Genomic DNA, 57,556 nt, shown 5'->3' with positions numbered 1-57,556 from the left:
GGAAAAACGAAGGACCCCCCCCCCCGGGGGGGGGGGGGGGGAGGGGAATTGTCATGCCACAATCCTTTTCCATTCTCCTCTTTGGATTTTGGGTGTGCATGTACATGTACCCAGCGTGAGTTTCAAGCCCCGGGTCCAGGACTCAACCCATGTGGCAGTCCAGCCTGTCCATGCCACCTGCCGGCTCCAAAGGCTAATTTATTGAGAACTTTTCGTTCATAGGTTGTTTTTGGTGTCATGTCTAAAAACTGTTACCAAGCTTCAGATGTTGGGAGTTTTCTTTTTTCTCTAAGAGATTCTTTTACTATGGGGTGCATGTGCTCACCTGAGAGAGGGAGAAAGAAAATGAGAAATCACCCCTTCCCCGCAGGGGAGATGGCCACACCACAATCCCTTCTCCATTCTCTTCTCGGGATTTTGGGCACGCACACACACACACACACCGGGTGTAAGTTTTAAGCCTCCAGATCCAGGACTTAAACTGTGGTCTACTATGTAGGAATCCTGCAGTGTAACCATTACACCATGTGCTAGTGCCCCTTTTTATTTCCTAAAAGCTTCATAATTTTACGTTTAAGCCTATTATCTATTTTTATTCATTTTTACATAATGGATGAGGTTTGGGGCAATCAGTTGCTCTTATTTTTGTGGTCTCTAATTGTAAAAAATAAAAACCTAAGATTTAGACGTTAGTGTTAACATTTTTTTAAAAGTTAAACATACACTTAAACTTCTCAGCAGTCACTTTGGGACATTGGACTCAGAGAAATAAAAATTTCTGTTCATCAAAAGTCTGTACAGGGGGTCGGACCAGCAGTTAGCATAATGGCTATGTCTCTGGACTCTCATATAGCTGATCGCGGCTTAAGTCCCGGACCTGGTAGCTTAAACTCATGCTGGTTGCATGTGCGTGTGTGCCCAGGATCCTGAGAGAAGAATGGAAGAGAAGGAATTGCGTCGTGGCCATCCCCCCGGGAGGAGGGGGGTGATTTCTTGCTCTCTGTCTGTCTTTCTGTCTCTCTCTTTCTGGCAGGCGCACACACCCTATAGCAAAAAAAAAGGTCTGTACAGGGGTCAACAGGTGGCATGGTGGTGAAGGCATTGGATTCCCACGTGGCCAACTTCAGTTTGAGCCCCAGATACAGAGACTTGAAAAATCACCCCAGTTACATGTGTATGCATGTCCAAAATCTTCAGAAGAGAAGGAATTACAGTGTGGCCATTCCCCTAAGGATGATTTCTTATTTTCCCTCTCCCTATCTCTCAGACAAGCGTGTACACACTATGGCAAAAATCTACAAAAAGAAAAGTTACACATAATGGCCAGCTTCATGGTCTGCTGGTTAAGAAAGCTAGATTTGACTTGGCCAACCACATAGTTCAAATCCTGACCCTAACAACTTGAAAAAAACACTGAACTTTGTGCATTCATTCCTCAAATCCTAATTGGATGGATAAATAGGGACTGAATTGTGTTGTGACCACACCACCGTGGGGAGGTGCTTTTTCTCCCTTTCCCTTTCTTATTGTTTCTAGTGAGTATGTCACAGCCTCTGGCAAGTTTAAAAAAAAAGTCTCTATGAATATTTTTAGCAGTTTTTATTTTATTTGTTTATTGTAGGGTGTTTTATTTTTATTTTGTTTTGTTTTGTTTTTGCCATAGGGTGCTTGTGCTAGTAGGAAAGGACAGAGAGACAACAGTGAGAGGGAAAGTAAGAAATTATCCCCCCCACCCCCACACCACCCCAGGGTGGGGGTGGGGCGTTGATGAGGGAGGAGAATGGCCAAAATGCTATGGATTCTCCTCCTGGGATTTCAGGCATGCACACGTGCCCAGTGTGACCTTCAAGCCTCTAGGTCTGGAACTTAAACTGCAGTCAGCCATGTGGGAGTCCAGTGCCCTAACCATCATACCCATCTGCTGGCCCCAGCAGCTTTCTGTTTGTAATAACCAAAAGCTGGGGGCAAGCAGTGGTATATCCATGGCATAGAAAGCTACTCAGCAATAAAAAGAAACATACTATTGGGTAAGTGTGACAACTCGATGAATTTTAAGAGCATGGTGTACAGAAAGCCATTCACATGCTATATGATTACATTTATATTACATTCTCATGTCAAAACTATGAATGTAGAACAGAGTGGTGGTTGCCAAGGCTTAAGAATAGTAGGAGCAATAGTAGGATGAGTATGACAGATCTTCGTGTAGATAGAATAGTTCTGTATCTTACTTGTGGTGATGGTTATACAAATCTCCACTTGTGAATAAGATGGTGTAGAATTATACGTATGCATTGAGGTCAGTGTCTTGGTTTTGAGATGGTTATTATAGTTAGGTAAGATGTCACCATGGGGGAAACGGGGTAAAGCATACATGAGACCTCTATACCATTTTTACAACTCCCTGAGAATTTAATTCCTTCAGAATAAGAATTTAAAAATTTAAGTACTTTTCATTTACTGTGGTACATTTGACTTTTATCATGAATGTTTCTTAAAAAGAAAGAAATTCACTTGATAAAATTGATTTAAATCTTATGTGAAAGAGGGAAGTTAAATAATATAAGGGAAACAATAACTTAGACACTGTTAATGTAATCTTCCAAATGGGTTTTCAGACTTCTTTTCTCAGTATAATTAATTAGTTTGTTGGAAAAAAAGTAAAGTATCGATCTCATGCTTATAATTATTTTAATCACAAAATAAATTTTGGCATTATACCATTGTCCTAGATTTAATATGTAAATTTTAAGCAGACATATTTTTCAAGTTCTTAAGTTAGGTTTTTGGTTCAGGTTGTTGGTTTGTTTGTTTGTTTGTTTGTTTGAGGTGAGGTTCAGTTTTTCCTGAACTACCCATCTGTAACATGGGGCCAGCTCACTTATATAGCTCTGCTTACTGGAATATGAAGTGTTTAATGCAGTATTTGTCACAGAATAACAATTATTATTACAGAGTATTTAGTTGAAAACCTCCATTTTTAATGGCATTCTAAAAATAGAAATTTTCACATTGATTAATACCTGTGCCTGGGTAACTTTCTTCCCACATTCTTTTCTTACCATGAAAGATTAATCTTTAGTTTGGGGCCCTTAAAAAGACTGTTTTTTTGTTTTGTTTTGTTTGAGAGGTTTTTGCTGTAGGGCGCATGCGCTCGCCAGACAGAGAGAGACATAGAGACAGAAAGCGAGAAATCACCCCCCGGGGTGATGGTCACGCAGCAATACCTTCTCCTCCATACTCCTCTCGGGATCTTGGGCATGCACGCACACGCGCCCGGCATGAGTTTTAAGCCATCGGGTCCGAGACGCAAACCGCGGTCAACTACGTGGGAGTCCAGCGACATAGCCATTGCGCTAACTGCTGGTTCCCCAAGAATAAGAGCTTTCTAATGATAATGTTTACTGTAAAAAAAAAAAAGCTAGCACTTTTATTTTAAGATGATGACAAGGCTTGAAAGGAATGACTATTTGTCCCGTTTCCTTTCAGCCTTATTATTTTGGGTCTTTTTCTTGTCCTTAGACCTTTCCTATTTCTCATATAGAGAGAGTAAGAAATTGTTCAGATTTCTTATGTGTGTCTGTAAATATTTCAGTTCTTATGTGATACTGATGTTAACTTTCTCCTCCCCAGGTTTCCTTCTGTTTCATAGTCAATCAGAACAATGTTCTACGCACATTTTGTCCTCAGTAAAAGAGGGCCTCTGGCCAAAATTTGGCTGGCAGCCCATTGGGATAAGAAGCTAACCAAAGCCCATGTGTTTGAATGTAATTTAGAGAGCAGTGTGGAGAGTATCATTTCACCAAAGGTATGTTTGATGTCGATATTTGTATTCTTTTGTTGATGTATGGATATGTGAAAACAGAATTTGTAAAACAACGTTTTAGATAGGCATCTATCTATATAGGAGGCAAGGAAAATCTAGGTGGTTTGATTTTCTTGTATCAAGTCTTTATGACCTCTACGTAAGATGTGATCACAGTTCAATACTCTTTCTTTACAGAATCTGTTAAGTGCTTATATATTTCTGTTTGCCTATGTTAATGGCAGATGTAAGCATGAGATAAAGCAGTACTCAGATATTTTGTATTAGGTCGTCGGAAAAGTCTTGACTTATTTTTCTATGCAAAAATGTTTAGTTTTGTATGTGTTTTTATACTAAATATTTGTATAGGTGTTCCTGATTTAAGAATTTACAAAATAAGTCATTATTAATTAGAAAAAGTTTAAGGGGCCAGTCTATCTTACTCACTGTGTGAATACTGTCCATGCTATTTTTACCTCAGCCTCATAGCCCAACTTGTTTTTCTTAAAGAAACTTTTTTTTTGGAGAGGTTTTTGCTATAGGGTGTGTGTGCTTGCCGGAAAGAGAGACAGAGAGTGAGAATTCAGCCCCCAGGGGGGAGGACCACGCCGCAGTCCCTTCTCCATTCTTCTCTTGGGATCTTGGGCACGCACGCACACGCACCTGTTGTGAGTTTAAGCCACTCGGGACTCGAACTGAGGTTGACTACATGGGAGTCTAGCGACCTAGCCATTACACCAACTGCTGGTCCCAAGAAACTCCTCTATGCTTGCTGGGCCCTTTGCAAAAAACGCTTTCTTAAATATTTGCTCGCTTACTTATTATCTGTTTCCCACTATGATAGAAGCATCATGAATATCCTTACCTTATTGGTGTTACTCACTGATCTATTCCTAGGGGAGCTTTTATTGACATCCTCTAGAATTGTTCTGAAGCAGTGCTTTCCACATTTAGATTTGGCAAATAGTGTAAAGTAATTCAGGGTTTTTGCTTTGCCAACAAAGTACCTTTAAAACACAGATTCAGTTACCATCTACTGTCATCATTAGTGTTTCATTAAAGAACAGACATGTGTCTTAAAAATGGGTGGACTGATTTCAGAGGGAAAATTTTAAATATAATTTATATGTGCATTTATATCTGTCTTAAAAGTCCCTTCCTGCACCTTGTATTTATACATACACATAGATGCCACATGAATGCACCAATTGTCCTGTTGTGGAAATGTTTCAGATCACGGATGTTTGAACTAGCTTCCCCCATAATGATATACAAAACTATTTCCATTGTGCATTTGTGATTATTTGGATGTTAGGCGAGGAATTAGGGACCTATAAATCATTGGTTTGGTTATCCATGGTTCATTTTACTTTTCTCTTTTGGAATAGTTAATTTCTAATTTTTTAAAGTTTAATTCTTCTTGTCCTGTCCAATGTATCCATTAGATATGGTAGGGCAGTCCAATGGAGAAAAAGCAGTCTTTTCAACAGATAGTTCTGCAAAAACTGGATGTGAACATGCAAAAAAAAAAAAATGAATCTAGACACAGACATTATACTCTTCAAAAATACTAACTCTAAATAGATCTAAAACATGCAGAACCATAAAATAACTAGAAAATAACATAGGAATTCTAGATATCTTTGGATTTGGTGATGACATTTTTAGATACAACACCAAAGACAGACTCTATTAAAAGAAGACTTCCATAAGCTGATCTTCACTGAAATTTTCTCCATTGTGAAAGACATTATCAAAGAGTGAAAAGACAAGCCACTGATGGAGAAAAACATTATCCTGCTTCTTAATGTTCAAAGTAGTTGAAAACGTATCTATGCAAAAACATGTACACAGGTGTTTATTGTAGCTTTATTCATAATTGCAAAAACTTAGAAGCAGCTAACATGTCCTGGAGTAACCAAATGGATAAATCAACTCTGGTATAGCCAGACAATGAAATATGTGATGCTAAAAAGGAAATGAGTTTCTAAGCTATGGCAAGACACAAAGGAACCGTAACTTCGTATTACTAAGCAGAGCAAACCAATCTGAAAGGCTACATACAATTCCAGCTAGAACATGCTCTGGAAAAGGCAAACTGGAGATAATGAAGAGACGAGGGATTGGAGAGCGAAGGCAGAAATAAATAGTCCTAGAACCCAGGATTTTTCTTAGGACAGTAATACTGTTCTCCATACTACAGTGGTGAATACATGTCATTATACCTGTTTCTAAACTCATAAAAGATACACCACCAAGAGTGAACCCAAATATAAACTGGGTTTTCTGTACTAATGTGTCAGTGTAAGATTTCCAAGTATAATATATGTACCACTCTGATGGAATATGTTGATAGTAGTTGAGGTCATGCATGTATGGGGCAGCAGGTATAGGGGAAGTCTCAGGGGTTTTGTTTCAGGGCATGTGCATTCACCAGAGAGAGGCAGAGATGATAAGAGGGAACGTGAGAAATCACTCCCTGGAGTGACTGGCCATACTGTAGTCCCTTCCCCTCTATTATCCTCCCAGGATCTTGGGCACACACCTGGCATGTTTTTGAAGCCATCAGGTCTGGAACATGAATCATGGTCAGCCATGTGGGAGTCCAGCGATGTAATCGCTATGCCATCTGCTCACCCTTAGAGTGATTTTTATGTATACATGTAAACACACACAAAGAAAAATTGTGTGTTCACACATGTGCCCATAAAAACATACACATGGGAAAGCCTGTAAAGCATACCAAAATACTATTTTCTTTATGTGGTAGGATTATTTTATAGGTTATTTTATTTTCTCTTTTAGAAGTATTTAATTAACACTTCTTAACTCTTTGTTCATATCTGTAAGTCTTTAACATTGATGTTTAGGAATGTAATTGATAGGCCAAGTGATATACTTATTTTTAGGATTACTGATAATCATTGAGTTTGCTCCAGTAAAATTTTACTAGTTTGAATTGCTGGTCAAATTGTATGAGAATGTGTTTTTTTCTTTTCTTTTTTTTTAATAGGTATGTTTACTGAGATAAGTAAATGGGAAAGGGAGAAATAACACTCTTCTAGAAATGGATATGTGTAGCTAATCTTTAATATCCATAAGCAAATATTGAGAGAGCCCTAGCTTAAAGGGATCACTTTTTTTTTATATAGTATGTGCAGAGTACTTTGTACCACATTAGAAATAGAAATGAGCATGATGCAATCTCATATATGAAGGTGTGCACTAACAGCCACAAAGCAAAGCATTTGGTTCAGGAAAAATGTAAAAAGATTGTTGTATGTATGAGACAGTAAATAGTTTACGTTAAACTTTGTTTCTAAATTTTATTTGATTGTTGTTGGTTTTTTTGTTGTCTTTTTAAAATGGGATGTGAAGATACTTCCACAGAGTGAACTGACATGAAAATTTCAAATGTTTGCTTTGGTATGCAGTTCTCATGGGAAATGTTGGCTTAGTTGTTAAAACAAGTGTCAGATGTGGCTCGGTTGCAACAGTGCACTCACAGGCTCTCCCTCTTCTTTCCCATTGCAAGCACCACTGGCACCTACTACAGTGCCTTCCCTAAATATATAGCCAGCTTTTATTATATTTTTATCATTCTGAAAAGGGAAAGTGCTAAACCTCCTTTTACCTCCTCCAGGCCTAAAACTTTGAACCAAACTAATCCAAAAAGCCTTTGTCCAACACCACTGTTTTACAGTTGCTAATTCTGTAGACAAGCTAATGGCAAGCCGAGGTATTTTTTTCCTTCTCCTTCCTGGGGGTAAAGTGCACTTGATTTCAAATTTTATAAGACCACAAAAAAAGTAGATTCTGTTTTCCCATTAAGAGCAGTGTTTTAAATGGAATTTTGGGGGGTCAGGGATTTATTGTCTAAGTCCTAGATTTGATAAATTTGTAACTTTGGATATCTACACATTTGTAAAAGTAAACTGTATAGTATATGCTATAAATCATGTAAAGGATCCGTAAACATAGAGCCTGAGAGTTCTCTAAGTAGTGTTCTAGAGTACCATAGAAAGTACACATACAATTTAAAAACACATTTTTATTTTATTAATAACATAGTGCGCTAATCATAATTAAAACCTTAAGCAAATGTTTAGCAACTTTTTTGTAATTGTTCAAATTTGGTAAATGTTATGGTGTGATTTGGAAAATTGGGGATGTCTTGAGTTCATATTGTCTTGTTCTCTCAAAAAATTTTCTTTATAGACAGACATTTTTGTGATTGTTTGGTTTTGTTTTTCATTGCCAGAGGGCTATAGCCAGACAGAAAGGAGAGCATCCCTCACAGGGATGTGGTCACATTGCAAACCCATCTCTCCCATTTCTTTCTGCCAGGGTCTTGGGTGTACACATGTGTGCCCAGCGTGTTTATCAAGGTGGTGGGGCCAGTATTCAGACCACAGTTGGCCATATGGGATCTGGTTCCCTTAACCAGTAAACTACTGGGCCAGCCCAGAGGAATTCTGAATACTTCTCTTTCCATGGGCTGTTTGCTTGTCTCATTCTTTTCCCAAGTACTTCTCATTCCACATACTGGTTCCCACATTAGTTTGATCGAGATCAACATCTTAGAAAAAATAGTCTGGAGAATGTATTTTCTGATGGAAAAAGATGGGTGCCATTATCAGTATAACTAAATGTTTTCTAATTAACACAAACTTAGTAAGAAAAAAAAAATGCCTTCAATGGTGAAATAACATTGTACCTTAACTATCAATAGATGTTTGGAAACAGGGAGATCTAGGATTAGTTCAGCAGCTGTATAGTATCATCCAAGGACTCATATTCTCAATTTCTTGGCAGGAGTTGTTAGAGTGACTGCATACCTCTCCAAACTTCACATATTCACAAACAGGGAAGGGGAGAGATGGTTTTTTGGGGGTTTTATTGTGGTTTTATTTGGAGAGAGGTTTTTTGTTTTTTTTTTTTTTTTTAAACTACAGGGCACATGAGCTTGCCAGACAGACAGAGATAGAAAGCGAGAAATCACACTCCTCCAGAGGGATGGCCATGCTGCAATCCCTTCTCCATTTTCATCTTGGGATATTGGACACGTATGCACACGTGCCTGGCGTGATCTTAAGCCACCAGGTCCGGGACTCAAACCAGGGTCTGCTACATGGGAGTCCAGTGACGTAGCCATTGCGCCATCTGCTAAGGTTTTTGCTATAGGGTGGTGTACTTATGAAAGACAGTAAGAGGGAAAGTGAGAAATCATCCCCCTGGGGGATAATCACGCTGCAGTCTCCTCTTCTCCATTTTCTTCCTGGGAGTTTGGGCATACACAGGTCTTAGTGATTTTCATGCCGCCAAGTCTGGGACTTGAGCCGTGGTCAGCCATATTGGAGTCCAGCGCCTTAACCACCACACCACCTGCTGGGCCCCAGCATTCTTTCTTTAGTTGAGAAAAATCTTTCTCAGAATATCTCACTGGCATACGTTATTTTTCAGTTCACTAAATTCTAATGGGAACAAGCATTAGCATTAGCAAAGAGGAATGAGATAATCATCTTTTAAGGGTGGGGATGTGTGCTTAGGAAATAAAATCAGAATTTAAGTAGCCATCAAGCAGCAGTACCCCCTCTGGATTGGCAACTGAAAGTGTCATATGCTACTTAGTTTGCTAATGACACAGTTCATAAAATGGCTTAGTACCTGCTTCCTACCTTCATGTCTATCTTATCTTTTTAGAGGGAGATTTTTACTTTAGGGCACATGCACTCACTAGAGAGACAGAGAAAGACAGAAAGCAAGAAATCAACCCCCCAAGGGGGAGTGGCCATGCCACAGCTACATGGGAGTCCAACGATGTACCCATTACGCCACCTGCTAATCCTTTCATGTCTGTCTTAACTTGTAAATTGCTACCCAGTCTGTCTTTTGATGATGCTCAGAGATGTACAGGTAAAGCAAAAGTAAAATACAGATTATTAAGGTTAACTTTAAATAGATAAGAGGTTTGAAGAGATTTTAATAACTCCCTGTAAATAGCACAAGATGCAAGCTTTGAAGTCTAATTACCTCTAAAACTGTAAAATTAGCTTTATAAATTACATTACTAGCAATGTTTTATCCATAGGTGAAGATGGCACTCCGAACATCAGGACATCTCTTACTGGGAGTAGTTCGAATCTATCACAGGAAAGCCAAATATCTCCTTGCAGACTGTAATGAAGCATTCATCAAGATAAAGATGGCTTTTCGGCCAGGTATTGAATTTTCTTCTTCTTTTTCTGTGTGTGTGTGGAGAGAACTTTTGAACATACACTCTAGATCAGCATTTTGTTTTTATTGTAATACATAGAACTCTTCAAAGATAGGCAAAGCTTAGAAGGTCAAGGGAGGAAGCCCACTTTACTTGTATCTGTTCAACCTATGGAATGATGGAAGACTTTGTTATTGCTTTGGAACTGCCCTTTTTTTGAAAAACCCTTTTTTTCCCACCTCTGAGTCATCAGAGGTTAAAATGTTTAACCTAATTGATAAATGATGTGGTTTTTTTTGTTTTTTTTGTTTGTTTGTTTGTTTGTTTGTTTGTTTTGGGGGGAGAGGTTTTTGCTATAGGGCGTGTGCACTCGCCAAACAGACAGAGAGAGACATAGAGACAGAAAGCGAGAAATCACCCCCCAGGGGGGATGGTCACGCTGCAATCCCTTCTCCTCCATTCTCCTCTGGGGATCGTGGGCACGCACGCACACGCGCCCGGCGTGAGTTTTAAGCCACTGGGTCCAGGACACGAACCACAGTCGACTACGTGGGAGTCCAGCGACATAGCCATTATGCTAACTGCTGGTTCCCATAAATGATGATTTTAAAAATGTAGTTCATATGGGCTTAGCTGCTAGGACACATGCTACTGACACTTTGCTGCTTTGAAACTGGGGCCCCATGGAAAGGCTTGAGTTGGATTCCCAGCTCTGCCTAAACAGGCCAGGCCTTAGGGCATACACCTGTCGTCCTAGGTAACTACAGCAGGAAGATTCCGACATGGAGAGACCTTGTTAAAATTCAGATGTCTTTAACTGGTCTAATATGCAATGTATTCATGCTGGGAAAATTCATTTTGTGTGCTGCAGTAATATACAGGGACTAAATAAATACATAAAGTAACAAAATATATAATAATAAATTCAGTTTATCTCCCTTACCCCCATCTCTCAAATTAATTAATTTTTAAAGTATACAGGTCAGAAAAGACAATGATAGTATTTTTATTTTTTTCTGAGTAATTTTAGTGTACCCCTAAAGTCAAATTTTTTGGCTATAGGGTATGTGTATTCCCCAGAAAGAAAATAAGTCACTTCCCCCAGGGGGGATGACCATGGCAATCCCTTCTCTGTTCTCCTCTCAGAATCTTGGGCACACCTGCCTAGAATGAGTTTTAAGCTGCTGGGTCTAGGACTCAAACTGTGGTTGACTACATCAGAGTGCAGCAGTGTAACCATCACACCACCTGCTGGTTCCTCAAATTCACTCTTAACTTTCCCGTAAATGTTTTTTCTAGATTTTCTTCTGTTTTGATTTTGTTTTTTGTTTTTTGTTTTCTTTTCTTTTTTAATTGCCAGAAGGTATGTGCACAGGCTGGAGAAGGACTTGGTGAGTGTGGTCATGCCTCAGTCCCTTCTCCATTTATTCATCCTTTCAGGATTTGGGGCATGCACACATGAGTGTCATATGGCACCCAGCTCCCTTAACCGGCTGGCCATGCAGCCCTGTTACTGTGTTTTAGGTAATGATTGGTTCTAGAACTTGACTATATTGCCAAATTCTAGCCCTAACCTGATCTGAGTAAATACTCAGATCAGTTTCTGAATTCTGTAACTTTTTAAAGCATTGATGAAGGTGCATTGTAATTATAAAATGGTCTGAATGTGTAAGAGAGATGCTTTATACTTTAGTTTCTACTGAGGTTTAGTATATTAACAGTAAAATGCTCGAGTTCTAAGATTTTATTTAAAAGAAACATTTAATCAACGACTGTAATACTTAACTGAGTGATTTCTAGCATACAAAGGGACTTCAAAAAGTCCATAGAAGATGGAATTAAAGTATGAGTTTAGTTTGGTGCAAAAAACTTTGAAATGCATGCATACTTTTTTTTTATATAATACAAACTTTGAAGGAACCCACCACACACACTGTATCCACTAAATGCATTTTGTTTAACAGTTTGTTCGAGTTAATAGATATTTACTATAAATGGCTTGAAAATAAAAGTCGTGTAGTCTCACTTTCCCTAAAATAACCTTTTTTTTTTTTTAACATCTTGGGTACTTTTTTACAATAGTCATTCTTTTTTTCTCACACATTTTATGCTTTTATGCATAATTAAGTAACTTATTTAGGAGCCAGAGGTGACACGGAGGTTGGGATACTGGACCCCACATGGCCAGCTACACGATTTAAGTCCTAGGCCCAGTGACTTGAAAATCACGCTGGGCCCTCCTGCATGTGTGTACATGCCAAAATTCCAAGAAAAGAGAGAATAGTTTATGATATGATATGGCCATCTCCCCTGCGGGGCGATTTCTCACTTTCTGTCTGGCCAGCACAAACTCCCTGTGACAAAAACAAAACAAAGCATTATTCATATTTATGTGTTGATGTGTCAATTTGATGCCTAATCAGTACTTTGACTTTTTTGGTAAAGCAAATAATATAGCTTATTGGGACCAGCAGTTAGCGTAATGGTTATGTCACTGGACTCCCACGTAGTCAACTGCAGTTCGAGTCCTGGATCCGGCAGCTTAAACTCACGCCAGGCGCGTGTGCGTGCATGCCCAAGATCCTGGGAGGAGAACGGATTGCGGCATGGCCATCCCCCCTGGGGGGTGATTTCTCACTTTCTGTCTCTCTGTCTGTCTGTGTCTGGCGAGCGCATGCGCCCTATGGCAAAAACCTCTCCAAAAAAAAAAAAAATAATAATAATAATATAGCTTATTATCACAGAAAAACAAATTCTCTTCCTCATGGTACTTTGTATATATTATCAACCTTCTAGAATATATAACTTTGGAAATTATACTAGTTTCACTTCCCTTTGATGCTTAGATATCTGTGGTGTTCCTCAGTCTTAAAACTGGCATTTCTTTTCCAGGTGTTGTTGATCTGCCTGAGGAAAATCGGGAGGCAGCATATAATGCCATTACTTTACCTGAAGAGTTTCATGACTTCGATCAGCCACTGCCCGACTTAGAGTATGTCTGTCTGTCTTTGCAATTATTGGCTTAGTCTACAAAAAGCGTATTCTTGAATTCCAAATATATAGTTTTCCTTGGAATGTTTGAAACTGAGTTAAGATGGAGTTAAAATGCATAAGAAAATTATGTGTGTGTCAACTTTACCTTGGCTAAAACTGAACAATTTTTCAGGTGTGTGCTTGATGTAATTAGTAAACTTCAACTATTGCCTTTCAGAAGTATTTATTACTCAAGAAAGGGTCATTGTCACAACACACATTTCAGAGATGGCTAATAGAGATGGCTGTTATAGGACAAAACTGTGATAGGCCGTTTCCTTCTCAAGTCCTTAAAGTTCAGCTGTCATACCCTAAATGGGAAATGTGACTGTAGCTCTCCAAGTGATTGAGTAGCACAGTTGACAACCAAGAAGTACTTTTCATAAAGCATGTTAAATTGATGACATTTTTCTGCTTTTTGAAATGACCTATGACTCCTACTTAAAATTATGAGCTATGTTGACAGTGTGTGTATTAATTATAGTACTAGGCACTACCTAGCTATATTACTGTTTCTTTTTCTCTTGTCATTTTTCAAAAATTTTATCAAATTTTTAAAACACAGCTAAAAAATAAATGAGTATTATAACCACATGTATCCTTCATTCAGTTTTTCATTATAGATATGTCGCCAGTTTTGTTTTATTTGAATTTTTCCAACTGTTTCCCATCCCCCACTGCATTATATTTGTCTCATAAGAAATTTTTAAAACAGCCATAAAAATCACATCTGTAAAAACAATTACCAATAATTTCTTAATGTAATATCTAGTCAGCATTTAAATATCCCTGGTGGACACATAGGCTTTTTCTTTTTTTTTTTTTTCTTTTTTCATTTTTTTGAGTTGGGTTTATACATAGTCTACAAATTGCATTTGGTTGATTTATCTCCTGAGTCTGTTAAGAAACTATAACAGCTCTGCATCTGTCAGGTTTTTTCCCCTTCCCATTTATTTGCTGAACAGATCTCGTCATTTGTTTTGAAGTTATCTACATTCTGAATTTGGCCAGTAAGATTCCAGATGAATACTTAACTATATAAATTTTTGTTTTTTTATGTACTATTTTTAAACTGTATGAGAGATTATTTTTATTTGTTAGAAAAAGAAACTGTGTTTCATAAACACCTTCATAGTTCACATAACCAGTACCATGCAGAGCCCTCATAAAAGCACATGCCTTATCTAGCCCACCATTTCTAGTTTTTCTCTTTGTATACCATATTGCCTTCTTTTGCAATTTTAGCCTATTATATTTTGCTTGCTCATCATTAATGTCTTTAAAATTTGAGTTCAAATGTTGCCAGGCAGTTGCATGGTAGTTGAGGTAGCTGTATCTCACATGGCTAGCACACACAGTTCAAGTCCTGAACCGAGCAGCTTGAGAAACACAGCAGTGACACGTATATCCGTGTCCAAAATCCCCAAAGGGGAAATGGAGGGACTGCTGCGTGACTCCCTCATATGGAGTATGTATGCACTTTCTCCCTCCCTCTCTGCAGTTAGCACTTATGCCCTCTAACAAAATTAAATTTTTAAAAGGTACAAATTAAATTAGCTTCCCAGTCAATCACATTTTTTATTGTATCAGAATTTATTTAGTATTAAATATTAAGACCCCTTACTATTTAATACTTAGTATTAAATATTAAAACTTGTTTAAGTTTTCTTTACGGAGAGAATTGGGATTTTTTTTCTTATTAGTACATTGCAAAGAGACTTGACTAAAATGTATTTGAATTTCTTTTAAAGTGACATCGATGTGGCCCAGCAGTTCAGCCTGAATCAGAGTAGAGTGGAAGAGATCACCATGAGAGAAGAAGTTGGGAACATCAGTATCTTACAAGAAAATGATTTTGGTAAAAGAGAAAGATACCACTAGCCAGTAGCTAAAATAATGCAATTATGTTGTAGCACTGTAGGTGTTACGTTTAATGTAGTGCTCATGTTTAAAATGATTATTTTGGAGTTGAAACAGATACATTGTTGTTCCTACTTAGGTTCAAAAACTTAGGTATGTAAAACATAGCATTCCAAATTCTTTTGATGAAAACACATTATGACAGTTAAATCTGACTATTAATATAACTTTAATATACATACATATTTACGATAACTGTAATTTGAATCTGAGATTGAATTTTGCTAGTTGAGCCTCACAGTTAAAAGTGTGTATACTTAAGGCTAGTTTATGAAATTTGGATGTAAAAGACTTAAAGTATAGTGGCCAGCAGGTGGTGTGGTGGTTAAGGTGTTGGAATTCCCACATGGCCAACAGCTGTTCTGGAGCTGGTGGTTTGCTTTCTCTCTCCCCTCTCCCCCCCAATTATTTCCTCCTCCCACCCCGTCTTTCTCTAGTAAAACTATGTGAAAAAACAATAATAATTTTTTAAGAGACAAAGTATAAACTAGATGTTTTACAATTCAAAAATAAGACATCAAAAACAAATGAAGCATCTTAATTATTTCCAACCTTTTTCAACTAATGCCTTTACCAACATTTGTTTAGGTGACTTTGGAATGGATGATCGTGAGATCATGAGAGAAGGCAGTGCTTTCGAGGATGATGACATGTTAGTGAGCACTAGCGCTTCTAACCTCCTGCTAGAGCCTGAGCAGAGCACCAGCAATCTGAACGAGAAGATTAACCATTTAGAATATGAAGACCAATATAAGGATGACAATTTTGGAGAAGGAAATGATGGTGGTATATTAGGTAGGTATCAACAAAGTGCTTATTCTTTTTGCTTTTTTTCTTTTAAGTTTATAATTATTATTATTACATTTTAATTTGCTATAGGACACATATGTTCACCAGAGAGAGACAGACAGCAAGAGAGGGAAAATGAAAAAATAAGCTGTCAGGTCTGGGACTCAGAACTGTAGTCAGCCATGTGGGTGTCTAAGCACCTTAACCCCCACACCACTTGCTGGCCCCAAAGTAGTTATTCTAACATAATTTCTTTATTCAGTTTTGTGGTTTTTAGAGTAGTTACTACTTCTGAGTCTCAAGCAGCTATCTAGGTACGTACGTATATTGGATCGTTGGGAAAGTCATGACACATTTTTGCATAAAAAGCATAGAAAAATACGGTCATTACTTTCTTGATGACCCAGTATGTGAAAAGATGCTTGTCTCAGAGTTTTAAGCTTTAATTCTTAACACTGCTCTATGTGTTTGATGTCTGTGTTGAATACATCTTTAAAATAGGTATAAAACTAGAAAATATAAATGATGAATGAAAAGTTTTTCTTATATACTGAGTAGCTTACACTCGTGAACTATCTTAAAGAGAAGCAGATGCATACTGGTACAGATTTAAATTTGATCCATTTTAACATAATTTCATTTTTGCAATGATTGACTATTATTCTCTCAGCATCTGTTTTTTCAAAGTAGTTACTTACTTTCCCTGTTCCAGATGACAAACTTATTAGTAATAATGATGGCGGTATCTTTGATGATCCCCCTGCCCTCTCTGAGGCAGGGGTGATGTTGCCAGAGCAGCCCGCACATGATGACATGGACGAGGACGATAACGTGTCAAGTAAGCCTTTCCCATTCGGTTTCTAAGGGTGAGTGTTTCCATCCAAAAAGATAATTAACATAGAAGACTGCAAACTAAAAGTTCTCGTTTTAAATGAACCAGAAAAATCCTTAAATATATTGCAGGTTCTCTTATATGGGTAGCTTTGTGCCTCTCCCCCTTTTCGTACCAATTAGATTCAAGTCTAGAAGGTTCGGGGTATTGTTTTGTTTTATGAGGGAATTCCCCAGCCCACCCTGACCCTCAGCCACCACCGCCCCACTTGTAGGATATACACTCAAACATTTTGTGACTATACTTACTCTTACAGTGGGTGGGCCTGATAGTCCTGATTCAGTGGATCCCGTTGAACCAATGCCAACTATGACTGATCAAACAACACTTGTTCCGAATGAGGAAGAAGCATTTGCTTTGGAACCTATTGATATAACTGGTGAGCAAACAAACAGATCTTTAGATTTATACAATGTAGAACATAGGTCCTAGTTCTAACTCTTGCCTGTCTGCTGATCTGCTGCTGTTTTAGATAATGAAACTGCTTTCTCTTTTGTTATAGTCACTTGTTATAGAGTCTTTACTTGATTTAATTATAATTTGAGTAATTTGTGGAATATCTGTACAAGTTGCTCTGAAATACTAGAAGCATAGATAAAACTTCTGCTATTGTATATCTTAGTCTTTTGGGGTTCCCAGAATGTTAGCAGCTGACATGTGTAACAGAAAACTTGCAGGGCATTTAACAAAGTATAAGGTTGACTCATTACTTATCTTTCAAAGTTAAAGAGTCTGTACAGTTGTGCTGCAATCTGGAAAGATATAAGAATGCTTTTTTTTTTCTTTTAATAAACTGGAAATACCAAATGTTTAAAAATTAGTCATCTTTTTAACAGTTCACAAGAAATTTTGTATATGTTTGTGTGCTTACTAAGCACTAAAACTCATTAGGAAACATTGCAAAACATATCATTGAGGCTGCTTGAGTAAAAGGCAATTTCAGGGTATGTAGTTGGGATGTGGAAGTTTAAAATTTCTAGATTTTTATGGGAACGCTGAAGTAAAATGCTTGAAATAAATTAGTATAATTCAAGACAGTTTTTATGTTCGAATAGAATAAGATTAATTTGGGGATTTTTTTTTAATGAGAGTAATCTGATCCCCCCAAAAATTTCGACTTGGGCTTCTGGTCTCTAAGAGTGTTTACTATGAACCTGGTTCTATTTAGGAACTAAAGATAAAACAGTGAGTAAATTTTTATCCTCTTAGAAATCAAATACTAATTAGAGAAACATTAAAATATTACTGTGGTAGTGACAGACATTACAGATAACTAAAAGAAGTAAGGAGAATGAAATTTTGAGATACACCACAGTGTTTTAAAATAGGATAATCTTTGTGGACTATTATAAGAACTTAAACTTCTGTTGTCAGAGAAAAGAACTTGGGAGGATAGGAATTAAAGAGAAACTCACTATATATCAAATGATCTTTTATAGTTTTGAGCCTTATGAATGTTTTATATAGAGAAGCCTATAAGGTCTCACATACCTTATAGAATGAAATCTTAAAGTATTTATTAATCTCTTAAGCCTTTCTCTTTCTTAAAAAGTTTCAATAGTGTTACCTACTTTGCATGGTTTTAAGGATTAGGAACAAATAAAGAAAGTATCTCAGGTAGAGTTCCAGGTTCATTTGCCAGAGTTCAGATTTATTTTACTTTACCCAGCAGCAGTCATTTATAGAAGACTCAGTCTATACCAGATACTATGCTAACTGTTTTACAGTCCCTGTAAGTGGTTGTCCCTATTACAAATGACAAAGTGGAAACCTAACAAGGTAAAGGTAACTTTTCTTTATAGCCACACAGCTAGTAAATGTCAAAATCCAGGACTTGAACCAAACTGTGAATTAATTGTGATATGTTCAGTGTTTTTAGTAGTATAAAGCTACATCAATAAAAACATATTAGCCCTTGCATTGTTTTGCTCATTTTGTGCTAAAAGTCTACATGTATTTATTTGTTGAGCAAATTTTTATTGAACGCCTTTGTGTGCTAGCCTCCGTTCTAAATGTGATTGAAAATATTAGTTAAGATGTTTCTTGCCCTCTTGAGGTGGAACTTTCTTACTAAGGTCTGTGTGTAGACAAGCAGGGGATACAGTAGTAGGCTAGCTCTGGTAGCTCTAGGTTCCAGGTAGCCTCTCTGGAAATGACCTTACTTTCTTTTATCATCCCAGTCAAAGAAACAAAAGCCAAGAGGAAGAGGAAGCTAATTGTTGATAGTGTTAAAGAGTTGGATAGCAAGACGATTAGAGCCCAACTTAGTGATTATTCTGATATTGTTACTACTTTGGATCTGGCACCACCCACCAAGAAATTGATGATGTGGAAAGAGACGGGAGGAGTGGAAAAACTTTTCTCTTTACCTGCTCAGCCTTTATGGAATAACAGACTACTGAAGGTAATACTCTTAGCAGTAATTTTTATTTCATATAGGTCATTGGAAAAGTCATGATGCATTTTTGCATAGAAAAAAATGTCATGACTTTGCTGACAACCTAATTCATTTTGACCATTTAAAAATTAACTTCTAAAACTTTCATTTGGTTTAGTTTTTATCAAGTGTTTTGTTTTGTTTTGTTTTTTGGCAAGAAAGAGACAGGGAGGGAGGGAAAGTGAAAAAAGCACACCCTCCATGGGCTATGGTCATCCTATAATTGCTTCTAATTTCTCTCTCTGGAATTTTAGGTGCACGTGCCCCCAGCGTGTTTTCCAGGGTGCCATTTGGGACCCAAACCACTGAGTAACCATGTGGGTGGGATCTAGCTGCCTTAGCCATCACGCCGTCTGCTGGCCCAGTCACATATTTTTCTACCATATGGTACCTTTCCTTTTCTCCTTTAAACCACAGTATACTGAATATAATTTTATCTGGAATATACTCTTCATCCTCCATCAAATCACAGTGTACTGAACAGAACCTTACCTGAAATACAGGCCTTCCTCAGTATCTGTGGTGGATTGGTTTTAGGTCTCTGTGAATACCAAAATCCATGTATCCTCAAGACCCTTATATAAAATGGCCTAATGTTTGTGTTTAATCTATGCCCATCTTCCCCATATACTTTAAATCATTGCTTGATTACTTGTAAGGAGTTTTTGTATCAGATAGTAAAACGGAAAATGTATAAACTTATTCAGCATCTCTGTAGGGAACCATCTTTTGCCCCTTTTTGTAACAATTGGCATGGCCTGACTGCATCTGCAGTTGGTTCAGTTGATCTCACGAGTGAAGAACCCACAGATATAGATGGCTGACTGTAGATGGGTCTGCTAAACTTCTAAAGCAGGTGGAATGAATTTTTCCTATATTAGAAAGGCACTGACATTTTTAATAGTAATACTCTCATCAGCAATTTGTACTCATTATTATATTGCCTTAATGTGAACCGTACTTAAAAATCCGTGTTCTTGGACCAGCAGTTAGCGTGATGGCTATGTTGCTGGACTCCCATGTAGTCGACCGCTATTCGCGTCACGGACCTGGTGGCTTCAAACTCACGCTGGGCGCGTGTGCGTGCGTGCCCAAGATCCTGAAAGGAGAATGGAGGAGAAGGGATTGCGGCATGGCCATCCCCCCTGGGGGGTGATTTCTCACTTTCTGTCTGTCTGTCTGGCGAGCGCATGTGCCCTATAGCAAAAACCTCTCCCCCCCCCAAAAAAAAAAAAATCCATGTTCTTTACAGCTACACAGAGTGCTTGTACTTGTATCGCAGTTTTCTGGTTTGGGGCTAGCTGGAATGGGTAGTTAGGTTGAGGTGGCTGGATCCCACATGGCCAACTGGACCCAGTGGCTTGAAAAACACACCAGGCACGTGAAAGTGTTGCCAAAGTCCCAAAAGGAGAAATGGAGAAGAAAGGATTGTAACACCCCCGTGGGTGATGCTTTCTCATTTTCTCGCTTGCTCTCTCCCAACTTTACCCTCCACTCTACCTCCTAAGAGTGCGTGTGCCCTTTAGCAAATTAAAAAAGAAAGAGAGGTTCTAGCTTTAAGAGTATTTTTCTTTTTTCAGTGGTACACCTTTTCTGCTTACACTGATCTGAACTATCCTAAAATAACTTTCAGAGGTATTTGATGATCCATTCTGTTAGGCTGTTATTCTAACATTGAAACATGCATAGAACCAATTTATTTCAGTGTGTGTTTTACTCTATCTTAAAGCTAAATAAAGTCTTCTAAAGCAGCAAGGTTATGGTGAAATTATTCTTTATTAGAAGCACTGTCACATAATCATTTGAAGAAGCTCCTTAAAATATTTGTTCCCTGATTTAGTAGTCTTAGGAATATTTCGTAATGGAACTGGCAGTTAGCGTAATTGCTATGTCGCTGGACTCCCATGTAGTCGACCGCAGTTCAAGTCCCAGACCCGGTGGCTTAAACTTATGCTAGGCGCGTGTGCGTGCATGTCCAAGATCCTGAGAGGAGAATGGAGGAGAAGGGATCGCGGCGTGGCCAGGGTGATTTCTCGCTTTCTGTCTCTCTGACTCTGTCTTTCTGGCAAGCGCTCGTGCAAAAAGCCTCTCAAAAAAAAAATAAATAAATAAAAAGAAAGAAATATTTCATAAGGAAATAATTTTAAATATGGAAAGACGAACTTCTGTAAAGATGCTGATTGTATTATTGTTTACACTTTAAAGGAGAGAAACTAAAAAAGGAGTGTTTCAATCATGAAATCTGTATGCATACAGTGTCTCAAAGGAATATTATGTTGCTATGATAAAGTTTTAAACTTATAAATATGCAGATAAACTGCAGACCAATAAATTTAAAACCTTGGAGCTGTGAAATGAAGTAAAACATTTTTAACTTTTTAAAAATTTCAGTTATGGGGCAGCACATGGCATAATGGTTACGTCACTAGACTCCCCACATAGTCCACCTCAGTTTTAGTTTTAATCTGGCAGTTTAACACTCACTGGGCACATGTGCATTCATGTCTAAAACCCCAAGAGGAAAAGGGATTGTGATGTGGCTATCCTCCCAAGGGGTAATTTCTTGCTTTGTGTTTCTCTGTCTTTCTGGCAAGCACAAGCACCCTATAGCAAAAATCTCTACCCCCAAAAAAGAAGAAAAATTGTAGTTACAATCTGAAAGCCCATTTAAAATCTTTTTAAGATAGTGAAGTGTGAATATGACATAACACCAAGTCAAATTCATACAACTAAATATTTGATTTCTGAAACCAAAGTGTAAAATGAAACACGTTTGAGGGTAATAAAATAATGGTTAATTTCTAATGTTGTTATACATAAATAATTACAACTTGTATTTTTTGGAACTTATAGATACTAGAAATGTTAGTGATGGGTTTCCAGTTTGTAATTTTATAATTTAATTTTTCTTTCTTTTTTTTTAAATAGCTTTTCACACGCTGTCTTACACCACTCGTACCAGAAGACCTTAGGAAAAGGAGGAAAGGAGGAGAGGCAGATAATTTGGATGAGTTCCTCAAAGAATTCGAAAATCCAGAGGTTCCTAGAGAGGAACAGCAACCGCAGCAGCAGCAGCAGCAGCGTGATGTTATCGGTCCGTTCTATTAGAATAGTTCCCCTGATGAAGTTTAAATAAGTATTTGTCTTAAAGTTTACCTTTATATTGCCAGAGTAAAAGGAATCAGGAATAAAAGGGTACTGTTTAATTTGGGGGCAGATTGCTTTCTTAGTATTAAGCTTTCTGTCTTCAGAAAGGTTTAAGGTTCAGGATGGGCCAGGTTGGTGGTAGTCTGCCAAAGGATTATCCTTGGGGCTAGAGATGGGACTATCATTATAAGACTTTACATTGGGACCAGCAGTTAGCGTAATGGCTATGTCACTGGACGCCCATGTAGTCAACCGTGGTCCGAATCCCAGACCCTGTGGCTTAAACTCATACCGGGCATGTATGTGTGTGCCCAAGATCCCGAGAGAATGGAGGAGAATGGATTGCGGCATGGCCATACCCCCTGGGGGGGGTGATTTCTCACTTTCTATCTCTCTCTGTCTTTCTGGCAAGCACACGCCCTATAGCAAAAAATAAATAAACTCCAAAAATAGACTGTCTACATTATGTTTTAAATTAAGTAATCTGTGTAGAGGTAAAGTTTTATTTGATCACCTTTATTAGAGAAAATATGTCTATCTTACTGTACTAGTTTCACAAGTAAGTGGTTCTAAAATACTGTTCAAAATTGCACAACCTAAGTCTCTTCACGTGGCCAATTACAGATGAGCCCATTTTGGAAGAACCAAGCCGCCTTCAGGAGTCAGTGATGGAGGCCAGCAGAACGAACTTGGATGAGTCAGCCATGCCCCCACCACCACCTCAAGGGGTTAAGCGAAAAGCTGGACAGATTGACCCAGAGCCTGTAATGCCTGTAAGTAAATCTATTCCTCAAGACATTTGAAGGTATTCATATAGTCTGTAGCAAATAGTATTTAGGGAGCCCTTTTGAAGTACCCTAGTCTAGGCAGAAGCAGTCTTAACAGTAGAACAAATTATTTTGAGCAAAGGGAGGCTTTCTGATATTGTTCGGTTCCTGCTTCAGCCTCCATCAAAAGGGTTTAGCAAAAGAATACTCTGCCAATTTAAAGAACTAGTTCTCTGAGCCCTCTGGTGGTAAGGAGTTGTTGGTAAAAATATTTATCTGTATAAGGCCTGAGAGGAAGGAAATAACAAAAATAGACCCAGAAAAAATTGTCTTCTCATTTCTTTTTTAAAATGCTACTGGAGAAAGCTATGGTTTTTTTTTTAAGTACATATTTGGTTCCTAAAACAGAAGTGTAAAATGAAACAGATTTGAGGGTAGTAAGATGATGGTTAATTTCTAATGTAGCTTTATAGTAAAAGAACAACAAGTACATGCTATAATCAAGTTTTTTGATTGTTGGGAGTAATGAAGATATAACTCCGGTATTTCTATCTAAAAAATTTTGGCAACTGTGTATTTGCGTATTTAAAAGAAGCTACCCTTAAGATGTGCATCCTAATTGCTTTATTTTTATTGCTCTAAGCCTCAGCAGGTAGAGCAGATGGAAATACCACCTGTAGAGCTTCCCCCAGAAGAGCCTCCAAATATCTGTCAGCTAATACCAGAGTTAGAACTTCTGCCAGAAAAGGAGAAGGAGAAAGAGAAGGAGAAAGAAGAAGATGAAGAGGAGGAGGTAAGGAAACTGTGAAATAGGTAACTGACGAATAGATTCCCAGGACAAAAATATTTAATCTGTTTTTTACTTTTCATGGGAGCTAAATTAATTGATGTTGAGCATCAGAGTGATGGAAAAATGTTCACATATAAGCCAAATTTAATCAAATTGTTAGTAGCATAGATCATTATTAAGAACATCCCATTTTAGGAACTGGTACATGGCGTGGTGGCTGGGGACGCTCGATTCCCACGAGTCCTGGATCTGGTCACTTCCTTTCTCATTTTCTCTTTCTCTCTCTGTCCCTCTCTGGTCAAATTTAAATCAATCAATAAATAAAGTTAAATAGTTCTTTTAAAAAAAAATCTTTAAAGAAATCTTTAAAGAAATTTCAATTTTATGCTGTACTGTATATAACTCTTGATTCCTGTGGCTTTTGAAGGACACGGGACTACCCTTGCACTGGTTTCTCGCCTTTCTTTCTAAGTTGCTTGTTAGTTGCTTTTATGTCTTGTGGTCAGTGGCCAGCTCCTACTGTTAGCATTACTGCTGTTGTTGTCTGCCTCTGGTATAACCTCTATGGCCGGAGAGTCAGATAACCAGGTATTTCCCATTTGGGTTTTGCATTTTCTTTTGTTTTAATTAAACTGGAGTGAAGTATGACTTGGCTAAAACAGACTCAAGGGTGAATAACTGACTTTGTGAAAGGTAGATGTGTCTATTGCTAGGGCCTGCTTTAACTGTTTAAGGCCCTTTTCTTTTTCTTCACTTTTTTCTGGATTCTTGAGGTTATTGTATGAGACTTAGCATTTATTCTTCTTTTTGATGCTCTATCAAATACTTTATTTGAACTTCTATCAAATACTTTATTTGAACTTCTATATTTAATAAGTATCTGTTAGGGTGCACTGAGCTTTTTAAATTTATTTCCAGTCTAAGGCCAACCTCATAGCTTAGCAGTTAAGTGATCCAAATACCACATGGCCGACCATAGTTCACATCAGCTTGAAGAATCTGCTGGATGTGTGTATGCGCCCACAGTTCTGACAGGGTGGAGAATTTGAGGAAAAAGAATTAACAGTATGACCACACCCACTGAGGGTGATTTCTCTCTGAGGAATGCACATTCCCCCATTACTAAAAAAATTTTAAGGCGGAAGATTATGGATTAGATATGTTTTTATTAGCTTCATATTTCTAGTTTGTCATTATGCCAGCCATAGATTTCACATACTGCTTACCTTTGATATGAACACTACATTATTTTAAAGCTAAAATTTAGCTCAGAGCTACTTTACTCCCACCTATGCACTAGAGTGCACCATTATCTTAGTATTGAGTCAGTACTAAAAATAGTGTTTTCTGGGGCTTGATGGTGGCACAGCAGTAAAAAATAACTCTTTTTGAGGCAGTCCCACTTGTGGTAAGGTTCCAAGCTTAAGGGCAGAGACTTCTTTTTTTTTTTTTGAGAGGTTTTTCGCTATAGGGCGCGTGTTCTCGACAGACAGACAGACAGAGACATAGAGACAGAAAGCGAGAAATCACCCCCCGGGGGTATGGGCACGCCTCAATCCCTTCTCCTCCATTCTCCTCTCGGGATCTTGGGCATGCACGCACACGCACCCGGCATGAGTTTTAAGCCACCAGGTCCGGGACGCAAATCACGGTCGACTACGTGGGAGTCCAGCGACATAGCCATTACGCTAACTGCTGGTTCCCAAGGGCAGAGACTTCTTAAGTGTGCATGACACCTGTGCCCCTGATCCAGGAGAAGCTGGGGGTGGGTTGCAGTATTGAGGCCTCACTGGAGTGTACTATTTTACTCATGGAAGGAATAAATTAATGAACATTTTTTAAATTGTAGTTTTTGTTATATTGAAGCTGCTGACCTCTGTTTCTTTGAAAAGTAACGTATATGAGGGGTCTTCAGAAAGTACATGAAAAATGTGGATTATGAAAAAACTATGTGTTTAAATTTTTTGTACCAGAATAACTTGTATTTTAGCTCCATTCTTATCACAAAATTTTTGAAGTTCCCTTATATTAAGGATTGTTTTTTTTTTTTTTTTAATTATATAGACCAGTCCTAATTAGTTGATTTAGCTAGTCTATGGACTTTTTGGTACTGGCCCATGATAAGATTAGCAGTCTACCAGAATATAAATTATCTAGAAAAGTATGCTACCAAAAAAATGGCATAGTTGATTTATAGCCTCACCTGAATTCCGTAACAGGGGCCACTAACCAAAAGCTCAATGACGAGTAGCAGTCCGTAGATCACAGTGTAGCCCACATCCCTGTAAAACTTGGAATCATTTGCTCAGCTAAATATTTGCTTATAGATACAGACAGAGGGCTTTGTTTTGTAAAGTAAGAAGACAAATTTCTAAGTTCATACTGGATGCTAAGTGAGTTTTCAGCAGCAGGTAACAGTTTACTGTTAGGCAAAATACATAACTTTAACTTAGAGCTTTTAGGAGATATAAAAAATACTTGATTTTATATATAAGCCAAGTAGTTCTGTCAGCTCATTTTTTGGGGTTCATTTTCATTCAGGATGAAGATGCTTCAGGGGGTGATCAAGATCAAGAAGAAAGAAGATGGAACAAAAGGACCCAGCAGATGCTTCATGGTCTTCAGGTATGCCTGTGGGGTCCGAGACACACGTGTTCATCAGACACTTGGGAATTGTTCCCTTAAGGGGGTTGGTTGGGAGTAGAGTACATGCTATAACAGAATGCATGTCTTTATGAAAGTTCCTCTAGAATATTATCTTTAAATATTTAAGTGAAATACATAAACTATGTTTAGATTGAGCCTGGAATGAATCCAGGAGAATGATTTCTCATGGTTATCTTGAAAAGCTGAACCATGCTGATATTTTATGGAACTCCTTTCTATCTCAGTCTTCATATTTTTGGTTGAGTACATTTAACGTGTTTGATTAGTTTGATTATATTTGTCAAGTCATTGTATAACATCAGGTGCAAGTTAATTTAATTTATCCATTGTTTTGTTTTGTTTTGTTTCAGAGAGCTCTTGCCAAAACTGGAGCTGAATCTATCAGTTTGCTTGAGTTATGTCGAAACACAAACCGAAAGCAGGCTGCAGCAAAGTTCTACAGCTTCTTGGTTCTTAAAAAGCAGCAAGCTATTGAGCTGACCCAGGAAGAGCCATACAGTGACATCATTGCAACACCTGGACCAAGGTTCCATATTATTTGAGGAGCTAGAAACATTTATAGCTAGTGTTCATTTCACTAGTACATACAAATTGCCCCCATGTGTAGGGCACGCAAAACCCTTTGAGAAAAATTAGATTTTTGTCTGTACAAAGTCTGCTTTTTCTTCATTTTTCTCCAGTATTTTAAATTTATCGATTTCATCTTTAAGGGAAACTGCTTATATGGGTTATGTTTGTGTTCTGATGGAGAAAACAGCATCCCAAGGACCCAGAAGATTATTTTTACAGTTCAGGACAGATGTGTGCAATATTGGTACATGTAATTATGTTGAATAGCAATCAGAAATCACGATTTTTATCTAGTTCTCCATTACTGCATCAAAAAGGAAAACCTGTCTAGGAAAATGCCTGACAGTTTTAATTAAGAACTATAGTGTGAGTCCTTGACAGGGGAAAAAAAGTCTTCCCATCAGTAACACTGGCAATCTTACTGTTATTCACTGTACCTGGGCCTAAGGTCCCTTGAGATAGGGTTTAAAGTCCAGTTCCACAGTGAGCAAGGGTATATGAAATTGTATCGTGACTGGTCCCCTTCAGCTACAAAAAGATAGAACTAACTTGGTTCAAAGTGTTCTGTTATACTTTGTAAATTGTTGCATTCCAGTCATTATGAACTTCGCTATCCTGAAGTCTGTTGTTTTAGTGGTGCTCCAAAATGAGCAGGAATAGATTTATTAGAGTAAAATGGCTATAAAAAATGTTGATGACTTTTCAGGAGCTATATAATCAGAGTTTTTAAAATATGTTTGGATATATCCGTTTGAGTGTTCAGATCATGAAAATAGAAATTGCCCTGCCTACTAAAAAGGACAAAATGATGGGAAATTAAACACCTGATTGACTTAACCTTTAAGCAGACAATGCTGTAAAAACTAATGGCTTCTCTGATATTTATTATAAATTTTAGTACTGACCTCTTTTCTCCAATGCTGCACACTCCTGTGTTTGGAACTTTAATAGCTTCGCGACTGAACTCCTATATCCGGTTTCCTCTATTTAAGTGAAGAAAAACACATTCAAGTAAAGGCTTTATTATTAACAGACCAGATAGCACCAGAAATTATGTGACTATTGTGATTATCAAAACATGTCTTAACTTTTTGGGCAAAATTACACTGAAAGTTCTAGCTTAAGTGTTGGCACTTTTGTGGGAAAAAAATCACTTTTGTAACTCAGACTTCAGTGTATACTCAGTAATTTTAAATTATGTGAAATGTTTTAAATTTGTGAACTCGTAATTACTGTTTTAATGATTCAGTTTCTTGAGAATGGTAATTGTATAAAATTGCTATTGCAGCTTTATTTTCAATATGATGTGCCTGTAAACCATGGAATCCCCCCTTTGTAAAAAGACATTGTAGATAATTGAATGTTTGATTATAGAAAGGTCATTAGTTTCTTGTTACACATTTTGTTAGTCTGGTTTTTGTTGCTTATCGGGTTTAATATTGTTCTTGAAAATAGTTGATGCTATGTTATGTATAACTTTTCTAATAAAAGTTGTGTTATAAGCTGTAAATTTGGGAATGTTGGTTATTGAATTGGTGATACTTAGGAAAACATTAACTAAAAAATAGTTAAGCCAAACATGTCTTCTGATTGCTTTATGCAGTTATCCATACAAAGGAAGGCCTCAAAAGAGGAGGAGACTACAGACTTTGTTTATATTCTGTACTCTATTGTACGTGCATGTTAGTATTCAGAATAAAAAGCTACACCGGATTTAATGTCATTGAAAAAAGAATGCAATGAAATAAGTACCGATTTAAATAGAAAAGTGGCTAATGCAAAAAAACTCTATTGTGAGCACTATACTATGGTCATTCGGTGCTATCTAATATGGCCACATATCATTTTAAGTTTTTAGTAACATTAAGAAAAATAGGGACAGGGACCAGCAGTTAGCATAATGGCTATGTTGCTGGACTCCCACGTAGTGGACCGTGGTTCGTGTCTCAGACCCAGTGGCTTAAAACTCATGCCGGGCACGTGTGCGTGCGTGCCCAAGATCCTGAGAGGAGAATGGAGGAGAAGGGATTGTGGCATGGCCATCCCCCCGTGAGGGGTGATTTCTCGCTTTCTGTCTGTCTGTCTGTCTCTGTCTGTCTGGTGAGTGCATGTGCCCTATAGCAAAAAGCTCTCTAAAAAAAAGAAAAATAGGGACAAGTAAAATTAGTGTATTTTATTTAATCCAATGAATCCTAAATAGTTCAAAATACGATCTTTTTAAAGAGATTTTTGCAATTGGGTGTGTGCATTTACCAGAGAGAGAGTGAAAAATCACCCCCCAGAGGGATGGCTGTGCCACAATCCCTTCTCCATTCTCTTGAGATGTGGGGCACACACCCACACAACCAAACCAAGCTGGGGATTCAGTCCACCGGGTCCAGGACTCAAACTGTGGTAGGCCTTGTGAGAGTCTGGCAACATGACCATTATGCCATCTGCTGGTCCTGACAGTATTTTTCAAATGTAAAAGCTAGTACTTTTGAGAACAGTAAAAATATTTTACATCTCATCTCTACTCAGACCATTTCAAAAGTTCGGTAGCCCCATGTGACATAGTTGGCTGTGCCATCAGCACAGCTCCAGCCTAACATTAAAGTTACACAATTTGGGGTCAGCCCTTGACCTGGTGGTTAAGGCAGTGCAGCTGGGTCCCACATGGCCAACTATGGGGTATGAGTCCAGACCGAGTGGCATATGAGGAGCTTGAGAAACATGCCAGTCACATGTCCATGTATGCCCAAAATCCTGAAGAAAAGAAAAAACAGGAGACGGGATTGCGCCATGACCGTCCACCGTGGGAGGTAGTTTCTCACTTTCTCCCTCTCCCTAGTGAGTACACATGCCCTCTGGCAAAAATTTAAAAAAAAAAAAAAAAAGTTACACAGTTTTTAAATAATTCTAAACCTCAAATGCACAAAGTTCTCTGCCTTCGTAGAGCTTACATTATAACATGGTGACAAATAATAAAAATTAAACCTATAATGTGGAGCCAGCAGGTCTGGTGATAAAAGCACTAGACTCCCACATGGCCAGCCATGGTTCGAGTTCTGGACCTGGCAGCTTGCTTTCTCACTTTTCTTCTCTCTCTCTCTCATGAGTGTGAATCCCCTATAGCAGATTTTTAAAATATTATATTAATAATAAATAATTCTTAAATAAAAAATAATACCTAGAATGTCGGGAACCAGCAGTTAGCATAATGGCTATGTCACTGGACTCCCACGTAGTCGACCGTGGTTCGCGTCCCGGACCCGGTGGCTTAAAACTCACGCCAGGCGCGTGTGCGTGCATGCCCAAGATCTCAAGAGAAGAATGGAGGAGAAGGGATTGCGGCGTGACCATCCGCCCTGGGGGGTGATTTCTCGCTTTCTGTCTCTATGTCTCTCCCTGTCTGGCTGGCAAGCACATGCGAAAATCTCTCGGGAAAAAAAAAAAAGCCTAGAATGTTAAAATAGGTTGCAGTATCAATAGAGTGGTCAGGGTAGGCCTCATTGAGGTGAATTTCTGATCAAAAATAATGAAAAAGATGAGGTGAATCAGGAGGAAAAATAGTAAAACATTTAAGAGACAAAAACAAAAGTATCTGTTGATAACATGCATGATAATATCTATAGCTGAACTAATACACAGTGGATTCATGCTGGGAAAATTCCCTTTGCATTCTGTATTAATACACAGTGATTGGATGTATAAAAATATATATTTAAAAACAGCAAAAAAGAAAAAAATCATGAAAGAGATAAGAGGGCATATGTAAGACAAGAATCAGAGAGGGACAGGTCAGAGCAAGGTCCTAAGGCATGTGTGTGCCTCACTTGCAGGGTTTGTTTTTTGTTTCTTGTTTTGGAGAGGTTTTTGCTATAGGGCGTGTGCGCTCACCAGGAAGACAGACAGAAAGCAAGAAATAGGGGCGATGGCCACGTCGCAATCCCTACTCCTCCTTTCTCCTCTTGGGATTTTAGGCATGCACCCACACGTGCCTGGTGTGAGTTTAAGTCACTAGGTCCAGAACGGAACTGCGGTCGACTACGTGGGAGTCCAGCGACATAGCCATTACACTAACTGCTGGTCCCAGAATTGCAGGTTTTAAGATACCTTCTTTTAAAGAGCTTCCTAGCCAGTCATGGTGGCAAAGCAATAATGCAATGCCTCCCGATTCCATATAGGGAAGGCCCTGGACTTGCATCCCTAAGTCTCTGTGCAACCCAGGTGCTATAGATGTGCCTGTGATCCTCACTGACTGAGGCTTTGGGTAAGATCATGGGTGCTCCCTTGCCCCTAGCCTCACAAAAGAAACATTAAAAAAAAAAAAAGAAAGAAAAAACTTCTTTCAAACTATTATACTAGGCAGTGCTAAATAAATGGGAAATAATCACAAATCCTTAGAAGTCGGGAGTCTTTCAGTAGTCACATGTGAAAAAGTCCAAACCCAAAGACAAGTTGAATATTCATACTGCCTAGACACATCTTGCCTGTTAAATGTAAGGCAGTATGACCTACTGGTTCATGAAATAGAACCCACTGGGTGGCACTAGACATGACTTCTATCATAGCATTGTGTCTCATGAAATCATGCACAGAACAATGAGATGATACCAGATTAGACCTTCAGGTAGAAAGATTGCTGACTTGACAGGCACACCCAGATTTAAAGCCCAACTCAGTCACTAGCACTAGTGTGCCCTGGGCAAATCGCTTCCCCTCAGTTTCCTCTGCCATAAAGCTAATCAGCAATACCTACCTCATGGGGTTTGGAGGACTGAATGACATACTGCATGAGAAGCAGCAGGCACCAAGCCAGTCCAGGCCTACAGATGATACCTAGAAAGCACCAGGAAGTATGTAGTGACCTCCCTCTACACGTTCTCTTTTTTCTTTAAACTCACAATATCAACACAAGAATAAATGTTAAGTTCTATAAGTATGGTGTATTCAGAGCCAGCAGGTGACATGGTGATTAGGGCACTGGACTTCTCCATGGGCGACCATAGTTCAGGTCCTGGGCTCAGCAGCTTGAGACACACTGGGTATGTGTACGTGTGTGCCCAAGAGAGGAGAATGGAGGAGAAGGGATTGCGATGTGGCCATCCTCACTGGGAGATGATGTCTTGCTTTATCTTTCTCTGTCTCTATCTCACTTTCTCCCTCTCTGTATCTCTCCATGCATAGTGTGTTTTTGGCTAGTTATATGGCCTGGTGGTTAGGCAGCTGGATTCCACATGACCAAATACTCGTATAAGTCCCAGACTCAGAGGCTTGAGAAATGTGCCGGGTGCATGTGTGCGAGTGCCAAAAATCCCAACAATGGGTGCATGTGTGCGAGTGCTGAAAATCCCAACAGCGGGAGCAATGGAGGAGAGAGGCCTATGGCATGACCATGCCTCGGGAGTGGATGGGTGCTTTCTCCCCTCTCCTCTCTCTCTCTCTTTCTCTCTCTCTCTGGTGAGCACGCACATCCTCTAGCCCCCCCCAAAAAAAGAAATTTTAATTTATATTTACAAGCCAGCATGTGATATGGAGGTTAAGGCGGCTGGCTTGAAAAGCACACTGGACACACGTGTACGCATGCCCCAAATCCTGAGAGAGAATGGAGAAGGAATTGCGGCATGGTCATCCCCCCTGGAGGGGATGGAGGGGAGGTTCTCATTTTCTCTCTGGCAAGCACACATGACCTATAGCAAACTAAAAAATAAAAATTAAAACTTTTATCTTTTCTAAAAACTGGAAGCCAAGGGTCATGTGCAGAGAAGCATCCTATTTCATAGGGAGCAAGCTCTGGGCAGGGTCTCATAAGTGAAGTCAAGGGCTCAGAGTGTTAGTGGGTAACTAAACAAATTTTAAAAAAAATTTTTTCTATAACAAAAAATATTTTACTAAAACATAAGATTTAAAGAAGTTTCCAGACAAGCTATACACAATGGTCACAAGCTTCTTTCGAAGGGGTCTACACTTGACAGCAAAGTCCCAATGTTATTAGTGAGGGCTGTGATGTTCGTTTGATGCTTCCATTTTGGTTCAAACAATCAAGCTTGTCCACCTACAGTGGACTAGAGAGAGCATAAAAGAACTGGTTAGCTGTTTTTAACTAATGCAATTAGATCACCATAGAAAGGGCGAAAGGCTCCCATAAAATTGAAATAAAACCTCTTCAAAAATAAAGAAAGAAAACACCCACACCCCTGCAGCTAACCCTGACAACTACCTTCACTCACGGTGCTTTATACGTAAACCGTGATGGGGGAAATGAACAAAAGCAGTAAGGGGCCACTGCTTTTAAACATTTCACAACCATCCCATGATACTTCTAGCCTCTGCTCATGCTTCACAGCAGTGAGTCAGGACAAGACATAGACTTGCTAATGTGCATTTAGTCACCAGGGGACAGAAGATGCCTGGGCTTTTATTCCATAATGTCCGTAAGACTGTGTCCATTAAATGCAAACAAAAAAGGTAGAAGTCGCATAACAGGAGACGTGATGCACACTTGATCAGATCGATTTAAATACTATTCAAGGCAGATAGCCTAGTCCATGCTACAGCTGTGTCTATGACCCGAGACATGGGTCTTCCAAGGCTCTGCTACATCGTTTGCTAATGGGTCATCTGGATTGGGAGCACTTCCCCAAGCCTGGCTGATAGCAGAACCATGCAGCTCTGCAGTGCTGGGGCCCACTAATCCTTCAACATATCTAAACATATTCTTCCCAACTTGTCTACATTAGGATGATAAATTTTGGTCATGAAACATACTTTAGGAACTGCCATTGGGTATTCTTCTGGAAGGAATAGTTCAAGTTCTTTTTTAATAATTATTTTATTTTATTCATTTATTATTATTCTTCAATTTAACCAGGGAAAAGCGGAGAGAGAGGGAGAGTGAGGAGGCGAGCTTCCAGGTCCAGGACTCGAACCATGGTCAGCCAAGTAGGAGTCCAACACCTTAAACACCACACCACCTACTGTCCCTTTAAAAGTTCCCTCCCTCAAAGGCTGTAGTACTAGGAGCCAGCAATGACCACATGAAAATAGCGGGCATTGTTCTCATCTGGCCCTGCTTTAATGCCAGGAACCAGTTCTGCCAGCAAACCGTGAGTTTCCTTGATGATCCTGTGGGGCAGCCTGGCCAGATTGTCAGATCTCAAGTTCGACCTCTGGTCTCCGGCTCCACTCGCCTCACTGACAATAAAGAGCCACCTTTGGTCGCCCTCTTTTCCTGTCGCACAGTCTTGCTTTCACGTGGTTTCCTCTAAGCAGTCTTACCTTAGAGTCAACTGGCAAGTCAGCATAGGAACTTTTAAACAGGCAGAGGACAGGGAGGTTATTTCAAGACTGTGCTCCCAGGGACATCTGCTTCCTGTTGTGGACTCCTGCACTCGCCCGGCTATGCTTCAGGTCCTATGGGCAAATGCTCAGGTGGGCCAAGCAGGTAGTGGAAGAGTGGCCTGGCCAAGTTACAGCTATGGGGGTGTAGAGCGGGACGGTGCGACCTGGATAAAAGGGAGCAGAGAGGTGAGAACAGCATCTGCTGGTTCAGAAAAGATTTAGTATTACACAAACTCTATTATGACTACAGAAAAAAACATTGTTTTAAAGAGAGAAAGGCCAGAGATTCCAGTTCTTATGTGACTGCTCCTGATTTCTAAATGATTCGAAATTGTTGTTTTTCTGAGAGTTTTTTTTTTTCTTTAAGCTGTGTGCCTCTTGCCAGAGACAGAAAATGAGAAATCACCCGCTAGGGGAGATGGCCACACTACAATACCGTCTCCATTCTCCTCTCAGGATTTTGGGCATGTCTGCACATGTGCCTGGCATGCCCAGTTCAAGCCACTGGGGTCCAGGACCAAACCACAGCCAGCCACGTGGGAGCATCTTAATCACTACACCACCTGCTGGCCCCTTGAAATTGCTTTCAGTGCCATGCAGGCCACACATCTGCAGACGGATCTCACCCACGGTCTCAGATGAGCAGCTTCTGTTGAGTTAATAGTTGAAGGCTACAAGGAAAGCGATTGATGTCACCAAAGCAAGGCCACTGGGGCTCTTCCTGTCACTGCTTCTAAGGTCACAAGCTGGCTGCTTCCTCCTTAAGAACTCTAACTTAGGGGACCAGCAGGTGGTTAAAGTGCTGGCCTTTCCCACATGGCTGACCATGGTTCAAGTCCTGGACCTGGTGGCTTGCTTTCTCACTTTCTCTCTCTCTCTCTCTCTGTCTCTCTCTGATCAAAATAAAATAAGTAAATGAATAAATAAAATTAAAACTAATTCTTAAAAAAGAAAAAGAGCTCTAACTTAATTTTTTGAAGACCTTTGTCAAAAGAAAAAGAGCTCTAACTTAATTTTTTGAAGACCTTTGATTTTTCAAGCCCACAGGAAAGATTCTTACCTGATTACTTATGTTTCAGGTTATGGCCTGCTAAAACCTTGTGTGAGACCTGCCATGTAGGCATTCCCAACCTAGCAGAAGTGGCTTCTGAGAAGGAGGACTTGGAAAATCTCAACCTAGAGACAACGTTCTCATCTCCGAGCTCTAACTTAATTTTTTGAAGACCTTTGATTTTTCAAGCCCACAGGAAAGATTCTTACCTGATTACTTATGTTTCAGGTTATGGCCTGCTAAAACCTTGTGTGAGACCTGCCATGTAGGCATTCCCAACCTAGCAGAAGTGGCTTCTGAGAAGGAGGACTTGGAAAATCTCAACCTAGAGACAACGTTCTCATCTCCTTAGATCTCCCAAAGCCTAAGGGCTGGTCAGATGTTAGTGAACCCAAGAGTCATGTGAAAGACCGAATCTCTCTGCCTGAAATTTGGCCCAGGAGTTAGCATTAACAACAGCTCCCATGGTTCTGAGGCAGGCAATTCCCAGAAGACATTTTCATATATCAGTACCAGAATTTAGCCTTGTCCTAGGGGTTGCCATTTCAAACACTCAGCCAGCATCTGGAGCCCCGGCTGGTGGGAGGAAGCGCCCTCTGTGATCAGCTATTACTTATGCTCTAGGACTAATTTGTTCTCAATTGGCCAACAGCTGTGCAGCAGGAAATGCTCATACAACTCAGGGATGGCGTGAAGCTCTCCAAGTTGAACAAAATAGTGTGATGTTATCTGCAGAAAGCATCTGGCCACAGGGTTTCTCATGTCCTGTTCTAATGACCCCAGCTGTTGACAGTCAGTCTCCTAAGTGCTATAAAAATGAATAAGGACACAAACAAATGGGTAATAATCATACCTACAGCAATCATCAAAATAGCAACACTGCTTCTCCTTATGGAGTAAATTGGGACTAGTGGTTGGGAAATTGGAATAGGAATAAAACAGAGGTGAATTTTGTACCAGCTCTGCCTCTCAACTGTTGGGTCATCAGAAAAGTCATAATCCATTTTTGCACAGAAAAACGTCATGACTTTTCCGATGACCCAATAGAAACCATGGTGAAGGTCTTAACTTCTCTAAGTCTTGGTTCCTGCGAAACTCAGAAGGTTCCTATGAGCACTACATAGTATTATCAAGCAAAACACTTCGTATAGCTCCTGGCCAGTAATTGCTGTTCTATGTCTAGTAGTTGTGTCTTAGGGAGCAAGTATTTACCGAGTGCTTTACCATGCACAAGACATTGTCTACTGCCAGACTGATATGAGCAAAACAGACATGGTCCCTGCTCTATAGAGTTTCCATTTTCATTAAGTACAAGGGAGTCAAAGAAGTAAACCTTCTTCTACCCAGAGAAATTATTCTCCCATCTTCTCTATTTCTACTGTATTTTATTCATACCTCTTTGATAAAATTTATCGCAATATCTTATAATTTACTGCCTAATTCTTTTGACTACTTGACTATGACTCTTTGGAAGACTTGTCTGTGATCTCAGAATGACATAAGCCAGTGTGTGACTCTGAGCTGAGGCATGATAAATGTTCATTGCATTCAGTATGAGTAATAGTAAAGGACAAAACCAAAATTAACTCCTGTGAGGCCAATGTTTGAGGGAACTAGTTTTGAGAATAGAATGTGTACTCTTATTGTTTTGAAATGTTCATTGTTTTTGCCTTCCAGAAGATGGGAGTAAAACTGATAAGAAAGGGAGAATAACAAATGCACCAAGTGCTATCTCCCAGCTATCAAAGTGTTGCTCCATGGAACATTAGCTACCCTAGTGGCCTTTACAGGGCCACCATACAGACCTTGTCTCACCTGCCAAGCAGAAGTTGAGAGGCTACTATAGGGCTTACCTTTGTACAATTGGCTCAGAATGCATCTAATAGGGGTGATCAGGACAGAGCAAATGGCCAGGGACCTCAGATTCAGGTGATGTATTGGGCAGTTTGGAAGAGAGCCCCTCAGAGTTTAAACAAGTAGTAAAATGCAGAAGAACACTTGATTTGGGATTCCAAATCCCCACAATAATTCTTGGCATGAACACTTGCTTTTCAGGAAACCACAAGGCCATTTTCTTCAAGCTATTTGGAGAGTAATAGCAGCTGGGAAACCCTAGTCTCTTTGCACCAAGCCATCTCCAATTAGTTTAAATGAACTCTGCTGAAATAACAGAAACAGCCAGATTTGTTTGATCACAGCAGTTTCATATGCACCGTCCTCTCCCACCTTCCAAAGTCCCATACTCATAACGAGCACTGAAAGAGATAGGTGTGTGCATACACTTTGCAACGTGCAAAGCTGCACAAATGCAGTTACCATAACAACAACGTAGCTTCCTCCAGAAGAGTCACCAGATTAGAAGATAATGTTTGATCTTAAACCGAAAATCAATTTTATACAGGTAAGAGGCTATAACACAGTTAAATTGGGGGGAGGGGCACTACCACAGTGTTACGAGCATAGAAGTTTCAGGAGGAAAAAAAAAAAGAGAGAGAGAAATAAAAGTTTCAGAGAATTTCAGCATGTTGGACTTTTCCTGTTCAGACTCTAAGACAGAAGCAACATCCCACAATTTCTTGAAGCTGTCACAAATGACGGTCTCCATACACATGCCCAAAAGGATACAATTAATGCAGAAAAGAGGAGGGTTTTCAACTCAATAGACATGTATTGAACACCAGACACTATGCTAGTTGCCAAAGCCATGTAGAGACATAATCTTTGAATTATAGCTTCAAGATTACAAGAAAAGTAGTGAAAGACACTTAAACTAGACCTTGAAGAGTGAGTGGGACTTCATTGGACAGGTAGCATACAGAGGACAGGAGGGAAGGGTGTTCTAGAAAGAAAGTCAGGTTATATTGGTGCAGCAGTAAAACATGAAGTTATGAGAGGCTGACCACAGGGGAAGGTTTCAGGTTTGTGTCTGGAGACCTCCCTGAGTCTTCCAGGTACACCCGTGTCCATGATGTGGGGCTGGCTGAAACTTGGACTAGATCATGACATGAGGACCCTGTTTGGGTATCTCTCTTTCTTGCTCATGAAAGAGAGAAACTTTTCAAAAAGAAAGAGAAACAAAAGAAAGGAAGGAAGGAAGGAAGGAAGAAAGGAAGGAAGGAAGGAAGGAAGGAAAAGGAAAAGAATCACACAGGCAAAGTCGTGGAGGTAAAAAGAAGTGGGGATCATTTAGAAGCAAAGCCAAGGTGGCAAAGGACACAATAAACTCACAGGCTAAACAGTCTTCCTGGGATCGCCAATCTGGGCTCAACAACCACCTAGCATTTCTCCTTCCTCCAGCATGGATACTCTGCTGTTTACCAACACATGTGGCCTCTCTTACTTTTTCTGCCTTCTGCTTCTAATCAGGCCATGTGGGATATTTATATCTAACACACCAGAGAACAGAATGTGAAAAACATTTTCATACAAGAGTCTGCAAGTGGAGTAGGACCATTTTGTAAGTCCTGGTCCTAACTCTGTTTGTATATGTGCCTTACTGCAAGAAACCTGGGCTGCCCGCCCCATCAGGACTTCAGGGGCCTTGGCAGTGTCTTACGCTCTGACAGCCTGGAAGTGTAGGAGGAACTGGAAAACCATTTAGAAGGTGAAAGAGCTACAGGTTCCAATGTCCTCACACTCTTCCCTGGGCTGCTAACAGAGGCGTCCACGGCCAGGAAGATGAACCAAAGGAACAGTCCAGGGTAGAGTGTAAAGAGCAGCTGCCTCAACGATTGGTTTTCCTGGAATTGTTTTGTCAATGGCCCTTTTCATGATGCTGGAGACAAAGTTTAGAGCAGAATGCTTTCATAAGGTCCCAAAGATGCCAGAAATTTTAGAGTTTAGGAACAGTTACTTCATGGGACCTGCAGTAATGGCTATATCGCTGGACTCCCACCTAGTCAGGCGTGGTTTGTATCCTGGACCCGGTGGCTTAAAACTCACCCCGAGCACGTGTGTGTGCGTGCCCAAGATCCTGAGAGGAGAACGGAGGAGAAGGGATTGCGATGTGGCCATCCTCCCTGGGGGGTGATTTCTCGCTTTCTGTCTCTCTGTTTCTCTCTGTCTGTCTGGCGAGCGCACGCCCCCTACAGTGAAAATCTCTCCAAAAAAAAAAGGAACAGTTAACTTCAGCTCTTAGGAGAATCACAAATGAAGAATCATCAAAAAGTTTATTAAAAAATGCATATTATTAAAAAAATGCATGGATTTCAAAAATATTTTTGCACCAAAATAAACTTTTACTTTAGGGCCAGCAGGTGGCATGATGTTTAAGAGTACTGGACACCCACATGGCTGACTGTGGTTCGAGTCCTGGACCTGGCAGCTTGCTTTCTATCTCTCTTCTCTCTTGCTCTTGCTCTTCCTCTGTCCCTCTCTGGTCAAATTTAAACAAATAAATAAAGTTAAATAAAATATTTTCTTTAAAAAATCAAATAAACTTGCACTTTAATTCCATTTTTTCATGAAATTTTTGAAATTTCCTCGTAAGTTAATAATACTACTACCACAATTTATTGCCCACCTAGTAAAAATATATTTATCATGGCTAGAATTTGTAAAACACTTTCTATGGGGCAGGCTCTCTGTTAAGAACATCACATGAATTATTTCATTATCTTTACTGCCCAACCTCTCTATGAGGTAAATTATATTATTTTTTAAAGAATTATTTATTATTTTTTAATTTGCTATAGGGCACATGTACTCACCAGAAAGAGAGAGAGAAAGGGAAAGTGAGAAAGCAAGCTGCCAGGTCAGGGGTTGAAACCACAGTCAGCCACATGGGAATCCAGTGCCTAAACCACCATGCCACCTGCTGACCCCTATTTTTTAAGCTCTAACAATAGATATGGAAACTGTATGTGACCTAGACTATAGTTGTCATTAAAGATTTCATATCTTCTACATTTCATAGCTCAACCATACTTAGATGATGTTCTATAACTAGTTCTGGCCAATGGGCTTTAAGAAGTGAAGTGTAGTTCTGAATAGAGGCCGTGAAAAGTCAAATAAAAGTGTCTGTCCCATCCTTCTCCTTCCCTTGCTTTCAGTGATTAAGAGGGGAAGGAGTGCTTCAGAGGCCACTAGATGGTGGAACCTTCTTCAGGCTGGGTCTCTGAATGACTATGGGAAGCAGAGACTTCCTATAGGCCTGGGACAGATGTATACCAGGACCAAAAGATAAGTCATTGTGTTAAGCCATTGAGATTTCAGTGTTAATATATTACTGCAACAGGGGCCAGCAGGTGGCGTGGTTAGGGATGCTGGACTCCCACATGGCTGACTGCGGTTCAAGTCCTGGACCTGGCAGCTTGCTTTCTCTCTCCCTCTCTCTCTCTCTGTACCTCTCTAGTCAAATTATAAATAAATAAATAAATAAATAAAGTTAAATGAAATAATTCTTTAAATATATATATATATATATGTGTGTATGTGTGTGTGTGTGTGTGTGTGTGTGTGTATATTACTGCAACATAACCTAGCTCATCCTGATGATACACTGAAGTCTCAAGAAGGTTAATAGCTTAACCTAAGTAATAGACTCAGTTAAGTGAGTGAGAGCGTGGATTAGAACCAAAATTTCCAAGTTTCCAGGGAAGTCTTCTTTCCACTATCCAAAGTCAAGTCTATGATAAGGGCCATAGTTTTACTGCACCATCTATGATGTGGTACATGGGAGTACACCTTTCCATGACAGTTTCTACTCATATGGGAGAACATTTTCTTTTCTTTTCTTTTCTTTTCTTTTTCCTTTTTTTTTTTTTTTTTAAGATGTGTGCGGACAGAGACAGAAAAAGAGAGAAGAAAAGTGAGAAATCACCACCCTCCCCCTCCTTAGGGAGGATGGCCATTCCACAATCCCTTCTACTCCATTCTTCTCTCAGAATTGGGCACGCACACACATGCACCTAGCATGTTTTTCAAGCCACCAGATTCAGGACATGAACAGTACAGACATCCACATGGGATCCAACCATCTTAACCACCATGCCACCAGCTGGCCCCTGGGATGCCTTTTAAAGACAGCTTTTAGATTAGCTCTGGCATGGCAGACTGGTTAGAGGCAGTTGTGCAGACTGAATTCCCAAAGAGATTCTGCCTGTGACAAAGTTTTGATGTCACTAAAACCAGAGTACAAGCAGAGTGAGTGCCAAACAGCTTCACAAGATGATATGAATTTAGCATGATCCAGACCCTTAGGTTTACAAATTTGGTCAGCAAAATCCAACGTAGACTCATTGTTCTGGGTTCAACTTGTTGCATCCAACCTACAGAAAATTTAGGGCAGAAATCCAATTTACTAATTTAAAATAAGAAATGTGATTGTCACATGGGCAGTCATGATTTTGTCGCCTATCTGGTGTATTCTGAATTGACAATTGATCACTCATTCATCCGTAAACCAAATTATTGACTGGGTTTCTAGGATATCTTACCCTTATTCTCTTTGTTGTTTCTTTCCTACCTCACTGAGAGCACATTCTCAGATTCCTATATTGGTTCCTCTTTTTCTCTCAGCCTTTAATATTGAAGTGCCTGAAGGCTTAGTCTATAAATTTTTCTTTTTTATCTTTACTTTCCCATGGGCATTTCTTACAGTCTTTTGACTACAAATACCATCTACAAGCTAATGACTCTCAGCCTTATATTTCCCTCCAGATGTGACTTTTCCCTTGAACTCCCTGCCTGTTTAACCCCTCTATTGGGATATCTAATAGGCATCTCAAATTTAACATCTCCAGCTCGTTTCCCACAAACAATTTCCTTCTGAAGCTTCACCATTGTATTATATAGTTGGTATAACTCCTTCCTACTAGCTGTTCCGACCCACAATCTTGGAATCACCTTTGACTCATCAATTTCTCACACACACAACACTTCATACCACCTACTGAATACTGCCACTCTATCTTCGAATACAGAATTTAACCACTTTTTACCACCTTTATTGCTACTACCCAAGTTCAAGTCACTGTTCTTTTTCCCTACTTCCCAATAGCCTCCCAAAGGTCTTCGTTCCTATTACCACATTCCTCTTTCTCACACTCTTACCAACACAGTAGTCATAATGATACTGTTAAAGCATTTGTCAGGTTACATCACTTTCTGGCTTCTCACCTCACTCAGAGTAAATGATTATTCTAATGGGGTATAGGAGCCCATGCAACTTCATGTTTCCTTCTGTAACTCTCTCATTGCATTTCCTACTTCCTTCCTTCCTGTTCACTGCATTCCAATCACTCTGGCCTCCTTGTCATGCCATAACCAAACCAAGGCCATCCCACTTCAGAAATATTCTACCAGCTACTTCCTTTGCTCAAATGGTCTTTCCTCAAGACATATGTCTCACCCCTTTATCTTCTTCAAATCCTTGCTTAAATGGATCCTCTGGAAGAGACTTTTCCTGACCTCCTTAACAAAAATTAGAACACTCCCAGCACTACCTATGCCCCTGATTTACTGTACTCCATAGCTATAAATCAAGTACTATGTATTGTATGTATGTGCATGTGGATACTAGTATAAATGTAACTTCATGAGGATTGGGGTTTCTGGTTTTTTATTTTTATTTTTATTTTTGGAGAGGTTTTTGACATAGGGCGAGTGCACTCACCAAAAAGACAGAGAGAGACAGAGAGACAGAAAGAGAGAAATCACCCCCCAGGGGGGATGGCCATGCTGCAATCCCTTCTCCTCCATTTTCCTCTTGGGATCTTGGGCACAGATGTACATGCCCCTGGCGTGAGTTTAAGCCATTGGGTCCAGGACTCAGACCGCGGTCGACTACATGGGAGTTCAGTCACATAGCCATTACGCTAACTGCTGGTCCCAGATTGGGGATTCTGACTCATTAATTCACCTCTGTATCTCCAAAAGCTAGACTAAAATAATCCATAAATAGAGAAGATATTTTGATATTTATCTTGGATGAATGAAAGATTATTCTGCAGCAAATACATACAGACAAACTATGTTCACGAAGTTGTTTATTGAGCATGAATTTGAGCAAGGGACAGTATCTGGTGAGATACATTTTTAAACAATTTGCCAGAGGATGAGTGTGCTCACTAGGGACAGAGGCAGAGAATACATTTTTAATGGGGTATGGTCGCACCAAGACCTCCATTTCTCCATCCTGTTGGAATCTGGGGCACATGCACACACCTGCTCAGTGTGTTTTTCAAGTTTCCGGGCTCGGATTTAAACTGTATGGTTAGCAATGTAGGATCCAACTTCCTTAACCATCTTACTGCAGGATGGGGTCAATAAATATTTTAATGACATACTTTTAGAATAGGGATGTACCTATCAGAAGGACCAGAGTATTCCAGACCATGGATTCTTCACAGCCCATATTAAGTTTTCCTCCCTCCATGGCTACTGAAGTATTTCCATGGACAAGTCAATCTGTATTTCTCTTCCAACATACTATTGCCCCCACTTGGTAATGATTAAAGCTTGCTGATTGTATAATTTCATCTCAAAGAATAACTTCATTTTTGTGCTAGTTGTATAATTTAACTCACAAAGAATAATTCATTTGAGAGCCCCTGTTGCTGAGTTCTTAAGAGCACTGGCCCTTTCAGCAAGTTCATGCTCAAGTCTTTTACTTAAATATACTTTTGCAGGAAAATAAATGATCTAAAATATATTTCTTAATTCTACAGTGTTAATGCATCGTTTTTTCACTCCTTAACATCCTTTTCTTTGGAAAACCACTCTTCTCCATTTGCTTGTTCTAGGGAGGTTGTCAGTCATACTGTCATATCTTAATTCTTTCCACCTAATCTTATGACTCAGGTCTGGCTAAGATTCAGAAATTGATCCAAAGAGAAGAACACATGACCAGTCAGAACCAATCAGACATCTTCTCTGAGAGTAATATATGGGCGGGTTGGAGAAGCTGCAAGTCTTCTGGAGGATATCAATCTGAAGCTGAAAGTAGCCATATTTCTCAGAACACAGAGAAATCCTATCTATAGAATAAAATTAATTTTAAAAAGAGTGGAGAAAAGGGAAGCAGTCGCCGAATAGTATTGAATTCTGATTTTAGTTAAAGAGATCCTAGTTCCTACAGTAAGTAATTCCCTTCATCCTGCTATATCCCAGTATCTTTTTTCTGGTAAGTGACCCAGTACATTCCCTTTTCCTTAAGCAAACTTGAGTTTCCATAATTTGCAACCAAGAGTCCTGGCTGATTTGCAACCTTGCAATAGCTATTAAATCAAATCATCTTTTCATTTTAGCCCAATCCCCATCTTTTGTTGTCAACTCTTGAATGCTTTGAAACTTTACTAAAGAAAATACTGTCAGGAAGGGGACATGGAGGAAGAAGGAAAAGGAGGTTGAAGAAAATGAATGGGCCATTGGGATAAGGAAACAGACAAAATGAAAAATTACCTCTCAGAATGGCCTGACAGAAGAGAAAGGAGACAGACAAATGGGAGACTTTTGGCGGCCAAGAAAGTAAATGAGAGGATAAGAAAGATGACATAGAATACTAAGAACGGTATTACCTGCAACACTCACAGAAGTAAGAGCACAGAACAATGGCTTTGGGGTTGTCAGTAGCTGTGTTTTGGAAAAATATACTTAGGATGATCATGAAACAGAGAAAAGAAGAAAAAGAATGATGAGCAAGCCACCACACTGCACATTAAAATGAAAAATGGGTTGTGAAGAGAATTACTTCTTGATGGAAGCATAGCCCTGCTACTTTCAAATTTTGGTATTCTATCAAAAATCCATTAAAATGATACAGGCTTATCTTCACATACAGAAGCTATATTATATGCAGCCTTCCCAAAGGATCATCTTGTAAAGTGTAATCTAAGATAATTATGTTCCAATATTCTGTTCCTTTTGGCATATAACTAAATTCCTTTTTCAAGCTGCCTGTCCTGTTTTCTAACATCACTTTAAATTTTCACTCTCCAGCTTCTACGTTTGGCAATGTTTCTCATAATTTCAGTACCCTCACATTTGCCCATCAACCAGGGCCACCCCAAATTTTTATTTTCAAACACAATACCCTGTTCTTCCCAGAAACCATTTCTATTATGATGCACACATAGTGTAATTATTCAGCTGTTTTCAGAAATTGTACTAGAGTCTATGTGGTTCATTTGAAGTGGGCTGGTTTTTTTTTTTCTTTTTGCATGCATTTTTATTAAAGTTAAATCTACATACCATTTAAATTCACCATTTTAAAAGTTTTTATCTTGGTTATTGTTTTTGTTTTGTTTTGTTTTGTGGGCTTGTTTTTTTCTGGGTTTTGGTTTTTGGTTTTTGGTTCCTTTTTTTTTTTGTCATAAGCACATGTGCTTGCCAAAGAGAGACAGTGAGAGAAAGTGAGAAATCACCCCTAGGGGGATGATCACACACAATCCCCTCTCCTTCACTCTCCTCCCAGATTGTTAGCCATGCACACACACACACCTGGTGTGATTTTTAAGCCACCAGGTTCAGGACTTGAACCACAGTTGGCCATGTGGGAATACATGTCTTAACTACTACACCATCTTTTGATCCCTAAATTCACTGTTTTAACTCATTATAAATTGTACGGGAAAGTAGCTTTTAGAGCATTCAAAGTGTTGTACAATCATTCTTATTTCACAGCTGAAGATAGTATTTAGGCTACTTGTTTTACGACTGTGTAATTCCAGGACATTTTCATCACCCCAAAAGGAAACCTGGTAATCCACTAACATCTCCTATTCTCCCTGCTCCCCTAGTTTTCTCTGTTCTTAGTGACCATTATTATATTATTTTCTCATATGAGGTCAACTTTTTAGTTCTACATATGAGTAAGAACATGTGGGATTTGTTTTTCTTTGCCTGGCTTATTTCATTTTACATAATGTTTTCAAGACTCATGCATCTTGCCTCAAATGACAAAATTTTATTCCTTTAAATGACAGAATAAGATTCCTTTGTGTATGTATGAAACATTTTCTTTATCAGGATCACCCATTAATAAACGTTTAGATTGGGACCGGCAGATGGCGTAATGATTACGTGGACTCCCATGTAGTTAACCATGGTTTGAGTCCCAGACCTGGCGGCTTAAAACTCATGCCAGGCACGTGTGCATGTGTGCCCAAAATCCCAAGAGGAAAATGGAGGAGAGGGGATTATGGCTTGACCATCCTCCCTCAGGAATGATTTCTCGCGTTCTGTCTCTCTGTTTCTCTGTCTCTCCAGTGGGCACAAAAATCTCTCGAAATAAATAAATAAATAAACGTACAGAGTGATTCTCTATCTTGGCTCTTCTGAGTGAGACAACAGTAAACATGAGAGTGTAAATATGTCTTTGACATACCAATTTCCTTTCCTTGGCACGTATGTCCCGTAGTAGAATTACTGGGCTGTAAGCTAGTTCCATTCTTAGCTTTTGGTGAAAACTTCATATCATATTCCATAATGGCTATATTAGCTTACCTTCCAACCCACAGAGCATTAAAGTTCCCCTTTCTTTCATCCTTGACAGCATTCATTATTTTCTTGTCTTTTTGATAATAGTCATTCTAACTGGGGTAAGGTGGTATCTCACTGTGGCTTGTATTTTCACTCCTCTGATAATTAGTGATGTTGAGCATTTTTCTTATACTTGTTGGGCATGTTTACAATGTTTTAATCAGAAATTAAGGACTCTTGAGAGGCTAAGGGAAGTGTGACGTATGGTTGCTGTTCACAATCCTTGACCTGTTATAAGTACAAAATTTCTGCTTATATTACTAGACTTACTTGAGTATGTAACAAAATTATTTATGTGAGGTCTGGCAGGTGGTATGGTGGTTAAGGCACTGGACTCCCACATGGTCAACTACAGTTCAAGTCCCGAACCTGATGGCTGAAAAGTCATGCTGAGCACATATGCGTGCATTCCCAGAGTTCCAGAATGAGACTGTAGAAAATGGGATTGTGGTGTGACCATCCCCTTTAGGGGGTGATTTTGCCCTTTCCCTCTCACTGGTCTCTCTCTGTCTCTTTAGTGAGTGCATGCACCTTATACCAAAAAACAAACAAACAAAAAACTTAAAAAGAGATCATTTATGTGAAAATGTTTTGAAAAATAACTCCAAAAATATAAAGATAATGTCATAGTGTGGTATTTCCTACCCTGATTTGTTCACTCTGTAGAGTTGTTTCTAAGTTATAGGAAAGTGTTATGGTATGATGGTCCTCCCTAAACTGACCTTAAAAGGTAGATCTTAACATCATGGAGATGTGTCCAGCACACTCATCCTAGAGCAGTAGCTGCTTCTGGCAGGTGCCCTAGTATCTGGAATTAGAGTCCATTCCACCTTCTCCCATTCACCACACTCCTCACACTGATTCCAACCTCAGGAGACCAGGCCTGGACAGAAGACTCAATGAATAGAATAGATAAATATTAAAAAAATGAAATGTTGAGGTTGAATGGAGGTTCAGCAACAAAATATAATGATCTGTGAGGCTGATCTATATGGGAAGGCTCCTACTTTGGGTCTGGAGACCTCTCAGAACACACCAGGCACACCCCATACCTGTAATCCAAGGCTAATTGAAGCTGAGGGTGGGTTGTGACATTGGGACCTTATAGGAGTGTGTGTGCTCTCTACCTCTCTTCTCACTTTCTCTTTCACTGTTTCTCATGGAAAAAATTAACATTTTTTTAAGTAGAAAAAAAAGAAATATTACAGGAACCAAAGCTGGAATGAAGGCATGAAGGCCCACTTAGGGTGCGACGGAGAAATAAGACAAAACCTTGAAGGAAAAAACAAAAAGTCTCCATTGGTTTGAGAATTAGAAAATGATATTCAAATCCCAGCTCTTCCTCTTACGTGTCTGTGGCATGAAAGCTGCCCAATAAATAGTAAACAAAGTTAATTTATTCTCAGAGCTTCCATTCCAGCTCCTCATATGTGAAACATGGAAGTAAATATCGACTGCAAAGTGTTGTTACAGCAATTAAATAAGATAAGGTATAAAAAAAGGAATAAGAGCATGCCCTGATACAGAATCAGTGCTCAGTAAAGGGTATCTACAATTACTACCACCATTATAAATTTCCTAAAAAGGCTGAAAGAAAATTTATCTCTTGCCTTAAATGGTTGGCTTAGAAGACAAGGTATTCAACATTGTAATCAGCTCATCTTTGATTTAAGTAAAGTGGTAGCAGGTAAATTATAAAAAGACCCAATTTTATATTTTTGCCATGGGATATGTGTGTACACACACACACACATGCACACACCCCACAGGCCTTCATGATCTTGTTTAAAAAAAATTTTCCCCCAAAAAAAATCCAGGTCTATGAAAATAATTCTATATTGGAAGAATAATGACTAGAATTTAGGACATGAATGCCATTGATTTTTGTCTCCAACTATCTCTTTGGTTTTTCAGATTTAGAAACTAGGGACAGAAAGGGGAAGTTATTTCTCAAAAGGACTGAATGTTTTTGAGTTCCCTATCTTAACTCATCTTGTGCTGCTATAATAGAAAATACCACAGACTGGATTGTTTATAAGGAACATAAATTTATTTCTCACAATTTCAGAGGCTGGAAAGTCCAAGACTAAGGTGCCAGCAGGGTCAGCATCTGGTTCCAAGACGGCACCTTATTGCTCTCCCTCCTGGAAGGAAGAATACCCATCCCCATGCAGAAGGTGGAAGGGAACACACCCACTTCGAAATGCCCTTTATACAGCCAGTAATGTTAATTCATTCTTTTTTTTTTTTTTTTTGAGAGGTTTTCACTATAGGGCGTGTGCGCTCGCCAGACAGACAGACAGAGAGAGACATAGAGACAGAAAGCGAGAAATCACCCCCCAAGGGGGATGGTCACGCCGCAATCCCTTCTCCTCCATTCTCCTCTTGGGATCTTGGGCATGCACACACACGCGCCCAGCATGAGTTCTAAGCCACCGGGTCCGGGACACGAACTACGGTCGACTACGTGGGAATCCAGCGACATAGCCATTACGCTAACTGCTGGTTCCCAATGTTAATTCATTCTTGAGGACAGCTCTCTCTCCTTATCTAAACACTTCCCACCAGGCTCCATCTCCCATACTTATGTTAGGGACTGAGTTTCCAACACTTGAATTTCGGCAAGCACATGCAAGCAGTCTCTTCCAAAAGGAATCAGGATATGGTTCTGTGTATTAGCCAAGGGGTAGAAATCAACACTGATATGATCTCCTAGTGCTTTTCTTTGGCGACCTAATAGGACCAAACCAGTGAGTCAACTGATGTTCCACGTGTTACAAAATCTAAATGCTCTTTCCCCTGTCTCCAGCCGTCAATCAATTTCTGGCTCTCCAGAATTTCCTTGCACAGGGTTACGGAAAGAATTTCAGTGGAAATGGGATTTGCATTTCACAAGAGGGTATCCCATAAGTGACCAGAGAATTAAAATAGTGGGTTTCCGATGGGAATAATCTGAGAGCTTTTGTTTTGGATTGGTTTCATTTTTTTAGAATTATTTATCTAATTATAATAATTTTTTAAAATTTTGCTACAGGGCACATGTGCTCACCAGAGAGAGAGAGAGAGAGAGAGAGAGAGAGAGAAAGTGAGAAAGCAAGACACCAGATCTGGGACTTGAAATGTGGTTGACCATGTGGGAGTCCAAGGTCCCAAACACCACGCCACCTGTTTTGTTTTGTTTTGTTTTGTTTTAATTGCCAGAAGGCACCTATGGTCACCAAAAGGACAAAAAGAGAAAGAGGTAAAGCATCCCCCATGGTCATGCCACAGTCGCTTCTCTTCCATATCTCTATCCTGTCAGAATTTGGGGCACCCATGCACACACATACACTTGGTGTTTCTTCCTTCCTTCCTTCCTTCCTTTCTTTCTTTTTTAAAGAGAGATTTTTGCTATAGAGCATGTACACTTACCAGAGAGAGAGACAGAAAGTGAGAAATCACCTCCCAGGAGGGATGGCCACGCTCTAATCCCTGCTCCTTTATTCTCCTCTAAGGATCTTAGGCATGCACACACACACACACATGCCTAGTATGAGTTTTAGACCGCCAGATCCAGGACTAAAACCACAGTTGACTACATGAGAGTCCAACAATGTAAACATTACGCCATCTGCTAGTCCCCACTGCTGGTGTTTTTCAAGCTGGAATTTGAACTGTGGTCAGTCATATGGATCCGACTCCCTTCACCAGTAGGCCATGGGCCTGGCCCCAATCTAGGGAGTTTTTGAAAGTACAGAAACCCGGGCCTACTCCTGAAGATTCTGACTCCGTAGGTCTGCAGTGGAACTCGGAAACCTGTGCTTTTTTCAAAGCTTCCAAAATTCTTAACAGTTGACATCTAGATTTAGAAACAGTTGTCTCTACAAGGAATCACAAACTCAGATTTCTATAAGGCCTAGGTAGGTGGGCTAAAAATAACATAAAGTTCCCTAGGCCCATATTTTATTTGCCTATTTTCAAGGTAGAGGTAAATTCCAGAACTGTTTTTCTTTCCTCTTTTAAGTCCAAAACAAAAGAAACAAAAAATAGCAGCACAAAGCAATTGTGAATAATAACCAACACTTAGTGTTGATTTTGAGAGCAATTGGAAGTGGTACAAACTATAGCATTTTGGAAAATTCACTCTGTATGCACTTATGTTTGTTTATTTATTTATTTTGGTAATTGCCTGGAAAAGGCATGCACACCCCAGAGAGAGACAGAGAAAGAGAGAGAAATGGTGGGTGAGCACCCCCATGGGGGATGGTCACGCCACAATCCCTTCTCTATTTCTCTCTCTTTTCAGGATTTTTGACATCCCAGCATGTTTTTCAAGCCACCAGGTCCAGGACTTGAATTGCACAGTAATCTGGGATCCTGCTAATTTTGCCACCATGCCACTGGCTAGACTAACATACTGTATTTAGACGAAGCACTACTATTCAGCTCTAGTTATGGGTTGCCTTACAATAAAATATACCCTATTGAGCCAGACCTTTTAATCCATCTGAAGACAAAAAGAATCAAGAAGGTGGGTTTTTGATGAGAATTTTTTTAAGTTTTTAAATATTGGGAAGAATTTTTTGAAAACATTGAGAAATGGGGCCAACAGGTGGTATGGTGGTTAAGGTGCTGGACTCCCACATGGCGGACACCTGGTGGCTTGCTTTCCCACTTTCTCTTTTCTTTCTCTCTCTTTCTCTCTCTCCTGAGTGCATGTGCCCGATAGCAAATTAAATAACAATATAAATTAATAAAAACAGAAAACATTGAGAGAAACAAAGCCTACATAGAGAGTATACAGAACAGATTAGGCCAGCAAACTGAGATGTTTCCTATGTGTTAGCACATTTACTCCTTCCTGGAGCAAGAAATATGAGGCAGAGGACCTAGCATGGCTTTTGGAGACCAGAGTCCTAAGTCAGCTCCCAGTTTGAGTGCATTTGTAGAGCTAGCCTTGAACCTCTCAAATGGGAGCAAGAAAACGATGTATGCAATTGCTCTGAGGATTAAATCGAATCTTATTTAGACGAAGCACTACTATTCAGCTCTAGTTATGGGTTGCCTTACAATAAAATATACCCTATTGAGCCAGACCTTTTAATCCATCTGAAGACAAAAAGAATCAAGAAGGTGGGTTTTTGATGAGAATTTTTTTAAGTTTTTAAATATTGGGAAGAATTTTTTGAAAACATTGAGAAATGGGGCCAACAGGTGGTATGGTGGTTAAGGTGCTGGACTCCCACATGGCGGACACCTGGTGGCTTGCTTTCCCACTTTCTCTTTTCTTTCTCTCTCTTTCTCTCTCTCCTGAGTGCATGTGCCCGATAGCAAATTAAATAACAATATAAATTAATAAAAACAGAAAACATTGAGAGAAACAAAGCCTACATAGAGAGTATACAGAACAGATTAGGCCAGCAAACTGAGATGTTTCCTATGTGTTAGCACATTTACTCCTTCCTGGAGCAAGAAATATGAGGCAGAGGACCTAGCATGGCTTTTGGAGACCAGAGTCCTAAGTCAGCTCCCAGTTTGAGTGCATTTGTAGAGCTAGCCTTGAACCTCTCAAATGGGAGCAAGAAAACGATGTATGCAATTGCTCTGAGGATTAAATCGAATCTTAACTAAGAAAGCACTTCATAAAATTTAAGATGTTAGTTCTCCTTACTATGGGTAAGCCAGAAAATGAAAGTGCCTGCAGTAAAATGTTCTCAGGTAACAGAGACTAAAAAGTTTTGTCTTTGTGTTAATCTTAGAAAAAGAGCTTTCTGGGTCAGATAGCTTTGTGGTCAAAGAATGACGAGATCAGAGACTTCAACTCCACACGGCCTTTGCTTTTGGCTTGATTTTGTTTCCGTTCTGTCTCTGTTAAATAGTGAAAGCTGATAGCTCGTCTCAGCAGGGACCTGTAGGCTTGGTTGCTGGAATCCTCCAGTCTCCTGGCATCCTCACCTGCCACAGCTGGAAGGAGTGTGGACAGAGAAGAGGAGAATTGGGAGGGCAGAGGCAGAGTTCGAGGCGAGAGAGATGAGACAGGCCCTGTGCCCTGAATGTAATAGAGTCCCAGACAGAGAATGGAACTGGTGCTGATTAAACGAAATGGGAGCCCAGAGCCCAGAATGTCAGATCCAGAGCCCTTTCATTGATGCAGAAGTCATCTTGGCACCAGCTTATAAGGAAAGAAAAGAGGCGAATCTGTCATCAGCTAAGCCTTGCAGAGAAGTTTCAAGCCCCCAAAGCCTAGGGAGCTCTGCTCCTGGTAGAAGCTGTCACATCAGACAGATAAATGGCAGGGCTCCTGCAGTTGATTGAGCCTGAAATGAGAGCAGAAGGTCAGATTCTCTCAGAGTTAGGTTACATCCTCATGTCTTCCAGCTGGGAAGAGCTGGAAATGAAAAGTTGGGAACTGCCTGGTGCTACCTCTTCTCTTCTTAAGGTAATTCCAATCAGGAATTACAGAAATGTAACAAATACGGGCTCCTAGCCTATTTTATCCCTTTAGCTATCTGTTAAAGCTTCTGGACTGTGTGTCAGAATAATGTTTATACATACACAAAATCAAACATGATTATAAAGAAAACTGTGATTAAGTTTTTTCAACAATTTTTTTTTTTTGGAGAGGTTTTCGCTATAGGGCGTGTGTGCTCGCCAGACAGACAGAGAGAGACATAGAGACAGAAAGCGAGAAATCACCCCCCAGATGGGGATGGTCACGCTGCAATCCCTTCTCCTCCATTCTCCTCTTAGGATCTTGGGCACACATGCACACACGACCGGCGTGAGTTTTAAGCCACCAGGCCCGGGACGCGAACCGTGGTCGACTACGTGGGAGTCCAGCAACATAGCCATTACACTAACTGCTGGTTCCCAGTGTGATCAACAATTTTAAAAGTTACCAGAGGGCACATGTGCTTGCCAGAGACAGACCGAGAAAGAGAGAGAACAAGAAAGCACCTCCATGGAGGATGGTCACACCATGATTCCTTCTCCTCCATGTTTCCCTCCTTTCAGGATTTTGGGCACACATGCATAGCACCCAGAGTATTTCTCAAGTCACCAGGCCCATGAGGACAGCCGTGTGGGATCCAGTGACCTTAACGACACCACCACAAGCTGGCCCAAAAAGGTATTTTTTAAGACATATTTGCAAAAAAGTCATAATATGGCTTCTTATTTGTGAAATAAATAACAAGACCTAGCACCAAGTCTTAAAACTACGTAAGTTTGAAGTAGAAATCAACAGCAGTGCACCTAAATAATATTTCATCCATCTACAATAACCATACTGGAATGTAAAAATGTGTGTAGTTTATGATTGTTGACAAAGTCACAGGTATTGCTAACACTCTTGTGGTTTGCTGCCTACATTACAACTGGAAAAATGCTGTATTTTAGTTAGAAGTTAATCAAGATGTAAATGTAAAAATGTTTTGCCTTCATTCAGAGATCCCTTAGAAATCCGTAAACTACAAATTAAAAATTCCTGTTAGGGTTCGGTCCATAGTGCAGGGGTTAAGTGCTGTGCATTGGGAGCCAGATCCCACATGGTTGACTGCAGTTCACATCCCAGCCCCAGTGGCTTGAAAATCACCCAGTGCATGCACATATGTGCCTAAGATCTTAATGGAATGGAGAAATGGAGAAGGGATTGTGGCATGACCACATCCTTTTAGCAGATGAATTTTCTCTCTTTTTCTTTTGGGCAAGTACACACACCCTCTAGTATTAAAAAAATAATCTGTTTTAAAATAGCTGATATGCACAATGAGTGTGCCCAAGTCCTGAAGAGCTGGAGGACTGGGAAGGATTATGACAAGATAAGATCATGTTGAAGACATCTCTTTCTCTCTCTCTCTCTGTCTCATGCATGCCCACACTCTGTCATTAATAATAAGAAGAATAAAAGGTAGGTGACAGAAGATAATTCAGTTTATTTTCTCCACTGCCTTCATCCATCACTCCAGCAAAGAGGCAAATATATAACTCCTCAAATCTCTCAGTCTTAAAAGCTGCTAATTTATTGGGGGACCAGCAGGTGGCCTGGTGGTTAAGGCACTGAGCACTCCCACATGGCCAACCATGGTTCAAGTCCCGGACCTGGTGGCTTGCTTTCTCACTTTCCTTCTCTTGCTCTCTCTGTGTCTCTTTCTGGTGGCGTGTGTGCTCGCCAGACAGACAGAGAGAGACATAGAGACAGAAAGCGAGAAATCACCCCCCAGATGGGGATGGTCACGCTGCAATCCCTTCTCCTCCATTCTCCTCTCAGGATCTTGGGCACACATGCACACACGACCGGCGTGAGTTTTAAGCCACCAGGCCCGGGACGCGAACCGTGGTCGACTACGTGGGAGTCCAGCAACATAGCCATTACACTAACTGCTGGTTCCCAGTGTGATCAACAATTTTAAAAGTTACCAGAGGGCACATGTGCTTGCCAGAGACAGACCGAGAAAGAGAGAGAACAAGAAAGCACCTCCATGGAGGATGGTCACACCATGATTCCTTCTCCTCCATGTTTCCCTCCTTTCAGGATTTTGGGCACACATGCATAGCACCCAGAGTATTTCTCAAGTCACCAGGCCCATGAGGACAGCCGTGTGGGATCCAGTGACCTTAACGACACCACCACAAGCTGGCCCAAAAAGGTATTAGACATATTATATTTGCAAAAAAGTCATAATATGGCTTCTTATTTGTGAAATAAATAACAAGACCTAGCACCAAGTCTTAAAACTACGTAAGTTTGAAGTAGAAATCAACAGCAGTGCACCTAAATAATATTTCATCCATCTACAATAACCATACTGGAATGTAAAAATGTGTGTAGTTTATGATTGTTGACAAAGTCACAGGTATTGCTAACACTCTTGTGGTTTGCTGCCTACATTACAACTGGAAAAATGCTGTATTTTAGTTAGAAGTTAATCAAGATGTAAATGTAAAAATGTTTTGCCTTCATTCAGAGATCCCTTAGAAATCCGTAAACTACAAATTAAAAATTCCTGTTAGGGTTCGGTCCATAGTGCAGTGGTTAAGTGCTGTGCATTGGGAGCCAGATCCCACATGGTTGACTGCAGTTCACATCCCAGCCCCAGTGGCTTGAAAATCACCCAGTGCATGCACATATGTGCCTAAGATCTTAATGGAATGGAGAAATGGAGAAGGGATTGTGGCATGACCACATCCTTTTAGCAGATGAATTTTCTCTCTTTTTCTTTTGGGCAAGTACACACACCCTCTAGTATTAAAAAAATAATCTGTTTTAAAATAGCTGATATGCACAATGAGTGTGCCCAAGTCCTGAAGAGCTGGAGGACTGGGAAGGATTATGACAAGATAAGATCATGTTGAAGACATCTCTTTCTCTCTCTCTCTCTGTCTCATGCATGCCCACACTCTGTCATTAATAATAAGAAGAATAAAAGGTAGGTGACAGAAGATAATTCAGTTTATTTTCTCCACTGCCTTCATCCATCACTCCAGCAAAGAGGCAAATATATAACTCCTCAAATCTCTCAGTCTTAAAAGCTGCTAATTTATTGGGGGACCAGCAGGTGGCCTGGTGGTTAAGGCACTGAGCACTCCCACATGGCCAACCATGGTTGGTGGTTAAGGCGCTGGACACTCCCACATGGCTGACCATGGTTAGAGTCCTAGACCTGGTGACTTGCTTTCTCACGTTCCCTCTCTCTCTGTCTCTCTCTCTCTGGTCAAATTACAATAAATTAATGAATAAATAAAATGAAAAAAATTAGCATTAAAAAATTAAGGTAGAAGTCTCATAAAATGAAATTAATCATTGTTTTAGAATTATTTTATTTATTTATTTATTTATTTATTTATTTTACTTTTAATTTTTTATTAACATAATATTGTACATCATCTGTAGGGGTACAGTGTAATTTTTCAGTAAATGAATACAGTGTGTAATGATTAAATCAGGGTAGTTAGCTCACCCATCATCACAACTCTGTCACTACTTTGTGCTGGGAACATTCAAAATCCTTTTTTTTCCTTTCATTTTTTAAAATTAATTAATTTTACATACTTTCACTGAACATCACTACAGCATATCAAATTTTCCAGCCAGAATACACTGTAAAGTGGCTTAATCATACATGTTATTGTCAAAAAATAATTTTCCATTTCTTACTTCTTGTATATATATATATGTAAATATACATAAATATATATTTATGTATATATACATAAATATATATTTTTCCCCTATTTCTCACCCTCTGCCATTTCCCATCCTCCTCCCACCCTGTCTCTGGTATTTGCAGTTGCTTTCCATTCCTTTATTCTTTCCCACATTGTATTAATTCACAAAATATCTTAGTTAATCTAAATACTTCCAATAAGTTCAACTGATATAATCTGTGAACAAAAGTTGACTTTAGGCATGAAACTGTGGGTAGAATAAATATATTATAAAATAGCACATAGCTGAGGCTATATAGCTTACTGTGGTTACTAAGTAAGTAGGTATTTTTAAAGTACATTTTTTAATTTCAAGAAAGGCAGTTTTAGCTTTAATAAATCAAAATTTTTAAATGTTAAGAGAACTTTTCTTAACACTTAAAGCCAGGAAACAGGTTAGATTCTGTTCGAATAGTGGGTACATGGCCCTGTCCACAGCTCGAGAGAAGACAAAACTCCTTAACACTGGAAAACAAAGCATA

At 39.5% G+C, this 57,556-nt stretch overlaps 1 protein-coding gene across 1 annotated transcript; it reads left to right on the top strand.

Annotated features, from left to right (window-relative positions):
• Positions 1 to 3,624: 3,624 nt before the first annotated feature.
• Positions 3,625 to 28,544, top strand: RAD21 (RAD21 cohesin complex component). Its single transcript, XM_006140043.3, has 13 exons — positions 3,625 to 3,808; positions 9,897 to 10,026; positions 12,915 to 13,014; positions 14,807 to 14,913; positions 15,564 to 15,770; positions 16,477 to 16,602; positions 16,913 to 17,035; positions 18,837 to 19,060; positions 22,022 to 22,187; positions 22,865 to 23,013; positions 23,651 to 23,800; positions 26,339 to 26,422; positions 26,815 to 28,544. Exons 1-13 carry the CDS (start codon positions 3,665 to 3,667, stop codon positions 27,004 to 27,006), a joined length of 1,902 nt encoding a protein of 633 aa, XP_006140105.1. The 5' UTR covers positions 3,625 to 3,664; the 3' UTR covers positions 27,007 to 28,544.
• The last annotated feature ends 29,012 nt before the right edge of the window (positions 28,545 to 57,556 follow it).

Source organism: Tupaia chinensis, unplaced genomic scaffold, assembly GCF_000334495.1.
Source record: "Tupaia chinensis unplaced genomic scaffold, TupChi_1.0 Scaffold000017_1, whole genome shotgun sequence".
NCBI lineage: Eukaryota > Metazoa > Chordata > Mammalia > Scandentia > Tupaiidae > Tupaia > Tupaia belangeri.
The sequence above is the reverse complement of the archived record's forward strand: the minus strand, read 5'-3'. Positions and strand labels throughout refer to the sequence as shown.

Coding starts and splice junctions, on each gene's coding strand:
- RAD21 (XM_006140043.3), top strand. CDS start 3,665: ATGTTCTACGCACATTTTGTCCTCAGTAAAAGAGGGCCTCTGGCCAAA. Junction 23,014..23,650: donor ACCCAGAGCCTGTAATGCCT/GTAAGTAAATCT, acceptor TATTGCTCTAAG/CCTCAGCAGGTAGAGCAGAT. Junction 26,423..26,814: donor AGATGCTTCATGGTCTTCAG/GTATGCCTGTGG, acceptor GTTTTGTTTCAG/AGAGCTCTTGCCAAAACTGG.